Below are 59,586 nucleotides of genomic sequence, written 5' to 3' on the forward strand. Positions count from 1 at the left end.
GGATGCTTGGGAAACAATAAAATTAACATGGGATAATTGTGTAGGAGAACTTCCTTGATTTTCCCACTGTGGTGACATTAATTATAGCAATTCTCTCTCTATATAAAAAAATAATAATAATATAATGGTGCAAAAGATTGGTCATTGTGGGAAGTTTTAGCAAACTGGATTTAAGTTAATAACAAGCCAATAATCTCAAATGAACTGTAATAAACTCTCCAAACTCTTTTTCAAAAGTAACGCTAAATATATTGATCCCGAAACGGTCAGTATGGAATCACGCGACCCAATAATCTTGTGGATGTTGTAGTTTGTAGCGCGACATTTCTCGATAATACAGGCTTAGGGTTTGTTACAAAAGAACTACAAGTCCCAGAGTTCAGCGCGAGGCGTCGTGTGACTTGTATGTGAGACGTACCATGGCGTTCTACATCTCTGTGTGACAGGCAGGTTAGCATCAGGAAAAACACCTCAGGACTGACGCGTCTGCGCACTGTATTCTGTTGTCAGCCGCAGCGAGGTGACAGATGAGGATGGGGTCCCGAATCAAGTAAGAGTGTTTATTATTTAGCTTTCTGCAGCTAACACAACGGCAGGGTGTTAGCATCGCGTTGTTGTGTTAGCTTTGCTCCAGTGAGTCACAGGGAAATACAGTAGAGTACAAGGCCCTGACTTGTTGCGACACAGGCTAAAAACACTGGTGGTGTGCTACTCACAGGACCAGAAAACATTGCATTTAAAATGACTGTCTGGGTTTTGAGGTCTGCCAGTCTCCCACAGGCTGATTAAACATTTCACCCTTTCCGAGTGCAAATATAGACAAAAATGACTAACAAGAAGTTCTAAACATATTTGTGCATGTGAAGCTGGTGTACACACGGTAACTGTGTCAGATTTTTATCCTTAACTGGATGCTAATTTTCAGGACTAAGTGCTGAGTAGAAATGACAGCTTACCTCTGGTTTGATGTAAACTTTTTGAGGCAAAAAGTGTTCTGCTGTTAGTAAATCGTAAACTAAGACGTTTTAAACTGTTACACGGCAAAGAATCTTTGGTCTTGATATGGCAGTGAGCTCTGTTTCTGACCGTAATGATGGAGAAGCTATTTGACAGATACTGTTTGTTATAGAAATAATGTTCGTAACAGAATATCCGCACACTGCAGGCATGGGCATGTTTATAAATGCAGCATGTCATCAGGGTGATTATGGAGCCCTGCTGTGAGAGCCATTGTTGTATTATAAACACACAAAAAACAGTTTTTATGCATCTTGTAATATCCGAGCAAGTCAGTGCCTTATTTTTAAACATCACCAGGCAAATTATTGGATTTATCTAAGATATCTGCAGACACAATATCACCTTATGTGCAGGTGGCCTGTGTTGGCATGGAATCTCTGACGTGAACTGCAAACATATACAGGGCTGGAGTTGACGCACAAGTACGGAATCAGGGCTTTAGGAATTCTAACCACCTGGGATTTGTTTATGGGAAAAAAATTGATTTTTTTTGACTAAATATATTTAATTACCTTTTTAAAACAATGAATTGAAAATATAATGAGACTTTTCTTCATGATAATATTTTTGTAGTGTAGAGAGAGCTCTGAAACCAGGAACAGACCGATTATCATGGCCGTTATTTGGCATTTTCCAAACTCCAATTCTACAATTTCTGCAATTTCATTTAGCAGACGCTTTTATCCAAAGCAACATACATCTGACAGTTGATCCAACTGGACACCCTTGTCAACCCAGTTGCACCTGGAGATCTCATCCTTTAATGTCACAAACAGGATCGGAGAGACAGAACAACCTTGGTGGAAACGTGTTTGAATTTGCACCAAGGATACAGCCAGCACTTTGGTCGCCCAATGACCAGATGGCTTGTAACAGCAGCCTCAGTATCCCATACTCCCGAAGTACCCCCCATTGGTCCCCTTGAGTTGCATGGTTTTAAGCCTTTTCCTAATTCTCAGAATACATGTGCACTGGATAGTGAAACTCCAAGGACTCCCTTAGGACGGGTAAAGAGCTGGTCCACTCTTCCACAGCCAGGATGCAAGGCTGTTCCAATTTTTAAAAACTAATATCTCATGAATATATACATAGTCTCACACTTGAGTTTTTGGGTTAGGGTTATACACTTAGACATAGCCTGTGTTTTGGCAAATCCATGACTAGCACAGAAGTCCAACACTGATTCAGATCAGGCATGCCATTCCTCCCGGTCACCCCCCTCCAGGTTTCTCCTTCTGGCTCTTCAAAAAGAACTCTAGCACGCTGGCGCTCAGCCCCATCCCCAGACACATCCACCATCTCTCACCATGGGCAACCCCAAATATTCACGTTTTTTTTCCCACAAGTAAGGTAATCATCACAACCATTCTGCAACGCTCGAGGTCGGCACGCTAAGGTGCCCACCTTTGCCTGCTTCCCAGTTGGCATGTACCTACCCTCGTGTAGTCCTTTCAGCTGTGCCCAACTGAGCCCCGTGGGCCAAGTCTTAGCCATCTGATGCTTGTCGGTGAGCTCCCCTCCTGGGCCTGGCTCCAGAAGGAGGCCTCTGGTCTCCCTGTTTCGAAGGATGTGGTAACGCACCTTGGTGTCGAATTCATTGAGGTTTTGTGTTTCGACCAATTTGCCTTGAGAGACCTTTCCAAGGGCCATTGCCCTGACACATACCTCCTAGGGTTACAGGAACACACAAATCCCTTCACTGTGATCAGGTGGAGATTTTTTGGGGGAGTTGTTATTATTATTATCATTATAGAAACCCCTCAATATTTCTAAAATTTTGTGTCTGCAAGACGGTCCATTTGTAGCATAATTTAGTATCATTTATATTATCTTTCCTACACAGGAAATTAGTAAATTGATTCCACATATTACTGTTGGTCACAGTTAGATAGGAACTAAAAGTATTTTAGAAAAAAAAGTTTAGTTTATATCTCCTTGCAGTCAATCTAATGTAGGCGGCCAGTTGTGCAGCTTGGTGTTGCAGTTACTACTGTTTCTCTGTGTGTAAATGTGCACAGCTCTCTCTGTTTGTGGATCCTATCACTGTCTGATGTATTTATGTAATAAACTACAAAGACATAGCCCTAAACAGCTGGAAACTAAATTGGCATTGTGCGTGTGACACCTCGCCTGTCTGAAGTGACTTCATGTAGGCCTACATAGTGTGACCTGCCATCAAATCCAGACACAGACTGATCTGCTCTCCAGGATCTCTCTGCAATATTTATAGGAATTCAATGAAGTTACCCGTGCTGTTGTTCTCTCTACAGATGTGTACAACTTTGTTTATTTGGATCCTGCTGATGTTTGAGCTGCTTGTGCACTTTTACCAAACTTTTTTTTCTATTTTTTTGAGATGAACTAGTGTATTATATATATATATATATATATATATATATATATATATATATATATATATATATATATATATATATATATATATATATATATATATATATATACATATATGAAATGGTCATAAGGAGTTATGGCTAAAATATACAGATGATGGAATGGGAGACTGCAAGCATACAAGATATTGTAGGGTTTATGCAGGTTGTATTGTACTTGTTAGACTACATAGTATTTTTCAACTTACCTGGACTCATTGTGAAGTTTTCTTTAAGTACAAACAAATGAACTGACCTCAGAAACAACCTACAGTCAAGCCCCAAATTTTTCATACCCTTGGCAAATTTTGAATTAAAGTTACTATTACTCAACCAGCAAGTTTTTTATTTTTTTGTTGACTGGAATGACACAGGCCTCCTCCAAAAGATAATAAGACAATGTACAAGAGGTGTCATTGTGGAGAAAAAAAAAAGGTTCCTCAGCTTCTATTTACATTTACACAAAAAGTGGCATGTCCAAAATTATTCGTACCCATTGCAAACTGTCACATTCTATGGGAAAATCAAAGGTTCCACAATGATATAGCCTTCATTTGGCGTCAGCAAGGAGAAGCCTTCAACCCAAAGAACACCATCCTCACTGTCAAACATGGTGGTGCGAATCTAATGCTTTGAGGGTGTTTTTCAACCAGTGGACTAGGGAACCTAATTAAACGTCACCATGAAAAAAGAGGGATACATCAAGATTCTCAACAACGACATCAGACAGTTTGCAGAGAAACTTGACCTTGGGCACCACTGGACATTTTAGCATGACAACGACTCAACACACACAGCAAAAGGGGAGAAGAAATAGTTAGCGGACAGAAACATTAATGTTTTGGAGTGGCCCAGCCAGAGTCCTGACTAGAATGCAACTGAGAATCTGTGGAGGGAGCTAAAGATCAGGGTGATGGCAAGGAGATCCTCCAACCTAAAGGAGTTGGAGCTCATTGCAAAAGATGAATGGGCAAAAATACCAATGGAGACATGCAAAAAACTGATCAGCAATTATAAAATGCGTTTGATTACTATAATAGCCAATAAAGGCTTTTGTATTGATTATTGACAAGGGTATGAATAATTTTGGACATGCCACAAAATTCAAATGTTAAGAAAAAAAATAAAAGCAGAGACAGTATTTTTTTCAACCATTATGCCTCTTGTACATCGTCTTATTATCTTTTGAGAGAAGCCTGTGTTATTTCCAATAAAACAAACAAAACTTGGTGGTTGAATAAAAGTAACTTTGCCAGGGATATGAATAATTTCGGGCTTGATTGTATGTACGCTCCGTTCCAATTCAGAACCCGGTTTTCTGTTGGACTTTTACTGAATAGAGCCCCGCAGGTACAAATTACGTTTATGGGATTTTTCGTAATGCTTCAGCTATTCTAATTGTGTGTTGGAAATAGTAAACTAACTCCTTTTGATACAGATTCTCTTGCCTGTTAGTCAAATTTGGAATAGACCTTGTGTTTTCTACTAAATTTACTTAAGCTTTTTTTGACTTTGAGTTTTGTCTGTAACATGGAAAAAGCATAGACATAATTTTTTGTTACGTTTTTGTTCCAGGGAGAGCCCTGAGTCCACATTTGAGGTGTTTGTGGAGGTATCCCATCCAGGCACACACAGCTCTGGTAAGTCATTGAGGTACAGCCAGTCCTGGACTACAGACATCTGCTCTTGCATACTTGTCATGGAATTTGTTAGGGATCAACCGACTATTGGCCTGGCTCATTATTGACTGTGATTTTCTGCATTTTTTAGATAATCGATATTATTTTTTATTTGCAAAATATAGAAATGCGCTCCTTTGGCACTTCTTCAACAGGCACTCTCTCTGCACTCACTCTGTGGTCTCAAACAATATCCCTCCCATAGCTCTATCTAATTGGCTGCTACATAACAGGAGTAACAGCCAATAACAAGTATTGTTTACACATCAAGAGACAGCACTTCAGAAACTCCAGTGAAATACTGCAGTTGTGTTTGGAAGATAAGGGGGCAGGCACTCCTGAAGGTGTAATAAACACTGCTGTCTTCCACAAGCATTCTGAATACACAGAAAGAACCCAGTCATTCACTTGTAGTGTTGCAGCTGGAACTTGACGGTGCTTCGGCTACGACTTTTGTTAAGATGTTGGCTGTGCCTCTTTAACGGTGGCTGACACTATTGGGAGCACCTTATCATGTTTCTACAGTCAGGTTAACTTTACCACTGGTCTAAATGACAGACACCTCTCTTGAGCAGAGACACAACCTGCAAAAACTGAAGAAGCACAGCCATCTCCTCAAATCAGGACATTAGCTGCTTTCACAGTGGATAAGGCTGCATTAACAGCTACGTTAGGACGTACCCACAGATTACCCTTAAACAAAGGCAAGAAAAAGTTATTAAAAATAATTTAAGACAAGAACCTTACTGTGCAATAAAAGTGAAACAATAGAAAAAAGATTTACAAAACTGATAGAGCTGATAGAACTGCAGGAGAAAAACTCTTATTGATCTCAATTAATCGATAGTCATGAGTGAAGCATTGAGGCTTTCATTTTTTACTGAAAATGATTCAAAGCTTTGGGGGCTTCGCTGTGAGGAGGAACAGTGACATCTAGTGGCAGGCTGGAATTACAGCAGCTGTTTCATATTTGACCAAAGAACGAGCACAAAACATCATTGTTTCAATCCAAAATGTTTGCAGTAAAACTCATTTAAAGCTGCATGTACAGAAACAGATTTCAAGTTATTAGCAATGTGGCTTCTGTCTCTTTTTGTATAGCAATAAAAGTAAATATTAGACAAAAATATAAAGCCACGTGTTAATGGCTGGATTCGATCTTTCACCCAAAGTGAGAGAAAAACCATAACTTCCGAGCGAACCTGCAGAGCTGTACCAGCACAATGTTTGAGCGTCAAATTTTGGATGACTAGTTTTCAGGCTGTATTTCATTCATACATACAGTGCTCAACAAATTTATTAGACCACCTGTCATAAAAATGAGGAAACAGAAATAATTTAGAAATCTTGTTTCAAACTAAAAATTGTGTTGTTATTTTTTGGACATTTTTTGATTTTTTAATTTTTTAAATTGGAACACGTAAATACGGTAGTCCTTATTCACCTATAATAACCAAAAATCTTAATATTTGGAGTTCCGCTTCACCATTTTGAACAGGAGTGAGAAATTTCAAACTGAATTTACGTTTTTATACCTAAATGTGAGCCAACACACAGGAATTCTCTGAGAAGTCAGAAATGAATCAAGAGTAACATACAACCACTTAAACACATTTTTCTGTTCAGGAATGCAAACAAATAACTGTAATTTGGCATCTCAATCAAAAAATAATAATGTGCTTTTCTGTTTTTTTCTGCTTTTTTGTAAAACAGTAAATTTGAAAAATCATCGAAACCAACAGTAATTATATTTTAGCATTAAAGATATCATTTTGATTAAAGAGCATGCACATACTGGTGGATTAACTATTGCAGAAACATAAAAAAATATTTTGATTTTGGTAATCATGAATAATGTTAAATTAGAGCAGCAAACACCTTCAACTGGGTGGTGGTCTAATAAATTTGTTAAACACTATGTGTGTGTGTGTGTGTATATATATATATATATATATATATAAACATATATATGTATATATATATATATATATATATATATATATATATACACACACACACACACATATATATATATTTGAAGGTGTCTGACATTGACCTATGGTGATATGTGTGTGAGACACCTGAATTCAGTTGATTCTGTGTTTATTTCCTAGTTTAGTCCGACATATCTCGTCATTCTTAAAAGTTTTTAAACTGACCATGTTATTAGCTCACTTGTTCTGACTTCTACACAGTCATTTCATGTCTATTTACTTGTAACAGGGCCGGAGGTGCGAAGGCAGTTCCCTGAAGACTACACAGATCAGGTTAGAAACATATCATGCATTTATAGCTCTTCCTTCTGCTGTTTCTTTCTGCTTTCTTTTCTTATACTTTACACAGACCTAACTCTTACTAGTGCATGCAACACTCATTTACGCATGTACAGAGGTTTACCTATATCATGGACTGAACACTGTGGATTCCTGAAAATATACATGATACCATTTTAATTTAAAGCTGCAGATATCTAAAAGAGATAAAAACAACTACTCTGTTCTAGGACCCTCCCAACAGACAAACACAGGCATATTTACACAATTCAAATGCGCAAAAATAGGAAATTTCATTTCCTGTTCTCCTGTGACAATCCTCAGGTTAACTTACTTAACCGTGTTTGGCATCAAGATCTACCTTTTTTGTTCCTTATATTTCCTCTCCTGGTCTGTGTAAAAAGATATGTAATTGGCAAAAAGCTCCCGTCAAGGGCTCAATTTATTTAAAGCCTGAAAGCAAAGCCAATCAGAGGCTCAGTAGTGTAGTTTCTCTCCTTCCTTCATAGATCAGTTCCTCCATATTACATCCTTCCTGTCAAGCCTTCTAAGATTGTTCATTTTAATACAGTGCAACATTATCAGAGTATGTTAACAATGACTGTACTTGGTTATCTCTTTCATGTCCTACAGGAAACTCTTCAGACTTTGCCCAAGTTCTGCTTCCCTTTCAACATGGACAGGTACACACATCTATCGATCTATCAATATATCTATCGATTGATATATCAATCGATTGATATATCGATCGATAAATATATTAATTTTAAGGACATTACACTGGCTTAACACCCATGTCTTCACTTTTTACTAGGGATGAGTACTGAGTCCCTGATAATAAATCATGACATGCAAAGAGCAGTCAGCACCTTTCATTTGTAAGTCTTCACAAGCACATGTATTTCAATATTGTATTGGTTTCCACACATAAAAGAGCAGTGAGAGTCCAACCTTCATTTCAGTGTAGCTTTTCATCCGTTGAGATTGCAGTCGGCACAGAAGGCAAATGGCAATACAACGTCATCAAGAACCATAGCACAGAAAATTTATATATCAAGTACAGTAGTGTGGTAAGAGCTAAAGCAAAAATAAACCACCAGTGGACTACAAAATACATACAGAATGGGTTGCCCACAGAAAACGACTACAGCTAATGACAGGCGAAGCCCAAAACATTCAGTGACATTAGTGCCAATTTAGAATCCAAAGTTTTCTGTAGAGATAACACCAAGAAACTTGCATGTACCCAAATAAGTAAGTCTAGAGAAAGACAAGAAGCAGCTATAATCCAAAAAATTTCAGCTAATTAGTGAAACATGGAAGAGGACATGGCCAGGAAGTATCTAGCTGTTTTTGGACCCGGCTCAGTCGTCTTTATTGATGCTGAAACACACTATTGCGTATCATCTCTTGGGGAGAGGTTCAAATGGACCCAAAACTTGCCACCCTGAAGGACCGGCCACTATCTGAAACCCTTAAGCAGCTCCAACGACTCCTGGATTTTGCAAATTTCGACAGAAGATACGTGACTATAGTAAGGTGGCTCCACCTCTGACTGTCCCGGCCTCTACCTCAAGACCGTTCAGTTGTACCCCTAAAGCCATTCAAGGTTTTCAACACCTCAAGCATTACTTCGTTTCAGCCCCAGTCCTGATTCAACTAGACCAAAATCTCAAGTTCATTGTGGAGGTTGACGCCTCCAGCACCGGTGTGGGAGCAGTCTTTTCTCAGCGTATCCCCTCCAACAACAAGCTCCATCCATCTGCTTTCTTGTCCCAATGATTATTTCCAGCAGAAGGGAACTATGACATTGCAACCCGTGAATTATAAGCTATCAGAGTTGCCCCTGAAGAGTGGAGGCCCTGGTTAGATGGAGCAGAACAGCCATTCATTGTTTGAACTGATCACAAGAACCTGAAGTACCCCACCTTCCATGTGTCCCAGATCAAGCCTGTGATCGAGAGTCCTCTGTGTTTTTGCTCCAAGTTATTTACTTCCTGTTCCTACGTTTTCTGTATGATGGATATATTATTATTTTTCCTCTAATTACTGTTTTTCCTGTCTTCCATATTAATGATAGTAACATTCCTTGAGAGTAATTCACCTCCTGCTTTTTACTGAAATGATCAAAACTGAATCTTGAGGACATGATTTATAGATGCGCCATCTTATAAGGGGCTTAATATGAGATTGGATGTTCAATGTGAGGGAGATGGGGATATGTAGGCTGATTAGGATTGAATAAATACTAGTTTCTATTACATGTTGTGCAAGTGAATTACTGATGAGAAAAATGCTGATTTGGAGTACATACAATGATACAAGAAATTGATTCTACTGCTCCATGTAGGATAGTGTTCTTTATGTGTATGTATTTTTTTTAAAATTTCTATTCTATTTTTTTAATATCCCGTTTTAATATGTTGCTGCACTGTTATCTCACAGTGTTTTTTCCACAACTCTAGAATTCATACAATAATTATTATAGAACACAAATGTCTAAAAGGATAAACTGATGAAGCAGGGGCATTTTATATCCAAAAAGTCAACTTCACTATGACATAATAATATTTTGTAAAGGCATTGTAAAACCATAACTGAGAAACAAAAGGGGAAAATGCCATTTTTCACATTTGGTTGGATACTGAGTTGGTGACAAAAATCTTGGATGCCACCCAAAAGCTGTGGCGATTGTATAGAACTTTTGCGCTGCTGTGTGTAAAGCGTCCATCGCCATACTTGCCACATACATGTAAATTCTTTACTACATATATTTTATGAGTCTGAACAGACAATACTAAATTGCTTTAAACAACAAGTGTAAGTTAAATTTGTATGATTTTTTTTTTTTTTTTTTTACATTTTGTTTCACTTTTTCAATCAAATGTTAATATCTTTAATATCTGTTAATTGTCTTCTTTTTAATCCCTTTTTAAATCGGTTTGGACTGTGTTGTTGTGGACATGTGCTATACGAACACCCTTTTCTTTCTATCTTTCTCTGTCTTTCTTGTGAAAATCTATAACCCCCACAGCTTGACAGTCAGCCAGGTCAGCCAGAACTTCACATTTGTGCTGACTGACATTGAGAGCAAGCAAAGATTTGGCTTCTGTCGTCTTTCTACAGGTGCACACACCAGGTGCTACTGCATTCTCAGGTGAGTCTGTTTGTATGCGGTCAGTGCTTGCTTCTAGCTTCAAGTAGTATTCAGCAGGCAGCTATTTAGTATCCAAAGGTATATGTATTGAGAATTTAGGATGGTGATTGAATTATAAGACCGAGTTCCTAATACAAACATTCTACAGTGTTACTTGCATTTAGCAAATAATCTAGACATATAGGCAAAAATATTGCAATTATTAAAAATTTTAATATTAAATCCAGTGATGCCTGAAACATTTGGCAGATTCTGATGTTGCGTGTTTAGAGTGACAATTCATTGGGGACATGCAATTCTGAAAAAACCCTCAAACAGTGTCATATTTCTTTTTCTTCCCCCTATCCCCCTTCTCCTTTTTTTTTCGTTCTCTCAGTTACCTGCCCTGGTTTGAAGTCTTCTACAAGTTACTGAATGTCCTTGCAGATTATACTGTCAAAGGCCAGGTAAGTAATGACAGGTCACTCATGTTGCAGTCTGACTTTTGACATTAGCCCGGAAATTGTTAGCCAGCCTCTTCATGAGATAGTCTCTGCATGTCAGATATCATTACTGTTTTGCTTTTGAACTTTCAGTAACACTTGTATCTGTAGTATGTTGCTGTGTAGTAGTGTTTTTGAAACTGTAGGTGCATATTTAGAATCAGCTGTGTGTTTAACTTTGGGGTAAATAATTCGCTAAATTTGTGTTTATTTTTGCTCAGTGTTTTTTTAATGACTATTGCGTGGTTTTGGGATGTTATGAATGTGTCAGGAAAGCAAATGGCAGGAGCTCTTGGTGTCACTACATTCCCTTACCATCCGTGAGCCTGGCGTCCCCCTTCATCTTGGTGTGGTAAGTGTGACTTCACCATGTAACGTCCAATTAAACTCAGTTTAAGCTGGAAACGCTACAACGAAACTGTTCTCCACCCAAAGAAACGAATCACCCTGTTAACATAAAAAAACTGTAACAAAGAAAATTTAAAATGTGATACAAATTTTTGCTCTGTAACTTTCAAATATGAACTACCACCAGACAAGATCACTACACAAACTTTTATTATGCATCACCATGCAGCCATCTGCAGAGGAAACATGAGTTGATTGTATACTTTTGCACAGTCTCTTTACTTTGCTTTTCATTTCTCTCAATCACACTGTGGCTCACACTGACTTTCTTGATGTCTGTTTTCTCTAGCATTCTTTCTTCACTGTGCCTGACACAAGGGAACTCCCTAGCATACCTGAGAATGTGAGTGTTGTTTTTTCTCTCATGTTGGAAGGCATTGCAGTTAAATCTTAATGTTCCCTTGTCTCACATGTGGTACGGTAACAGCACAAGTCAAGGGTTGGCTACAAGAAAATTTGCAGGTCACATAATATTCCTAGGAGTACAGTTAAACCCATCATTAAGAAATAGAAGGATTGTTGCACATACAGAAAGTGGATGATGGCATCAGCATCGTAATGTGGGGATTCGTCTCTGCAGCAGGCCCTGGACGGCTTGTAAAATTACTGCAGCAGAGTATAGGGAAATCCTGGAGGACAACCTGATGCAGTCTGCAAAAGAAGATTTTGTTTTCCAGCAAGACAATGATGCATGAAACCAAAGCTTCACAGAAAGAGTTTAACGACAACAATGTGAATGCTCTGGAGTAGCCAAGTCACAGCCCAGACCTCAGTCCAACTGAGAATCTGTGGCTGAACTTGAAAAGCACTGTTAAAATTGCAGTGTCCAGATGTGCAAGGCATATTGAGACCCTTTCAGTCAGGTTCACTGCTGTGAAGCCAAAGGTGCATCTACTAAATGCTAACTTGAAGGAGGTGAATACTTATGCAGTCACTTATTTTACATTTTAAAATCTGAATTAATTGTCATTACTTTGTAGAAATCAGTTTTTACTTTGATGTGATTTTCTTGTGAAAAAAACTAAACTACATGGACCTGATTACATGTAGGTTATCACGGCGATGCAATGCATACAGTGTGTACTATAACTGCGTCTTCATTCAGTGGGATTAGTAATGCACTGCTCAACGAGTGTCGAGCTTTAATGTATTTACTCAGCCGAGAATCTGTACACAGAAAATCTTCAGGAAAAGATCTGGTTAAAGGGAGACGATTCTTTCAGCTGTTTTAGATCCAAAATCAGTGTGGAACTTCCTCCAGAGCAGGTTAACTGTGCAGCATAAGTTACCATGGTGACTGAGCCAGGTTCAAAGAGAACCACCTTCATAACGTGGAAAACTGTGACTTTAGGCTCAGCATACCTCAACATACAGCTAACCTGCTAATCTTGCTTCCAAGTACACCCCTCTGGTGAATAAAAGGCATTGGACATTTTTCTAAGTGATGTCTTTAGTGAGTCCACATAGAAAACAAACCAGACAGACTAACAAATTGTGATAAGGGTGCACATGGGGAGTTGTGTTTTTTTTGTGAGTTTGTGAACTGCATGTAATGGTTAGGAAATGTTCTCAAAATTGCATCAAGAAAAAAAGCAGCTAACAAAGGCAGACTTTGTATTTGGGTGTTGACAGTGGTGGATAGTTTTGTAGAGATACAGATTCTTTCATTTTAAGGTCAGAGAGTTTACAGTCACAATTTTTGTGGCTATTAATTGTACAAACATTTGTCACACTCTGAACTGTACTGTGGTTATCAACTAAAAGTGTTTAGAGTTTCAGTGTGAAAGTTGGTGACAGGTGATAGATCGACACACTGTTGAATTTGTATGGGAAATATATTGTTGCACATTTGATGAACAGATGCAAAACTTGACTTTTTTAACACAATATACCTTAAAATGTCTCATTATTTAGATAAAAACAAGTCTTTGTTCACAAGAGAGTATTTTTTCAAGTCTTTACCCTCATAACTAAATCTCCTGTTCATTTTTCTCTCATTTTGTTTGATCCTTGCAGAGAAACCTAACAGAGTACTTTGTAGCAGTAGATGTGAATAACATGCTTCATCTGTACGCTAGTATGCTTTATGAACGTCGAATCCTCATCTGCTGTAGCAAACTAAGCACTGTAAGTAGAGTCAACTTCGTCTTCCTTCTCTTGCCTTTAACTCTGTTAATTTGGGTACCCTGAATATTTTAGTGAAGATCTGTGAATTTTGTGCAACCATAGCATTTACCATGTGACCTCTCTAAAAACACTTAACATGCTTTCTATTGTCTTAGAGGTCAACCTTAAAAGATAACTTTGGTGATATTCTGCTTTTGTTAATGTTTATAACTCTGATCTTACTGATCCTGTTAATGATTATTGTCTACATATCCAAAGCCTGTTTTAGCTTTTTGTTTGAAGCGTTAACTTCTATTGTTGTCCAACAAGTATTCAGAACACATCAAACCACACTGTTGTACTGGATAACACCATCAATTCATTGCTGGTTTTGGTCTTTAGGATATGTTGACATTGAAAAAAATACAGAAAATCACCAAGGTTATCTTTGAAATGTCCACTATACAGCATCACTGTAAAAATACGGATTTTGAAATGTCATTCATGTGAAGCAGAATAAATTGACACCAAACGACTTGGATATCAACCAAAGGAGTTTTATTTGATCTCTTTGGACAAATCCAAAAGATGATTGGAGACACAATTAAAAATTTTCGATTAAAAAAAAAAAAAAAAAAAAAATTAAATGTGTATTATGTTATTTTGCTCAGTGAAGGACTTTTGGACTTTATAGCTGATGTATATCATTACAACCAAATGGTCATAGACAGCTGTTAAAGGTTGTCTGCGTCAGTATTTAACGATTCAGAGTAAACATTGCTTTTCTCCACTTGAAATGCGTCAGTTTTACCTTTTCCCCTCAACTATTTTAAGTAAATGAAAAAGAAACGATAAAAATGGTTTAATTAAATGTGGATGCTAAGATATAAAGAGCTGTGAAGGTATGAACAGGCCTACAGATAGGTGTATTTTGAGCATTAGTTATAATAGTGCCCTTTGTTACTGTAATGAAAAACATTTTTTGGTCGGTTGCGTAGCATCAATGTAACTTTGCTACAGCGCCCAGAGGGTGTCTTGGAGAAAAATAAACAAAGTTGTGCATGAACAGGGCAGCATTAAAGTAGTAGTTTTTATGATAACAGTTTATGAAATGATGGTATGAGAACAATGTGGCAATTTGAGAGCAGTGACAGTGACTTTGTAGCGATGATTCCACAGGGAATTCTCAGCTGCATATTCCTCTCTCCTCAGTCTTAGACAGCTTTAAAATTAGTTTTAGCTAATTGTTTTACTGTTTGGCTACAGCTTTCCTTTTTTTTTTTTACTTTACTTTCAGTGCTCTCATAGCTTGTTATTTATTCACAGTTGACTGCTTGTGTCCATGGGTCTGCAGCCATGTTATATCCAATGCACTGGCAGCATGTTTACATTCCTGTCCTGCCTCAGCATCTACTAGACTACTGCTGGTGAGTTTACCTGCTACCATCCAGACTCCAAACCTGTTGTGTTGAACCTAATGCACTTTCTGCACATACAAAATACACTTGGAACACAAAGACTAAGACTATATTCACATTTATCTATGATTACAACATGCAAATGCAGAGATTCTACATATTTGATAAAGTCCATAAAGTCCAGTTTCATTAAGTAAACTGCATTGAGAATACATCCATGCTTACATTTGGACTTACACACAATAGGTAAGTGTGAGCGATCATCCCAGCTACTGAGAAAAATACACGAAATGAGACAAAACAAAGTACGGGGATAGGAGATAGATGGACTCCATTTCTAAGATAATGTTAACTAGTGTTAACACTTTTGGCACGGAGACACACAAAAGCAAACATAAATGCTACATCCTTGGGATTTTCTTTGAAAATGTGTCACAAATCCTTTACATGCAAATAAGTGCACAGGACATTATACAAGATGATTTTTTTTTTTCCATTTACATTACAGTCAGTTTGCACATTGGCAATAAAAAAAATAAAATAAATCCATGTAAAATTCTTCTATCACAAAAGAAATGGAGTACTTCCTGGACAGATGCTAATTATTAAAATCTTTCAACAGTTCAATAGATGGGCTTTTAATGAGGACATGAACAGGCCTGTAAAAGTACTGAGCTTATTTTTTCTAACCATAGGCGTTAAAATTTTGTCAAATTACCTGCCGAGTAGCTTGAAAAACTTTGCAAGTGCACCCAGAAGAACTGGTGCTGTTCGAAAGGAGTTAACTGATAAATTGTGACTGTTCATGCCATTATTATAGAACACTGGTCATCCAAGTATAGAGCCCACTGATTATATTAATTCTGTTAGGAGGGATGGTTATATTTTACATTATATTTTCTTACTTTCTCATAGTAAAATTCTGAAAAGGGTCTAAGTTGTATTCCATGTGCTATCAAAAAATCTTTAAAAAGCCTAATTTTCCATGCTTGTAAATATGAAACTGGATTTATTTTTTCCAGTGCCCCAATGCCCTACCTCATCGGAGTACATTCCAGTCTGATGGAGGTGGGTGTCTACAACTGGTACACAGGACCCACATCATTCAAGATTTCAAACAAAGATTTGCCTTGATTGTTTTAACCTTGCTTCATCTGGTATTGACAGGTTTGAAATTGTTTAGTATTAGCGCAGTGACTTTGTGTGCAGCTGATTACCAGTCTGTCATGTTGTTCTGCTGCTTGTAGAAAGTTCGAGGGATGGCTCTGGATGATGTGGTGGTCCTGAATATTGACACAAATACACTGGAAACCCCCTATGATGACCTCCAAAGCCTGCCCAATGATGTGGTAAGGAACTACTGGACAGCTACTCAGTGTTTTGAGAAGCAGCACACTTACTTTCAATGGAGTCACCATTCTTGGATACAAATGTGTTCTAACAACTGTCACTTAATACACTACAGGTTTCTTCTTTAAAAAGTCGTTTGAAGAAGGTTTCAACGACAACGGGGGATGGTGTGGCTAGAGCTTTCCTCAAGAGTCAGGCGACTCTGTTTGGCAGCTACCGGAATGCCCTGCAGTTTGATTCGGTCAGTGCAGAATGTATCTCACAACCGTAAAGGCTGGTAGGAGCCCAAAAAGAGTGATAAGTCAAACTCTGGAAGGTGGTTGTCCTTCGGCATCAAACAGCTCTAGTCTAAACAGGCAAATCATTTGACAAAATTCTTCTCCAGGATGACCAATCATCAAGTCATCGCATGTTACATCAAGTGAAAGCTATACCTTCACCAAACTACCCCCTGTGCACTCAAAATGCAGTGGACACTTTTTTCTCATTTTTTTGGTGTGTCCAAGGGTTGTGGATTTCTGGAGAAGGTTTTAAGAGATGCAATCAAACATATTATATCTTATTACTTAGAAATGGAGTAGGCGGTATTATTTTTGTGCCAAATGGCAAAAATTCCTTCAACTCTTTCAGCATATTGTAAATCAAGTGGTCTGACAGAAATTTAGACTCCTATGCACAGTCCAGCAACACAGTCCACCATTGATGCAGGACATGGTGATTTAATTGGTTGAGCAGAGGACTCACTTATGAGAGAGGGGTGCCAAGCCTGTTGCTTTTACTATTTTATGTGTTTGAGGTGTGTAAATATGCTGGTTCTTGTCTAGTGGGGGGGACTTAGGAGACAGTCTAGTATAAAGAGCAGCAAAGTCCTTTGTGAACATTTCAATTCAATTCAATTCAATTCAATTCAATTCAATTCAATTCAATTCAATTCAATTCAATTCAATTCAATTTTATTTATATAGCGCCAATTACAGTCAAATTGTCTCGAGACGCTTTACAGAACCCATATGCCTGACCCCCAGAGCAAGCCCAAAAAAAAAAAAATTCACAAATTACCTTCAATTGAGTGTGCAGGGGGCTGCACAGTGACGTAGTGGTTAGCACTTTCGCCTTGCAGCGAGAAGATCCCTGGTTCGCGTCCCGGCTTTCCCGGGATCTTTCTGCATGGAGTTTGCATGTTCTCCCTGTGCATGCGTGGGTTTTCTCCGGGTACTCCGGCTTCCTCCCACAGTCCAAACATATGCTGAGGTTAATTGATCATTCTAAATTGCCCGTAGGTGTGAATGTGAGAGTGATTGTTTGTCTTTGTATGTGGCCCTGCGACAGACTGGCGACCTGTCTAGGGTGTCCCCTGCCTTCGCCCGAGTCAGCTGGGATAGACTCCAGCCCCCGCCGCGACCCTAGTGAGGATTAAGCGGTGTATAGATAATGGATGGATGGATGGATGAGTGTGCAGGTTTTAGATCCTGTGTGATGCCAGAAATAAATGTGACTGTGTTTGAAGCATTTATTTGTTATTGCCAGAGCTTCTCAATCCTTCAGCTTTCAAAAGTATTGCCCTAGGACTCGTTAAATTCTCAGTACCCATCCCTAGGGGTGGGGGGCATGTTGGAAACAGATGCTTTTCTTTCTATTCATAGATGCTTGTGACTTTTATTTTGGTTCATATGTGGATATTTGAGTCTTCTTCACGACGTGATAATTCCCATGCTAATATATTTACAGTCGTGAACAAAAGATTACATACATGCATATCATGGCCATCTCTAGTTTCCAGTGACTCCAATAACTCAGAATTTTGTGTGATGGAATCACATGTGTCTGTCATAAAAAACAATCATGGATTTTACTTCTTTCACTACAGCCTCTCATCCTGTGGAGATGTAAAACACACTTGACTGTAGACACTGACACCTGTGTTCCAGCAGCTTCTAATTCATTGAAGACACACTTTTTGGGAATTCATGGTTGACTCTTGACCATGTTGATCGGTGGTCTCTCAGCTGCAGGTGATAGTTTGTGTTTTCTTCCTACTTGTGGCAGTGACGCATCTGTACCATGCAATTTATACTTACAGTGATTTACACAGATGATTTTGATGAGTCATTAGAATCTGAAGACTGCCATAATGTACATGATCTTTACAAGTGTATGTAAAATTTTGTTCACGACTGTATATCTAAACGGAAATAAAAATGGTTCAAATTTTTTAAAAAAAAGATTTTTACAAGGCCAGTGGTCAGGTCTTCATGGTATAAGTAGGTGCTGAATCTGTTCAAGATTCATGGTTGTACGATACTCTGGTGATTGGTGTGTTTTCTGCATTTTTAGGGAGAACCTATAACATTTAATGAAGAAACCTTTATCAACCATCGTTCCAGTGCCATGAAACAGTTCCTTCAAAATGCAATTCAGCTGCAGCTCTTCAAACAGGTACATACAGACCCACACAAACACACAGCCCTGAATCATCATAGCTAAATGCCTAATCCCAATCCTTCATTCTCGTCTAAACCAGCAAAAAATCCTAATGGTTTAACTGGTCTTCACAAAGACAACAGTACAAGTCCATGTACACACATATCTGTATTTCACCTTTCCAACACCTAATATGTTTTGTGCTTGTACCTGCAGTTCATTGACGGTCGCTTGGACCTGCTAAACTCGGGAGAGGGTTTCAGTGACATCTTTGAGGAGGAGATCAACATGGGTGAATATGCAGGTGAGCCAACAGTAATGTGTTTATGTGTCTCTTACCCCACAGTGCAACTATGCATATAGAACAGAATTACTAAAATAATGGAAGGAGACATAAAAAGTATGTTGCCGTGTTTGTTTCACTTGAAAAAATTACTTTCCCTCTTTTTCGTTTGTTCCATTTCCTGATTTCTCTGCTAGCTCTTGGTTTATGTATCTGGCTGTTGTAAACACAAATATAAAGTCTTGGTAAGACCAAAATCCAGATTTCAGAACATCTCTTCAAACCTTGTAGTATGACCTGACAATAGCACAACTACCACAGATATCAGAATAAAAAGAACATCTTTGGAGCAAAGTTATCAAGCTAATTAGCTGTTGTAAAAATAGATGAAACTGCTCAAATATGTGACAAAACGGAGGCATGAAGTGCAGATGTCAACCTACACAATGCAACACACCTCAGTGAGGTCAGTGGAACAAAAATGAACACTACTGGCTTAGTGGCATGCTGCACTGCAACCCTCAGATTTTCTAAACCTTCTCAGCTAGTACCTAGAACGTCTACTATGCAATACTAACTGCTTATTTTTGTGGCTCTCCCCTACAGTCAGTGACAAGACCTACCACCAGTGGCTGTTCACTGTGAAGGTGAGCAGATCTAACTGCTACTATTCAGACAGACATGCCCTACTCTAAAAAATACATTGCATACATTTTGCCAGTTCACCCATTTGTTTTGTTCTTCTAGCAGACAGAGACACTAATGTTCGTTGATATTTGTCTTGTTTCATATTTTTGATACTAAATTATATTTGGTGACCTGTAGACTGACCACCACCACTAGGTCAAATGTTCCCCTCAGCCAAAATTTTTGTCCCAAATAAGATGTCTCAATTATTAGAGGATTGATTGTTTTGAAAAGTATTACACATATTTCTTGTCTATTTTTTGGGGGCCTGTTAGGTTTTTTTTCTAGTTAGGTCCAGTTAGGTACAGTTGGAGAAGGTCACATACAATGCTGTGAAAAAGTATTACTAATATTCCTGAGATCTTCTATTTTTGTATGTTTTTCACACTTACATGTTCCAGATCATCAAACTAATGCTTATATCTATTGAATATTAGAAGGAGATAACTCACAAAACACAGAATGTAATTTTTAGATGATGATTTATTGAAGATTAACTGGTTGGTCCACTCTTGGCAGCAATAACTGCAGTTAAATGTTTGTGACAGCTTGTGATCAGTCTTTTACATCACAATGGAGGAATGTTGGTCCAGTTTTCTCTGCAGAATAGTTTTAATTCGGCAACATTAGATGGTTTTCGATCACGAACTTCCCTTTAAAGGTCTTGCCACAGCATCTCGATTGGATGCAAGTCCATGCAAAGGATGAGTCGAATACCGATTGCGTGACATCGTCCGACAGACGAATCTGAATATTTGGATCTCAAAATAAATATTCGGATACCACCGTATCGACCGAATATTGGATATTTGGACCCAGCCCTAAACTCCACAAGACCTCTGTGTCCTGTGATGTCAGGTACCAAGATGTTCGCAGCATATCCTTAAAGTCCTGGAAGTTGCAAGGTGGAGCCTCCATGGTTTAAACTTGTTTTTTCAGGACAACCCACAACACTTTGATCTCTTTGTCACGTTCCTCAAACCAGTCCTGGACTGTTTGCAGCATGGCCTGGCACATTCTCTCGCTAAAAGACCAGGGCCAGGGGTCAAGGAATATTGTCAACGAGAGTCACGTGTCCTTATGTAGGGTTTACCAGAAGGTTGCTTCAGATTATCCAGGGAGGCAGGATTGGGCAGGGAACTGGCAGGCCCTATACTATTTGATAGACGACTGACTGGAGGCTAGCAGTCCAGAGGACAAACTGAGGAGGTTGATCATGTAGGATGCAAGCAGCTGCCAGGAGGTTAGCCAGTCAGTGACTCAGTAACTTGGGTGAAAGCTAGGAATCATGGGAGTTCAGAAGTCCCTAGTCCACTCAGGTGGAGAGCTCCTTAGCCAGGGCTTACAAGATGCTTCCTTGTGCAGCACGATCCTAGCAGCAAGGGGGAACACAAGACAAATAACTTCAAAATAAAATATGAGTCAATAAACAGTGAAGGCCAGAGAAGAGCGCATTGACTAAGATCCCAGTGTGGTATGTTCATGAGACTCTAACTTGTGTTATCTAAATTTTTTCTGATAGAAAGGAGGCGGAGCTATCTTCAACACAGTGAAGACCAAGGCAAACCCAGCAATGAAGACGGTTTATAAGCTTGTAAGTTCCTCCCCTCTCTTAAAAACTGTGTGGGAAAAAATTGTTAAAAACAAATTGTGTGACATCGAGCACCATTTGGCTACACCTATGTTGAATTAGGTGGGTCGCTTTAAAGGGGGTGAAAATTTATGCAATAACTTACTTTGCATGTTACATAAACACTATGAATAATCTCTCAGAATAGGCAGGCCACAAGGTTGTTATGTGTACCTTTATCGTGATTGTGAACACATTTTCACCATAGAGACAATATGATGTATTACTTAGTAGAGCCTGCCCTTTTCTTACCTTTCAAACTCCTGAGTGGATTGTTATTGTATTGCACATCTGGAAAAATGGCAATGATCTGGCTGTGTGTTTGTTCAACAGGCCAAGGACCATGCAAAAATGCGTATCAAGGAAGTCAGAAGCCGGTTGAAGCAAAAGGTATGTAGCTTTACACTGCAGAGAGTGAGAGTGAGAGTGAGAGTGAGAGTGAGAGTGAGAGTGAGAGTGAGAGAGAGAGTGAGAGAGAGAGAAAAGACAGACAGATAGAATTTTTACACCCCAATTTTTTTTATTGGAAATTATGCATGTTAGTGTCTCATTGTACTCTGAAAGCATGGGGCAAATAAACAAATTAAGTTTAGAAAAAAAATCCATTTAGAAACCAAAATGTAGTCTAAATTTTTGACTCATCAAAGTAACCACCTTTGGCAGATATAACAGCTGAATACACTCGTAGCAGTCTTTCCACAATGGAAATCAAATATTCTTCAGAAAGTTCTTCCCAACTCTGTTGCAGAAGTTCCCATAAATGTGTGGCACTTGTAGGTTGCTTTGCTTTCACTCTTCTGTCCAGTTCATCCCAAACCAGCTCCATGGGGTTTAAGTCTGGAGACTGTGCTGCCACTCCATGTTTTCAAGCCTACCTTCTTCTTGTCAGAGTTTCCTCCAGTTTCTGAGTGATTTTGATGGTGAAGAAAACTACTCACTGACACCTTGATTTTCTTCACAGTTTCTTTGTAGGAAAGACCTACATTTTTAGTGTTATGATGGTCTGTCTTTCTTCTATTGTTAATTGCCTTTTCCTCACCATTTTTATAGCAGCACACTACTTTCTGCAGTACAATACTGTGCAAATAGTGCTCTTGAGGGTATGGTCCCACGGTGTGTTCCAGTAGTACTTTTATGCAGACAGAGGGGGTTGTAAGTAGTCAAGAAAAGTTGGCACACCTGTAGGATTTGGTAGCACCAACTTTCCCGGCTTGATCAACCTCCATTGCTCCAGAACAGCTTTAAGTTGTTAACTCATGTCTTGTTCCCTGAAAAAGGCCTTTTTGTATAATTGTGAAATGTATAGTATTTTTCAGTTTTGGGTAACTTTACCTTATTTATTTTTTAACCTCTGGCAGTTCACCACTTACATTTGTACCATTTCAAGTGATTCATTGGACTTGAACTACTTGAATTTCAATTTAAAAAATGGATAAACTGGGGTATTCTAAAACTTTTGACCAGTAGTTTACAGCCATGATTATGACAATTGTTGGTCTTTCTCTCTCTTTCACACACACACACACACACACTTACCTCTGTAGGAGCAGGCCGAGAATGGTTTCTCCACTGGAGGGTCAGAGGTCATCGATGACGGCACAGCAGGATTTAGCTCCTCAACTGATGCAGTCAGAGGGGAGGGATCGCTGCAAACCTGGGATAACGAAAGGCCAGCCACTGTGCATTTTGGACATGTTTGCGGGAATGAGGTGAGACAAGACGGCTTGCTAACAAGACCATGTTTTGGAAAGACGTTGTAAGGAGTTTCACAGTCTGCATGCACTGTTTGGACAAGGGTTGGATATTGTATGCAATTATTCGATTAGATTCAACTTCATTGCCATTGCACAGAGTACAAGTACTAGGACAATGAAATGCAGTTTAGCATCTAACCTGAAGTCAAAAAGCAGCAGTAAAGTGCATTACCCCGAGTAACCGTGATGCAGAGATCTGTGAAGTGACAGCTGAGGGAAAGAAGCTGTTTCTGAACCTGCTGGTCCTGGAATGAAGATTTCTATAGCGCCTCCCAGAGGAGAGGAGGGCAAACGGGTTGTGTCCAGGGTGAAAGGTGTGTCCTTGACAATGCTGCATGCCCTCCATATGCACCGCTTGTGATACACAGTCTCGATGGGTGGTGGTGGTGTAGCAGCGATGCGTTGGGCAGTTTTCACCACCCTCTGCGGCGCTCTCTGGTCTGAAACAGAGCAATTAATTTACCAGACTGTGATGCAGTTGGTCAGGATGCTCTTGATGGTGTATCGATAGAAATTCACCAGGATCTCTGGAGACAAGTTGATTTTCTTCAGCCTCCCCAGGAAGAAGAGACATTGGTGAACCTTCTTGATCAGGGTCGAGGTGTCCAGTAGATGTGTCATTGGAGATGTGGACATCCAGAAACATTCAGCTGGAAACACATTCAACCTCTGTTCCATTGATGTGTATGAGGTTGTGTGTCAAGTCTTTTGTCTTCCTGAGGTCCACAATGAGCTCTATGGGCTTGTTCATATTGAGAGCCAGGTTGCTGTTGATGCATCATGCTGCCAGGTGTTGGACCTTTTCCCTATAGGCTGTCTCATTATTGTTGTTGATGAGACCCACCACCATTGTGTTGCCTGCAAACTTGATAATGATTATACTGTCAAGTCCATATGTATCTAGATAGTGACACAAATTTCATAATTTTGCTCCTGTGCACCATTACAATGGATTTGATATAAAGTAATCAAGATGTGATTGAGAATTGTCTTTCATCTTTATTTCAAACAGTTAAAAAGAAATATTGTTTGCTTGGGACTTCTGTTTTCAAAAGCTCAAAGGTATCCGGACAAACAGGCATACTTGTAGATACAAGGAATATTTTTATTTATTTATTTCAATTTGTTTGCATTAAGGAACTTCTAGGTAGCTTTTACTTTATATTTTGGGTCATTTATTTATCAATACTGTGAAATGCCATTCATAGTTTTTCAGCATTTGACTGAATCTACTAAAAAATCCACTGGCCCTGATGGCATTTCTGCACTGCTCTTAAAGGCATGTGCGGAACGGCTCATACACACACTGTTCCTGCCCTTTGGAAAAAAATCCACAATAGTTCCTGTAGCTAAGAAACAGTGTCCTGCTGAAAACAATGATTTTAGACCTGTGGCCCTGACTTTAATTGTAATGAAAAGCTTTGAGAAGTACATGTTGTCTATACTTAAAGCAGAGGTTAATTTGGCACTTGACCCATACCAGTTTGCCTCCAGGCAGGGGAGAGGTACAAATGATACCATCAACAGCATCACCCACTTTACTGTTAAGCACCTGGAATGCCCAAAAGCGTATGCATGAATTTTATTTATTGATTTTAGTTCAGCTTTTAACACACTCCAACCCCATCTCCTCATCCTAAAACTGAGGCAGATGAGTGTTAACCCTTGTTTAATTAAGTGATATTTTTCCTTTTTAACCAATCGAAGTCAGCAGGTGAGAGTCAACAACACTCTCTCAGAGTGCAAATCAATCAGTACAGGTGCCCCGCAGGGTTGTGTCAGCTCCCTGGTCCTTTTTACGCTTTACACAAATGAATGCACAAACAGTCTCCCCGGGAACCTTGTTTTTACATTTTCTGGTGACACTGCCATCCTTAGCCTACTGCACAGAGATTCAAACCCTTCAGCCTATTTTTCTGAAATAGAGCACTTTGTTCAGTGGTGTGATGCCCACCATCTCATCCTGAATGTTCAAAAAACTAAAGAGATGGTCTTAGACCCGAGATCAGTAGGGGACTGCAGTCCTGTTGTCATACATGACTCACCCATTGAGCAGGTCGGCTCATATAAGTATCTCAGAGTTCACTTAGACAGCTCTTTTAGTTGGAACGTCCATGTGGAAAGCATGTGCTCCCGTTTACAGCAGAGACTGTACTTCCTGTGCAGGCTGAGACTGTATGGTGTGGACAAAAGCATCATGTTCTTATTTTATCAGGCGGTACTGGAGAGCTTGGTCCGATATGGGATGTCAGCCTGGTATGGCAACCTTACTGTAAAAAAGTTGAAAACCAAACTGGCTCGTTTGATGCACACGGCCATGAAGGTGATGGGAAAAAATGACTACCAATCCTTGCAGTCCATTTATGAACAAACTGTTCTCAGGCAAGCCCAGAGGATAGTGACTGAGCCGTCACATATCTTTTACTCAGAATACAAACTGCGATATAGAGTCCCCAACTGCAAACTCAACCGTTTTAAGAATTCATTCCAACCTCCATCAAATTCCTGAACAATGCCGCTTGAGGCCGAAGATTGTGCAATCATTTTTTATCGTGTTTTTACTGTGGTGATTTTTATTATGGTGTATGTATGTGTTATGTCATGGGATATGTGTAGTACTGTTATGTAATTGTTGTTGAGATGGCATTTATGGCACAGTTGGTTGCTCAGTCCAAAACAAATTTCCCCAAGTGGGACAATAAAGTATATTGTATTGTATTGTATTGTATCTGAGCAGAAGGTGTAGCTCATTTATAGACATTTCAGAATTCATCCTATTATTTCTGTCAGCAGTTAGATTATCTATGAATATCCATGGTTTACTTCCATTAGCAGTCATGCATGCCCATGCCATAACATTACATCCACCATGTTTGACAGGTGATGCGCCATCTTGGTTTCATCTGTTCAAAGAATCTATGTCCGGAACTGGGCAGCCTGTTTTCTATGTTTTCTGGTCAATCTAGGTGTAATCTAATCTAATCTGGCCTTGAGTGTTGCCAGTGGTTTGCATCTTGAAGCAGACCATCTGTATTTCCATTCACGAAGGCCCCTCTTGGTTGTAGACCTGGACAACAAACTGCCTGCCTCCTCCATAGGATTCTTTACTTGGTTAGATGTTTTCAATGTGTTTTTCTTCACCATAGAAAGAATTCTGCTACCATCCATTTTATCTGTCTTCCATGGGCTTCTTTTTGGTTTTTCTAAGCTTACTGTTGATTTGGACATTTCTAAAGTTTCTGCTATCCCTCTGATCGGTCTTTTTTGTTTTTTTCCCCCTGCCTAATGATAGCAAAAAAGCAAACAAAAAAACAGAAAACTGGTCATCATAAATCAATTGTCCAGTGACTTTTTTGCCTGTGAAAAAAGTCTTATTTTCAAGCCAGTAAGGTGAAGCAGAATAAACCCTTTTTTACCCTGTTCCATGCATGCAGTGTATGCATGCTCAATATGTGTAAAAATTAAAGGTTCGTTGGCGAGTGACCAAATTTTTCCCAGATTTGCAATGATTGTAAATCATGTAATTTCCTGATGTTAACAAATCTGTTGTCAAAATTTAGATCTCTCCTCTCTATCATAAAAGCTCGCTGTAGAATGCATTTAAGTAACAACTTCTCATTTTTAGTCCGTGTGAAAATTGTCCTTTTTTTCAAAATTTTTTTAAATTTTTTTTGCCTTGATGACAGAACAAAATGAACATTTTCTGTTGTTGGTTTACATGTCTGTTCGATGCCAAAGATGATTTGTGATGGAAAACATGGTTTCTGTACTTTCAACCTCTTTAAGTTTGATTCCATGAATTGTCTTTAAGTACTGTTTCAGTATACACAATTCTGTCAGTCACTATTTTCTGAATCAGTCATATGCAGTTTTTTTTCATATTTTTTTTTATTTTCTTCAACAGACTCGTCCACCAATGCTTTTGAAGCGACCAAGCAGCAATGCAAGTCTGGAAAGCAGCATTGACCAGTAAGCCTACCTCCATTATACACAGTAATTTCCCCTGTCCATAATGCAATCCAGAATTTCTCTTTACATATTTGGGTCATCAGGACATTATTTGTGAGTCAGTAAGATGAAAACAGCAGACAGAATTATTTAAATTTGTACAGCAGACCACAGAGTGTGATATTGGCCTTCTGAAATCCATCCATCCATTAGTTATCCTCGATTTATCCTTTTTTATTGATTGTTGACAGAAAGGCAATATTGTTCTTTTGTGTGTCTAATATAATTCTGTAGATATTTGTTGCACTTTAAGTTCTACACCCTTGGAGTTCGAAACATTGTTTCAAAGCTAAAATGTTTTTAACAGGACCTTTTTGGAGTCACTAATGGCCTTTGCACAGACATTGTGTTTTACTTCCTTTTATTGCACCACCAAATGGTTGTCTTCTGATTTTAATATGCGTGTGTTGCACTGTTCATTGCATTCAGTTTCAACTCTGATGTCCTCTGTTGGTGTTTTTTCCAACTCCTTATCCTTTATTACACCTCCTTTTCCTTCTTTACATCCTTTGTCAATCTTAGTCTAACTTTTTGAGAGACAAAAGCATTTTCTTCTGCATTTCAAGACATTTCATCAGCTTCAGCAATCATACAAATTTTCTTTAAAAACATGACCCCCTGGGTTCTTCTTCCTCTGCATCCAAATTAGTCCATCATTTGTTGTAAAAACACTAGTCAAATGCCAAATTAGCCAGTTCGTTGGTGCTACGATTGCCGTAATTTTCTAGGACGTACGTTTTACCAATACTGAAACATTTGGCATTTAACTGCAAAAAAATAAAAATAAAAAACATGAAGAAACTGAAGGTGTGATTGCTGAAAGCTTCTGCAGCTTGCTTGCAGTTTCTAAAGCCTATACAGGTTTGGACATGTACAGGAAAGTGGGTTTGATCATGCAGCCTCACAATTATAGGACAACACCCTTTACCAACTGAGCCACAGCCGCCAATAAATGTTCATGTTTCATCATGTTTCATCATGTTTTGATCTCTCCACATAGACTTTGTTGTTGTAAATTGAAATATCAATAGAAGGCACTCAGCAACCACATATGACTGCCACAGTACTTTTGTGTTTAGTTATCTGATCTGTTTTAGCCACATGAAATGTAAAAAATGCTCTAATAGAAGGATTGATATGAAATAAGGTAAGTCAGCCAAATTGAAAACAACATTTCACTAATCTTCAGAAAATCTGATATTCATGTAGTCAAACATTCTATGTATGTGTATTTACTTTATAATGTTTTCCTACTGACAATGGCAATTAGCCATGAACTGAAATTGTAATGGCACTTACTGAGCACAAACACTGCACACCTGCATAAGCCACAGAGTCTTGTTAAAGCAGGATTCAAACAGTACTTTTGCCTGTGTCTGGAGGCAAACCCAGAATCATTTATTCATAAAACTTCACTCCTGATATAAGAGCTCTACTCAGCTAAAACCACTATAGATTATGACGTCACATTTTGCTGAAGAATTAAGTGTGCTTACCTGAAGAATAAAGTTTTTCATCTCTCATTTTATTATGTTTGTTTTCAGTTGAGCTGATGAATGTGCAAGTATATGGCATTTTTCCACAATCCAAATATGAGAGGAGAAATTGCAAATTGAAGATATTTGACAGCTGAAGAGAAAGTCAGCCTGTAGTTTCTACTGCTGTGAAAGAGAGCTCAGGAACCCAAAATCATCATGTAAAATCAATAATTACACGTATCAGTACTATAGGTCATAGCACAAATCTAAACATGCATAATATTTTAGCTTGAAATGAATGAATGGCCATGCTAGAGTGTGACTGCTGAGAAAATGCTGCCTTTCACCTGCCACCACTCTCACAAGTTTTACTCTATGGGCATCATTTATCCACCTTCTTCTTCTTTTGCTATTCAGTTCCAAGTGGATCACAAGCCATCAACAACCCTTTTCCATTCATGTCTGTTCTGGGCCTTTCCTTTTCTTTCCATACGTGTCCACCTGTCATGCCTTCTGCCTCCATGTCCCGTGTTCCATTTTAAAGCTGTTGCTATATTTGCTTGTTCTTTTCTTAAAGTGTGGTCTATGTATCTCCACTTTCTTTTTCAAATTTCTCCTGGCACAGGTTATTGATTGGTTCTTTCCCCGACTTCAAGGTTTGTAATGTGGTCAAACCATTTGATGTCAGGGATTTGTTGTACGCACTTGTTGACGAATACCTGGATTTTCTGCACTATGCAAGATGCTAGTTTCCAACTTTCTGCCCAAATAGCAGCACTGCGTTAACCTTTGAGCTAAAGATTTGAATTTTCTTTTGGTTCTGATTTGACTTCTATATATTTTTGCGCATATTATATGCTATTCGGGGATTTTTGGATTCTGATTTTCACATCTTCCTTGGTGCGTCCATCTTTATCAATGAGCATTCCAAAATACCATTTGGTTATCTTTATTGTTTTACCCCAAAGACTGTGAAGAGCTAAATAAACAGGAGTAATTGTAATGGAATCAGGTCAGGAACTTTAGTATTACAAGAGCAGAATTACTGTTTCCATTTGCTTTTTCAATTTTACGATCTGTACTAGTTCTCTGTATATTAGAATTCTTTGTGTTTAGTTTCATTTTTTTGTGTCTAAAACTGTGAATGTGTGAATATAGTATATACAGTATTTAATAGAGAGCATATTTTTTTCTGTACTAAGAGTGCCGTCAGTGTATGTTAAAAAAAAATCTGTCGTTTCATGTGAGTATTTTTACTTTGACATCTGATGAGTAGCCTGACACTGAAAAGAGGTGTTGTTATTTATCAGTATACAGCATCTGCATTGCATCCTGCATTAATGTGTCATTCATTACTTCAGTATAGAGTGACCGTGACAGTGAAACAACCCCTCTCTACTGTTGCGGTGAAACAGACAAAATCCCTTCGGCTGTCTGACACATAACACAGGGTTCAAAGATTCTGGATTTCTGTCAGTGTGGAGATCTTTGTCTTTCATAGTTTTTTTGTTTTGTTTTTTCCAGCTAATTGCACTGCTTTGTTTAGGTTAATTCAAATAATTAAATTGAGTAGTCTAACTAATCTACAATAAGCACATAAATGTACTAATCCTCTTACACTGTCAGTCGATAAAAAGGCCTGGTATTAACAATGCTGATTCTTCTCTTTCCTTTTCTTAATTTTCCTCTTCCTTTCTGTCCCCTTTAATGAATCATTTAACATATATACTGAGCTGTAAATTTCCTCTTGTCTTTCATCTCCTCACTTTAGCTGTGTCCGTCCTACTCGTCACTACACAGTCTTTCTGTCTGAGGATTCGTCTGGAGACGAGTTCCAATACGACGATGACTCCATCGCTGGGTTTCCTGACAGCTTTCTCTTCTCCGTCCCTTTTGAGTGGTCACCTCTGTATGCATCTCGATTGATTGGCTTTGCCCTTTATTGTGCTTGCTTCATTAAAAAGCCTTTCTCAACTCTTTCTTTTATAAGGAAATGTGTGCATGTACGTACACTTGTGTTAAACCACTGCCTCAGAAGCATTATGGCTACTGGGAGGGTGAAATTTTGCAATGGCATGACAGTAAGAGCAGTATTTAGCTGAAATATAGCACCATGGCACCAGTGAATTTGTTGTGGCTTGAGAGTTTAAACAAGTATTCCCACCAGCTTATTTTAATTAATTTTTAGGGAAACATGCTGTAGCATGGTAATATATTACTGGTGTGGGACACATTGCTAGCCATATAAAACAGCAGAAAAGGGTGAGATTTCTCCCAAAGCCTGCTCACCATAGTGACCTTAATTATATCTCAGTAAAGTTCCTCCTTAATGTGGGCTTTGAAATACATTTTTCATCATAAATACCATTCAGTGCTAACATAATGTAAATAGTCTTTTCATCAATCAAGTGTGGTCACTCTTAATATTAATTAGTGAAAATTGTGACTGTGCAGATAAAATGGAATAAAAATTGTTTCAGAGGTTCCCCAGTTTTCACCAAATCCTTTAGAGTTGTTCAGAGTAGTTTGTAATGTCATTCTTGCACATTTTTTTCTAGTTTACCAGGAATAGAAATGTATCAGGGTAAAACAAAAACAGACTTTTTCTACCGGCTATCTCATTGTCACTGAACTCCATGGAAAGACCAAAACTAACAGCACAACAGATAATTTTAGACTACCCTACTCTGTGTACCACCAACCCACAAGGTCACTGGTTCTTACTGAGGATATAACTTGTCAAAAAAGTATGCTTTCATTTTCTGAAAACAAAATCCCAGATCATGACACAACAGTCTTTATCAACAATTACTCAAAAGAGGTATGAATACTGCATTGCCGCAGACTGTTGTCCCACTTGAAATATTACATATTTTGTGGAGTAGCAAGGTATTTAACCAAAAAAAAGAGATATATTTGATCCAATTTTTCTTTCAAATTTAGCCACAAAATGCACCCTTTTCAAAGATTTTGATAAGGTTCATTTTTGGCCCGATTTTGGAGAAAAGGGAAATGGTCCATGTTTTGACTGGATACAGGTTTTAACCTATGTGAGCAAAATAAATTACTCAAGTCTTATTTTGTCCCCACAGGCCTCAGCCGTATCGCTCCCTGAAGGAGGTTGAGTTGATAGAAGGGGATGATCCAGGTTTTGGGGCAGAAAGCCACACAGCTCCTCCCAGCCCAGTTAATGAGAAGTTCTCCAGTGTCAACCTATTGGGCGACATTTTTGGGTGCCAGGACGAGCCTGACAGTCAGCCAATTACCTTGGCTAAAAGTCTCGAAGACCTGAGGACTCCTAAAGATGAGCTACATGCCAAGTTCACCTACCAGGTCAGGCAAAGTTTGTGTAGTTTTAGCTTTTTAGTAGATTTTATTTTGATGAGCCTATAAAGTTTCTGTTAAACTTGAGATTGCTGACCCAACATCTGAACCATTCAGCTATTAGGTTCACCAGCCACTTTATTAAGTACACCTTGCTTAAGGGTGTTAAGCAATTATTACCTGGTTGGACCTCCTTTTGCCTTCAGAGTTGCCTCAATTCTTCCTGGCATACTTTCAACAAGGTGTTGGAAACATTCCTCAGAGATTTTGGTCTATCATGTTAGATAGCATCATGCAGTTGCTGCAGATTTGTCGTCTGCACATCCATGGTGTGAATCTCTCGTTCCACCACATCCCAAAGGTTCTATTGGACTGAGCTCTGGTGACTGTGGATGTCATTGGAGTACAGTGAACCCATTGTCCTATTCAAGAAATCAGTTTGAGATGATTTGAGTTTTGTGACCCTGCTGGCCATCAGAAGTTGGTACACTGTGGTCATACATGGTTAGCAACAATACTCAGGTAGGCTGTGGTGTTTAAACGATGCTCAATTAGTACTAAAGGATCCAAAGTGAGCCAAGAAAATATCCCCCACAACAACATCAACAAGGCATTTTGGTCCACACAACTGCCACTCACTGGATATTTTCTCTTTTTGGCCCATCCTCTGTAAACCCTAGAGATCATTGCTTGTGAAAATCCCACAACATGCAATGTTCAAAGTCACTTAAATCACTTTTCTTCCTCTTTCTGATGTTCGGTTTGAACATTTAGCAGGTTGTCTCAACCGTGTCTGCATGCCTAAATGTATTGAGTTGCTTCCATTCGATTGGATATTTAGATATTTGCATTAACTAGCAGTTGAACAGGTGTAGCTAATTAAGTGGCCGGTGAGTTTAAGTGTCTACGAAGAGAGAGAGATGTGCACATTCACACACAACAGCATTAAGCTCATTAATTACCTCTAATTATAAATGATCGACAGCATGGTAACAGATAAATAACAGTTTACTTTTCTTCACTTGGGACAGTTGAGAAGTTACACACACAGTCACAGTTTATAAGCTGCAGTAAAATCGTTCCTTACACAGCTAAATCATGAGTTCTATGAAAGACCATAATTGGCTGTAGTTAGACAAATTATCATCATGCATTGACAAAATTTTTAATATTGAAATTAAAAATAAACCCCAAGACTTTCTGTGACACCATGTTGCCACCACTATGAAAATTTTTCTGAGGCAAAACAGGAAACGTTTGTTAGTAATTTAAGTTGTAAGGACATAGGCTTTACTGGACTAATTGTAAGAAAAAAAAACAAAAATTGTCTGTATTGTCTCTTGTGTTTGCAGCGGATGGATCTAAGTGTCAGTGAAAACTCGCAAATGCTTCCAGGCCTCAAGCTTTCCAACCCTTACAACAAGACTTGGAGTAGAGGGAAGGATGAAACAGCTTTGCCTGTTGGTATGCCTCCTACCTGTGATATACCTCTACCTATCCAACTTCTTGTGCAGACAGAAGCCCACTCCCCTGGCCGGGAAAGCTCCAGTACAGGCACTGACCCTTTGGACCCTTCCACCGCTGGTAATATCACCATTCCTCGTCCCCATGGGAGGAAAACACCGGAGCTTGGGACTGTCCTAGCACCCCCCATTGCCCAGTTGCGCTCTAAAACAGCTGTAGCCGGTGAGGGAAGGACTACATCAGGGGGAAAAGAGTTTCGACAAGCTCTGGGCATGACCACAGATGGAGACCTGCTGAGACCCACAAAGGTTTCTGAGGACAGTATAGATCTGATAAGCCTGCTAGACCCTCTTAAAACCTCGGCACAGCCCAGCTCTGCTGCATTAACTGATGAGGTCAATATCAGTGTCTCATCATCTAGCAAAGAAACACTTCCGCCAACATCCCACCCACAGAACCTGCCTCCTTTCCCACTGCATCCTCACATATCGCTGAATCCTTTCGCCCAGGCTGTGCAGCACACCTCCCCTCAAATGCATTACTCACCAACTGTAAGTGCAAATCCCTTCAGTGCAGTGTACAGGCCTCCACCATGCTCTTACTTAAATACTCCACCCAAGCCACACACCTTTCCTACACCAACGGGGCTCTACAGACAACATTCACCAGGCAGCTCCACTCTGCCACCCTATTATGGACTGCTTCAGTCCACCTTCCCCTCCTCAGTCAACCCCCTACGTCATTCCTCTGCCAGCAACCACGCAATTTCCAGCCTGGGCGACTCCACATCTGTCCCCACTACAGCCATGAACATACTGGAAAAGCCACTTCAGACTGAGGACGACAGTGAGAAGATTCGGGATCCTTTTGGGGACCTGCTGACTATGGCCAACCCTGCTACACCCCCAAAAAAGAAGGTGGAGGACCTTAGGAGAAAGTGGGAAACATTTGACTGAAACTGTCAATGTGCACAGAGGTACCCTTCTCTGTCATCACCCAAACTTCTCTCACTACTCTGTCAGGACCTTCTACTGCTTTTGATGGTGCATTAGCTCTGATACAGTCTACCTTGCCCACGCACAACTGAAAAAAAAATAAATAACAGCTTAAATTGAGATTGAAGACATGCCTGTATCCTAAAATGAGGAACAATTTTATTTTGTTTGCATTCTATAACCAGGCTGACAATGATTCTTATGTTGTTGAAGTCAGAACATTCTGATTATGACATTAACTAGCTACCTAAAATTAACTCGCAAAAAGTAATTAACTTATATTAACAATTCATAATTAAGTGCACATTATTTCCTCTACAAGCTAACATCTGATACTTTCAGACAGTAAGCAGCTGTCACCCTTGGTGTTTCCTGTGTCAACATGACAACTGTAGAAGCTAGCAGAGACGAGGAAGGGAGAGTGTCTCTCTACCTGAGCACCCGAGGAGCTCATTTGAGCTGGATTTAAATTTCCTGAAGCCAACCTGTTAAGGAAATAAGAGATAATATTTGAAAAGTTGTACATTTTATTATTGTAATAGATGATGTAGAGGCAGACTTCTTAGCCAACCAGCACAGACCATCACAAGGCCAGCATAGACCATGTACGCTCACACTCACACCTACGGCCAATTTAGAATTGCCAAACAGTATGTTTTTGGATGGCAGAAGGAATCTCGGGCACCTGCTGGAAACCCCTGCAGACACATTCTGTAATTATCTTGAAATTCAGTTTGTGTACCCATGCAAAAGGGATTGACAGGAAAATATGCTTGAAACAACAAACAGCATATAATTATAAGTACAGTTTTTCAGTGTCACGTGACATTAGTGCAGCATAATGATTTTCTCAGCCCACACATTTCTTTGACTGTGCTCCAGATGGACCAGTGTTTTGCATGTAGAGTCCAGTTGTGCAAATGCATTAGGGGTGATGTGTATTAACTGCCTCAGAAGGTCCTGATCCAGTAGGTAGGAATGCCCCATCAGCTCTGCTCCTGACCAGTGACAAATAGGAGTGTGTGTCTGGTGAACAGATAGAAGGTGTAGGCTGCCTCCTTAGTCAACAGCACTTGAACTCATCTAGATCTGCCCTAGGATTGTCGGAATTAGGATATATTGTGTTTTTCTGCCATTCTTCCATGGAAATGGAGTGCCAACAGTTCCCAAGCTCATTGCCACTCACTAAAATATTTGCTGACATATTTTTTTGCACCGCTCCCTCACATGTCATCTGTCTTTAGTGGCACCACACACAGTGTATCCTGCAAGAGGATATATGCCATGCTCACAACAGCATGTCGTAATGATGTCAACAATTAGCTTGTATTGTTATTAGTAGCTAGTCTGCTATAGTTGATTGACATCTTAATGGCATCATGGATCTGTAGCTACAAATTCTGGTGCACCTCAGTCATGCATTTGGATAACTGAGTTCATCTATTGATGTTTCTGGTAGCTTTATGCAGAGTGATGATTGTAAACATTTCTGTCAAAGTACGTATATGGAGACTTTGGGACACTTATTGAAAACTCAATGAACTTTTGTCCAATTTTTCTGCTCATATGCTCATTATTTCCTTCAGTTTTTTGCCTTCGTCAAGTATTACTTTGTGCTTGATGACAGTTATTTTGTAATGAGTCTTCTTACAAATTATGTCAGTTGTGCATAGTGAACAAAAATAATGGTTTCTCACAGTTTTGCCAACCAGTTACTAATTCAGCTGTTGTGATTCCTCAACCATCAGAAACTGTGTAGGTGTCCATGCTGGCCCATACCACTTTCCGGGTGATCTTGGGGCGTCCATATGTTGTGAATGCCAAAAAATCCTAACTGCTTTAAAGTGCTGTATAGATCTAGTTGCTGCTGTTGTGCGTGTACAGATGACACTATGCTTGTTCTCTGAATGATTAAAGTATGGTGACAAGTATCCTACTGCACCTGCTTAAAATGTAGTAGAAATATCTGAACATATCAGCTTAACTTAATTAAAAGTACCCTGACTCTGTGTTGTGTTTGACTATGCAGCACATTTTCATTACCTTACCTTTTTTCACTGACTCCCTTGATTCCTGCAAGATGATTCTTGATTGTTTAAACTTGTAAACATCTGAGCTTTCTTATGGCAATGCTATTAGATATTTGAACTTGGTTTAAGCTGTCCTTATGGTCTGTCGGAACTGCATATTGGATTTTCAGATAGAATCCGAAAGCCTGTCCTTTGACACATTTCCAACCTGCAATTTAGGGTAGAGATGACTGTTTGTCATTAACCTTAACTATCCATCCATTATCTATACCGCTTAATCCTCATTAGAGTCGCGGGTGGGCTGGAGTCTATCCCAGCTGACTCGGGCGAAGGCAGGGGACACCCTAGACAGGTCGCCAGTCCATCGCAGGGACACATATACAGACAAACAATCACTCTCACATTCGCACCTACAGACAATTTAGAATAATCAATTAACCTCCGCATATTTTTTGACTGTGGGTGGAAGGTGGAGTACCCGGTGAAAACCCACACATGCACAGGGAGAGCATGCAAACTCTAAAGATCCCAGGAAAGCCGGGACGCGAACTGGGGATCTTCTAGCTGTAAGGCAAAAATGCTAACCACCACGCCACTGTGCAGCCCTAACCTTAACTATCTGAAGCCAATATTTGCCCCACAGTAGTTGGCCAATGTCTGTGGTGAGATTGTCTAAAAATGTGCTGTTATCCCTGTAACTGAACAATGTCTTGTCCTGTGGCTGTTAAGAACATTTGATTTCTGCCGATATCAGATAACAAATCATAAGAGCTACTTCTGAGAGACCATAATCCAGGCCAATTCTTGGTCTATGACACTATGCTTCAAATATATGGTAATTACAATCGCACCATGATGTATACTTGTACAAAGAAAACCTTAAAACTAAAATCACATTTTAAAAATCATAACCGAAAAGCACCATTTGTCTGTGTTTTATAGACAAATGTAGGTTGTATGTTAGTTTAGAGATGATAAATGAAGATGGCAGTGCTTTTTGGCTGTCGATCATTCCCCCACGTCAGTTGTAATGAAAGCACAAGACTAAACAATTAGTACTTTACAATGTCAAATGTCTGTTTCTGTGGAAGGATTCTGACCCTCAGTCATCACACTGTGTGCCAGTAGTATAGAAGGCTAGGTGACATTTAAGTTGCATAGAATTAACAGCACTTGACGCCAGTTTTCCATTTTTCCTGGAATCAAATGAACAGATCAGTATACATTTTATCTGTCAAAGGTGAAAAGCTGAGCAAAGCATGGAAGTGCTTAGTCAGTGTCAAACCATGAATCTTCCAACATTTCTTGATACTCAGTAGACTTGGCAATTGGTAGCCATGCAGCTAAGGTTCCAAACATGGCCACATTTGTCAGATTGGTCAAAAATTGGTAGGATTCAAATCTTTGCAAAGTAAAAGAGGCATTGTGCACTCGGAAGCAGATGCATCTTGCTCTAGTCTTCATATAAATGAATAGGAAGTGCAATGAAAGCTAAGCTACATGCATTTATTTTAGCACAATAGGGTCTCTCTTTTTTTTTTTTTTAAATCTTGTCAAAAACACCAAATGAAATAATCCATGATTTCATGTTGAGAAGTAATAGAAAGGAGAAACTTACAGCAAACAGAGGGATGAATATTTTTCATAGGGGCTGTAATTTTGACAAGTTTAATGTTTTCACACTGTTAAAATGAACAAACCAAACCTAGACAATATGAAAAGATTTAGTATATGATATGTATCTTCATACATTATCTGGACATTAACATCAGATCCAGGTGCATCAGCATTTACAAGAAAAATATCTGTGCTGGCCACAGAAAGAGAACTTTATATGTTGATAAATGTGTAGATCTCATCAAAGTAAGATGACAAGTAACAGGGTTTTCCCACGTCAAAATGCATCTTTAAAGTTGTCCTGTGGAGTTTTCATGTAAACAAACAATAGAATTTGATTATTTCTGTATTCTTGAGGTCATTTTTCAGATAAATGTATGTAGTGTATGTGAATGTACAGTTTGTTTCTGCTAATCATTTATTTTTCTATGCTGTATTTTAATGTAATGAAAAACAACATCCAGCTTGTTGCCACTGGCAGTATATCAACTTTTGTTCAAGATAAAAGTTCCATTCAAAAATTCCTCAAAAAAAGCTTCAAAAATTCTCCCACTCTGGTCACTGATTTAGCCATTAAAAACATACTTCTGTGTATCAAAAATTGTCTATTTGGAAGTCCTGTCCTGCCTTAAAATGGCTTAGCTGTACTTTACGTTATTGCTTCCTGTTACATGGATACATCCATGAAGTCCCTCCACCCTCAGCAACAGCTCATCTACGAATCCACTCAGACACTGTAAAACTAATATAGCTTCTACAGTGGCAAGTTGTAATAAGAGTAACTGTATGGAAGCGAATCAGACTCATCAGATTATGAATTTTAAAAGCTGCTGAATTTCTTACTTTGAATTTTTTTTGCATCAAAATTACGTATGTGAATTTTTTATGCCTGAATTTAGCTCATCAAAATTCTAAAAACCAGTTAAAAATTCAATGTCTTCAAAATTCACCATCAAAAAAATCAATGTTCAAAATTCGCCATCAAAAAATTCAATGTTCAAAATTCGCTGTCAAAAAATTCGCTGTTCACATCCGGGGGACTCAGGCGTAAACAATCGATCCTGGCCAAAATCGAACCAACGCCCAGCCAATCACGTGGCGCTCCTCCGGTCATGTGACGCAGACGGTTCACCTCACAAGACCAGGGTCAACCACGGCTACATGCATGAACGACGGCGCTTCAGTGAGTGTATTAATCCTTTTTGTCCTGTATGTGGTTTGTTTTTGTGAGAGTCAGTAAGCTGTAATGCATGCCGTTAGCTGCGCTAGCACAGTGTTAGCCGCGCTAATACAACGCTAGCACAGCGCTATCGCAGTGTTAGCCGCGCTAATACAATGCTAGCACAGCGCTATCACAGCGTTAGCCGCGCTAGCCGCGCTAATACAGCGCTAGCGACGCTAATACAGCGCTAGCCGCGCTAATACAGTAATGAGGTCATACAGACAGCACGTTCTGCAGCTGGGTAGTTGAGTAATAATTTTAGAAACGCACAAATGGGTGGAAGTGTGATTTATGCACCCAAAAATGCAGTTAAGTCACAGAGCAGTGTAAAGAAACTGGTCACCTAGCAAACTGAATTAGTCTAGGTAACATTTTGTTTAATATGTGTGTTTTCTACTCAAGTTAATGTTCTGGTTTGATTCATTTTAAATTATTCCTGATCTTGAAAGGTTTTAAACTGTGCAGTCAAATTAGTTACAACTGTGAGCGAATAGCTTGAAATGAACAGCCCTAGACTGCCCTGTTCATAGCCCACCATTCTTTCACAGCTATATCAAGAGTTATTATCCAATGATAGTGATAAATGCAGCCCATTTTTTCAACTGTTTCCTGTTTAGTATGCGTACCCTAGATTGTTTTTGATCATTTGTTGTAGCCATTTATTTAATCAATTTTAATCCACTCCATAGCAACACCGTCTGAACTGACCAGTCTGGTGAAATTCTGGACTGGATGGGAGACTCTACCAAGAATTCTCTCCTCAGAAGTAGTGAACGGCAGATACCTGACAGCCTCCACCTGCTACGAGACCTTACATTCCCAGGACGTTACAAGGACCACACATCATTTAAGACTGACATCCTGGCCTGTATTTGCACTTGCCAGTCAAGATATGTTAGGTGTTGTTCTCTAGTTAGTTTTACTTGACTGACAAAACTAAGTGCACTTTTGGATTCCCTCCCCTACCTGTTCTCCCAACTCACCTGACAGGTTATCTGGCTCAAGTATGCGTGTTTCTGCCATATATTTAAAGTATCTGAAGTTAAGAATATTTCTGGTAAACAATACATGCAATCACGGCATTAAAGCAAGAGTTAAAAATGAACTGGACTGTACTGACTTTATTTTCTCACTGGTGAATGGGATGAAAATCCGTTGCAATATTACAAAACAGCAGCCTATAAATATATATATATATATATATATATATATATATATATATATATATACATATATATATATATATATATATATATATATATATTTATATATTTATTTATTTATAGGCTTTATTTATAGGCTGACAGTATATATATATATATATATATATATATATATATATATATATATATATATATATATATATATATATATATATTATGCCAAATACTGTCAGAGCAAAAAATATTTTTAAATTGGCTGTCACTGTCAACCTACTTCAACAGGCATTTTTTTGCACATTGAAATTTGAGGTTGTTTGAATGACACTATCTCAGAACAATGATGAAGAATCTATAATACTGAACAAGTAGATCAATAATCTCAGATTATGGGTGAGTTGAAATATGAAAAAAATGAAGTGGTCTATGAAAAGTCCAGTCTTCGAAACCTGACATGTTGTTTTGTGTAATTTCTTTGTAAATTAGCCCTGCATCCAGTCATTACCATGTCATTGGCAGAATGGAACCATGACCACATATATCGTTCTGGAGATAGTGGCATTTTTCCAATGGCAAATTTTCATGCTTTGACAGATACAGTGGTGGAAAAAAGTTTTCAGGCACCTTGAAAATTTTCCACAATCTCAAATATTATCGTGAAATATTTGTTGGAAAGTCTTTTGTGTTTCAAAAGGTGTGACTGCATTAGACAGACACAAATGATGCTTTTTTTGTTTATTGTTTACATGACTAACAAAACTAAATTCTACCAAAATGACCCAATTATTAAAAATTTCTTATTTTTAAGGAACCAATGAATTTCAAGTTTTTATTGACTTTTTTAGGATTTGTTTCGTATTATGGCTGTGACTGAACTAATAGAAATTGCATTTGAAGACCTCAGAGGGATTCTTAATGCAATATTTCACAAATGTATGAGGTGTCCAAAAACTTTTTTCCACCGCTGTATTTAATCGCAGTCGGATATGCTATGTTAGCAAGACAAATAAATGAAAATTTCAGGCTTTTATCTTGAATTATTCTTGAGATATTATATATAATACATATAGCCTCAAATTTGAATGTGAGAAAAAAAAATACTGAAACTAGGTCTACGGTCCACTTAAAAAAATCTAAAAGTATTTGACATACTCAGCTAATATTTCACAGATACCATTATCTATACATGGGACAGATATTAAGTTCCAGTAAGTTGTAAAGGTGCTCTGGGGATGTGACCATTCTTTGTCGCCCAGCTGCTCCTCTCTCTGAGTGCACAGTTGCAATGTACTGATTCCTGTTTTCTTTTTCTGAGCTGATAAGATGGTGTAGCTGTGTCAGTGCATTTAAAATAGCTGGGTAAACTTCTACTTGGTTGGATAAAGCATTTAAAAACACAAGTTCTTGTGTGCAAGTGAACTCTAAGAAGTCCAGATCCAGAGGCATGCGTCCGAGAATATGCTCCAAACGAGAACAAAGTCTCACATAAAGATGATTTAACAGTAGTTCCTAGAACAGAGAAAAACAAAGTTATATAATGCAAACCACCAATGGGAAAAATGACTTAACCTGACTGAAAGACTAGACTGCCTCATTAGACATTTCTTTTAGAACAAATTAAGAGGAGGTTACACATACTAAACAGGAAACGGTTGAAAAATGGGCTGTATTTATCTATCATTGCACAATAACTCTTGATATAGCTGTGAAAGAATGGTCGGTTATGAACAGAGCAGTCTAGGGCAGTTCATTTCAAGCTATTCGCTCACAGTTGTAACTACTTTGCACAGTTTAAAACCTTTCAAGATCAGGAGTAATTTAAAATGAATCAAACCAGGACATTAACTTGAGCAGAAAACACACATAATAAACAAAGTGTTACCTAGACTAATTCAGTTTGCTAGGTGACCAGTTTCTTTACACTGCTCTGTAGGGTTGCCGCCCGTCCCTTAAAATACGGAAACGTCCTTTATTTGACAATTAATTGTTGCGTCCCGTATTGAATCAATACGGGACGCAAGTTGTTCCGTATTTTCGTAAATGCCCCGTACACGTCTGTCACACACTCATCAAAACTGCATAATAAATAAAATAAAACACAGGAAATATTAAGGGCAGCCAATTTCATCTTCGTAGGACCCATGTAGCGAGGACCCGATGCCAGGTCCAGTGGACAGACTTCAGACGTCTCTGTGTGTCCGGTCCTGTCCGGTCCTGTCTCTGGTTGCCTGGTTACAGACGCTGCTGCACCCGCACGTTTAAAAATGTCTACACCTGAAACTCCACCACGTCTAAAGAAGAAAAAACGTTTGCAAATGTACAGACTGGAGTGGGAAGAGTGGAACCCCTGGCAATGGATACAAGGCAAACTGTGTTTTCTGTTGCTCATGGACTGGCTGAAGTAAGGCAGCATCAGGAGACCAACGTGTAAGAAACATGAGAACAGAGAGAACCCAACCAGCAGGTCACAGTTTATCATCATCTAATCATCTCCTGAAGTCGATATGGTAAGGGGACATCATGATGAGATCAGCTAGATTTCCTACAGTATATGGCTGTGAATTTACCAGAGGATGCTTATAATAATGCTGATGTGGCCGTAGACTCTACACTATTTTAGTGACTCAGTAAATGCCTAAGTTGGTTATTGTTTTTTTTAATGCTTTTTAGTTTTTAATAAACATTTATTTAATAGCCTATATGTAATCAAACATGGCCTTTGCCTAAAAAGAATAATATTTCATTGCCAAGTAAAAGTATAGTAATTTTTAAAACTGTTCAAATTATTATATATTGGTAAAAACAAAAAAACAAACAAAAAACACATCATAGTAATATGTCAATTAAAAAAGCCTATAGTATAGCATGTTCCCAACAAACGTCATAGTATGGCCTTTGGTCCAGAAAATGTCCATAGTATAGCATGTCGCTCTAAAATTGTCATAGTTTAGCATGTTGCTCTTAAAACGTCATAGTATAGCATGTCACTCAAAAAATGTCAGTGTAGCCTTTGGTCTAAAAATGTCATACTATAGCATGTCGCTCCAAAAACGTCAGAGTATAGTCTTTGGTCCAACAAACGTCATAGTATAGCATGTTGCTCTAAAAATCTCGTAGTGTAGCATGTCGTCCAACAAATGTCATGGTATAGCCTTTGGTCTAAAAACGTCATAGTATAACATGTCGCTCTAAAAACGTCATAGAAAAGCCTTTAGTCCACAAAATGTTGTTGTGTCCCGGCTGTCTGAAGTAGGTGAGGAGCAACACAAAAACAGTACAAACGCTGGTTTCCAGAGGGTTAGACGAGTATTTATTTGAAAGAGTAAGTTTACAACAACACAACATGTGAGGGGGTTAAAAGGAAATGGGTGTTAGTAAAATAAAAATAAATAAACAGAACTAAAAGTAAACTTCACGTTGACATTGATGGGCATTCCAACCAGGAACAAAGTAAAAGATAATCAATACGAAAAAAAAACTCTTCCTGTTCACCTCTTAAAACCCAAAAACACACCGCAGTAGCATCCTAAACTAAAACTACCAATGTGTTCCCTGTTTTCCTTTCTGAACAATTCAAAGGTCCCTCTCTATCTCCCCACACATCCACCAACCACTGGAACACATCTCCAAAGTTCTGCAGGGCCAGCTCAGCTTCCCCTCAGAAGAAGTGCTGCCACCTGCCAGATGAAGGAGCCTTTTGAGAGGCAGCTGGCATCGTGATTGGACTGTACTTTGGTCTGTTCCAATCCAGCTTCAGCTCCAGAGACGGCAGGCGGGACGAGTCAACGGAGGCCGGGTGGACGAAGGCATGCAGCTGAGTACAATCCAGAAAACAACAGAGGAGGAGTGCAGCGGTCCAGGGCCAGAACAAGCAGAGTATCATGGTACGTCTCTTAGAAAACATCATAGTATAGCCTTTGGTATGAAAAAACACCATCATATACATCGTATATTGTACAAATAACAAGTCAAAGCAAAGAGACATACATTGTAGAATTGTAGTAATTGTGGGCTGACTGATTTACTGATTATCAGTATTTTATTTTTTACTGATTTATGGTAATAAATACATTTAAAAATGGCGCTACTTTTGCTCTGAACCTTTGTCTACCTGTGGTCGCTCTGTCTTCTGGAGTGATTTGATTGGTTATCCGTCACGAATAAAACTCTTTTAACTTAACATCTGTAAACAAAACAAAAACGTATCAACAAAGTTTTCTGTTAGAGTTTGTGTTCTTCTAAGTTTAACTCCAAGATTTTAAATACTGTCATTTTCTGCAAATGAATATACTCCAGATGTCTCACTAATAATCATTATCAGCCTTAAAAACCCACAAAACACCCCTCTATACTCGACCACACTTAGTACAGTCCGGTTCCCCCTTCTATAAATCTGCTTGGAATCTTCCACTTCCTGTTTGTCAAAGTGGCCTTCTACCTGGACAGGTTTTGTTGGAGTTCATGCAACAAACATTTTGGGTAACTGCACTTTAATATGGATGGATGACACTGAATTAGAGTCTGTTTTCATGAGACTGAGTTAAGATGTGTAGCTCTGTCATTAAATAGTAAATTATTTCTCAGAATTTACAGAGAAAAGTCTGAAATGTTTGCTAGGTTAGCATCCCACATGTTCTTTGGCTCAGCTAAAGCTAACTCTCTCCAGCTCCTGGATCTCTTGAGTTGCTTGTTGTTAAAATATCTTGCTAGAGGTGCTGAAGCTCAGAAAGTCTGAGATGTTTGTTCAAAATAAGCTCATTCTCAAGTCTTATCTGAACTGTCATCTTTTGTTTGAACTTTCCCTAAACTTAGGAGTTAATGACAGAGCAGCACATCCAGACTCAGTCTCATTTATGTAGAGATTAAACTTCAGTGTCATTCATTGATGTTAAAGTGCAGTTTTTCAAATGTTTGTTGCACATGCTCCTGACCAAACCAGTCCAGGTGGAAGATGATGTAAAGAGAAAGCTACAGAGGATGAATATCACATATTTATGTTGGAAATAAATGTCCTTTCATTAGACATTGTCATGCAAAAGTTGGATTTCCCTTTAATGATGTTCAAATCTTTGTTGAGTGTTTCGTGGATGTTGGTTTCTAAATGTTTTTTGACACTCGGCCCCAAAGATTAAAACCTTTTACGGCTCACAAGCTGCAACAATTCACACATTATCAACTATCTTTCTGACTAAACTAAGATAAAAAGTGAAAAACTGCCTGATTCCTGCATCATGAATGTAAATCTTTTTGGTTTTTATGACAGTAAACTGAATATATTTGGGTTTGACATTTTATAAACCAAAACAAGAAATGCATTACTGGAGAAAACGACAGATTAATGGACAAAGAAAATGTGTTTTCCAACATATATGGCTGAATTACTCCATTACAAGATACATACAATTTTAATTCAATTTTATTTACATAACGCCAATTACAGGTGAAATTGTCTCAAGAGACTTTATTTTTCCATTTTCTGTCACATTTAAAATATGACAAAGTAAGAAATTTAAACCTCTTGACTAATCCAATTTATTATTTGGTTTTTAAGAGACTAATCGACAACTAAAATAACTTTCTCCACTAAAACTAATAAACATGAGGTCAAATAGAAGGAACAGTTTTAAATACTGCAGTCCCACAACGACAAGAATAAAGTTTCTCAAAAAAAACCTAAATCTGCTGGTGGATTCCATTAAAGTCCTAATAAATGATAAAGTGTGATACTAAAGGTTTGTGGTGCTAAAAATGTCAAAGTAAAGATATCAAGTTGAACATCTGGATGGAGGTTGATAAAAAATTGACCTCCCTTCATTTCTCTGGAGCGACTCCATGGATTTTATGGATGGTGGTTAAAGACCTGCTCTTCTAGTCGTCTTCCTTCTAGTCGCTGTAAAAAGTCAGTCCATCCTGGCCGACTTCAACACCTCTTCACGACAACTTGTTCTGCCTCTGACCTCGTGGAAACTCAAGAAACTCGGGAAAACCTGTCGAGACTCGAAGAACTCGTGGAGACTCAAAGAACTCGTCGGGCGGGGGAAGGTGTGGTGGGTGGTGGGGAGAGGTGGGGGAGTAGAGGGGGGAGGCCGCCACCCACCTCCCCGCCTACTCTCCGCCCTGACTCCACCCAGACTCCGCCTTGGCTCTGCCCATGTGGTGACTTCAGTAACTACGATGTCAAAGGGACGACGAATTTATTTCTTTTTGTCTGATCTGTAGCTCAGTGAGTTAAGGATTTGCCTATGGAGCTGCAGGTCGCTGGTTCAAGACCAGACACTTCTTAAATTTTCTCAAAATCCTGACAAAGACAAACAAAGAAAACTGCCAGTGGCGGGTCTTGAACCTGCGACCCTCCGCTTGGGAGTCCTCTTCTTATCCCCCTGAGCTACTCGCTCAGATACTAATTCTCCTTTTTTTTGCGCATTTATCATCTATTTTTTGTCGTTTTCAAGTTTTTTTTTAACTCAGGTCTCGACTCGACCGTTTTTCTCAGGAGGTTGGACTTCAGCCTTTGTGCTGGAGGGTTGAACCCTCAGTTCCAAGACTTTACAAAGCCTCCACACCTCCCGAGTCCTCAGGACCTGAGCTTTCACACAGTCTGAGGACTGAAATTTTCTAAGTCCCACAGTAGATCTCTGTTAGATTGAACTTTCAGACAGTCCAAGGACTGATATCTTCTAAGTTCCTGAGTAGTTCTCTGTTAGTTTGAACCTTCAGACAGTCTGAGGACTGAAATTTTAGAAGTTTCTTAGTACTTCTCTGTTAGTTTGAACTTTCTGGTTAACAGAAGCCTTAAAACTTGTGACCATGAGTCTTGATTTCACATTTAGACCATCCATCTGAGTTCTTCTCAGACCTTCACCTGTGGGTTTTTTAGAAATCCTCAACAAACTTTGATTCTCTTCACTGAACAGTAAAGTTTGTGGAGATCAGAAGGTAACATTAGTTTGATAAATGCCTTCAACTACTAGCAGACTTTATCTGGAAAGCAGTTTTCTGAAATGAGTTCTTAGTAAATCTGTCCACAATCAAACCAAGAACATAGAAAGAGGAAATGTTTGAATAAACAACTTGATGTTTTCATTTCAGACTAGAAAATGCTTTCAGACCTTTATCTGTTTTTGCTCTTTTGATCATTTTATTGTTTCTTCTGTTTAATTTGATCTTCTAAAGTTTAACTGGTGTCTTTTCAAATGTTTTGTCTTTAGTTTGATTCTTCTTAAATGTTTAGTTTTCCTCTTTTCTCACCTTTTATTCTTTTCTAATGTCTGATTTGATTTCCAAATGTTTTGTCTTTTTAATGTTTAATTGTTGTTTCAAATGTTTTATTGGCTTGTTTGAAAAATTTCCTTTTCTTTCCCCGTGTTTAATTTCTCGATTAAATCTTTAAGCTTTTTCTTTTTAAATGTTTTACCACCTTTTAATGTTAAATTTTCTTTTTAAATGCTTCATTGTATTTTCTGTTTAATTCCTATTTAAAGTTTTATTGTCTTTAAGATTTAATTTTCCAATTAAACATTTAATTTCTTCAATGTTTTGTATTTTTAAAGGTTTAATAATTTAATGTTTTGTATTTTTAAAAAAATGTGTAATATTCTTGTTTAATTTTATTTTTTAAATGTTTAATTATCTAAAATATTTAATCTTCAATGTTTCATATTTTTGTTTAATACATTTTGTTTAATTTCATAATTACGTTTTGTATCTTCTGCTTATTTAATTATTTTGTCTGTTTAATATAATTTAATTGTATTTAATGTTTAATTTTCTTTTTAAAAGTTTTGTTGTCTTAAATGTTTTTTTCCTTTGATTTAATTGCTTTTTTAAAATGTAGTTTATTTCTTTAATCTTTTTTTTCTGTCAAGATTTTAACCTCAACCTTAGAAATGAAACAAACCCTTAAATCACAATGAAAATACTTCTGTTGTCACAATCATGAGTTAGTCAATTATTCAGTTTATCAATTGAGCTTTATTTGTTCAGCACCTTTTACACAGATGACAAAACTGTGAAAAAAGAGAAAAAACTATGCTAAAACTGATTAAAACTCAAAAACATATTTAAAAAAAAAAAAAGATTTAACATCGTAATAAAATCTGTTGTGTCCAGGGGATGGAGGGAGTTTATTGAAGTCTTCTTGGGCTCACATGGGAAATCATTTAAAATATAAACTTGATATTCAGTCTAAGGAAACTGCAGAGCGACAGAAGAACCAACAATATCTCCCGTTTTCTCCTTTAATGAGTCGACTCTTCTTGTGCTTTCAGACCAAAGAACTACAGACTCTTCACAACCTGCTCAAACTCTTGGTACAGGACCTCACCACACGGGTCAAGAAGGTTTCCATCTCATTTCTACTCTGAAGCTCACCTTCTCCTGCTCAAACTGCTGACAAATGTTTCTGCTGCTCTAAAGTCTGCTCTCCAGAACTTCCTAAAAACTCTCAAAGTCTCTTCTGCTGCAGGTTGCTTTGTAGAACTGTTCCAGAAAACCTCACTAAACCACATGGAGGGGCCTCAAGATAGTCGTCCAAATGAAACCATACAAAAACCAAACTAACACAACTCAAATGCTAAAGTCTCCTGCAGCCTACCAGACAACCTCTGAGAACAGAGAATCAGGACAGGAACTCTTACCTTCTGGACAACCAACATTGGTTCACAAACAAGAATACAGAATGTGTCTGACCAAAAACCTCTAAAGACTCACAACAGCCAAGATAAAGACCACAACTCAGCTGCACCAAATCCACTAATCACTGCACACATTAGCACCATGTGCTAACTGTGGATAAAGAACCACATTTACCAAGACAACTATCCAGTACAAAGCCCTAAAACACACCAAGAAACACATTAAAGATGATTTTACTGCTGGAAGCTGCAAGCCAACGCCTAAAGAAAAAACTAAAGCAACAGAGCCAAACCCAGTTCAGTGGTGAAGCAGAGGAAATGTTTGGTTGCAGCTAAATAAAGCAGGAAGACACTGAGCTGCTCAGGTGTTCCTAATAACACCTAGCAGCCACCTGGACAGCCAATAGGAACACAGCTTCCTGGAAGTCCAGAGGGCTGGGTTAGTGAAGGAAATTTAGTTTAAAGTTGAAGCAGAAAGTTAACAAAGAAAGTTGAAAACCACCTTCTGATACCTGAAATCTCTGAGTTTTCACACAAAGAACACCTGAACATGTCAAACTGGCTTCATAGTAGAACCATCATTGTAAAAACGTCATAGTATGGTGTGTTGCTCAAAAAACATTAGGACCCGGCTGTCAGGGGACAAACATGTAAGAAACATGAGAACAGAGAGAACCCAACCAGTAGGTCACAGTTTATCATCCCCCAGTCATCTCCTGAAGTCCATATGGTGAGAGACATCAGTATCTGGTTGTTAATTTACCAGAGGATGCTTATAATCATGCTGATGTGGTGTGTACTCTACACTATTTTAGTGACTCAATAAATGCCTAAGTCAACCTACCCGGCCAGCAGGCAGATGGGTCCCCCCACATTAGAGCCGGGTTCTGCTCGAGGTTTTTTTCCCTGTTAAAAGGGTGTTTTCATTGCCACTGTCGCCTTTTGGCTTGCTCTGGGGGTCAGGCATATTGGTTCTGTAAAGCGTCTCGAGACAATTTGACTGTAATTGGTGCTATATAAATAAAATTGAATTGTTTTATTTAAAATGCTTTTTAGTTTTTAATAAACATTTAACAGCATATATGTAATCAATAAATGGCCTTTGTCTATCTTAAGAAAAATTCACTCAGAACTCTGATATGTTAACAATACTAAATAAATCAATAAATACATGCATACACACATAAATAAGTTAATACATTAACTGTGTTAAGATTTAGATTTTATTTTATTTTTTTTTTGTAATTTTTATTTTTAACATTTTTGAGTTGAACATATATGGGAGGATTACCTTTACAAAAATATGGTTTCCACACACTTACATATTATTTCCACACATTTACATATTGTTTCTTTACTGAAAGTCCGACCTTATGGGCTTTACATACTCAGTCCACTTTGTCCAGATATTGTAAAACTTGTCCCTTTGAGTCCTGAGGGTAAAAGAAAGCTTTTCCATGGTATAGATTTCTTGAATTATGCTGATCCAGTCTTCAATTGTTGGTGGGTCCGGTTTTAACCATTTCCTTGTTACAGCTTTCTTACTTGCTGCCAATAATATCCAGAGCAACCTTTGATCCTTCTTTCTCCAATCTATTACATTCACATTACCCAAATACACATTTTCAAAGTTACAGGGTAGTTTACTGCCGAATACGTAATTAATATGCTCACATACCTGTGTCCAGTAAAGTGTTATCACTGGACAATCCCAAAAAATGTGGAAGTGATTAGCCCCTGAGGAGCCACAGGATCTCCAGCAGAGATCACCACAACCCTGATGTCTCTTTTGAATAGGTGTTGTAAAAAACCTGGTTAGATTTTTCCAACAAAACTCTCGCCAAGTGTTAGAACCCGTAGTGGCCCATTGCAGCTTACATAAATTCGCCCAACTTTCATTTGAAATTTCCATATTCCCTTCTATTTCCCATCTTTTCTTAATGTAGTCCGTATTGGTCTGTTTACCTTGTTGAATAGCTTTATATACTTTAGATATTATTTTCTTTTGAGGGAATGTTTTAATTAATGTTAGAAAAGTCTGTAAGAACCCCAAGTTACTTTCATTCCATGATGTTTTTATATTCTGATCAAAGTAATGTCTAACCTGTAAATATCTATAGAAATCACCTTGGCCTAACCCATATTTATTTTGTAAAAGTTCAAAACTCATGAACGCCCCCTTGTGGACAAAAGAGTAATAACTAGTGAGTCCCTTTGAGACCCAACTTTTAAATCTTTTGTCAAGAGCATTTGGTTTGAAGTCAGAGTCATACGCACACCACCTGAGGATTCGAGACAGACCTTCCAAACTACAAATTTGCATAACTCTATTCCATGAATTTAAAAGAGATTCATACATAGGGTCATTGGTAAAATTGGTTTTAGTTTGCAGTTTTTTATCAACTAATAATGCCATAATTGGTATGTCCTTTGTAACAGTCCCTTCAACATCTTTCCATCCTGCCGAATAGGTAGGCGAGCACAAACAGATTAAGGGTCTAATTTGTGCAGCATAGTAGTATTCCCGCAAGCAGGGGAGACCTATCCCCCCTTTCTCTTTTATTAATTGCATTGTCTGATATTTTATCCTTGCTCTTTTATTTTGCCAAATATATTTTGCCAGTAGTCTGTCCCATTCATCAAAATGTTTTTGGACTATCTGGATTGGAAGACATTGAAAGAGGTGAAGGAAACGAGGGAGGATAGTCATTCTAATTGAATCCACCCGAGAATGTAGACCCAGAAAAGGGACATTATTCCATCTCTGTAAGTCTGATCTTATTTTTGAAAGTAGAGGTCCATAATTGGCCTGAAACATTTCAGATGGATCCCTTGTCAGTACAGTTCCCAAGTATTTAATGCTATTGGCATCCCATTTCCATTTGTATGCACTTTTAATTTTTGTGGGTGGACTATAATTAAACTTTAATACCTGAGTTTTGGAAATATTGATCTTATAGCCTGAAAAGGAGCCATATTCATCCAACATTTCCATTAATTTGGGAAGCGACTGAGTGGGGTCCGTCAGAAATATTAATATGTCGTCGGCAAATAGAGCTAATCTTTGCTCCCCTGATTTTAAAGTAACACCTTTAATTTCTGTACTCTGCCTCATCCATTGAGCTAAAGGCTCAATGAATAAACAAAAAAGTAAAGCTGATGCTCCACAGCCTTGGCGGGTTCCTCTTTCTAAAGAAATTGGTTTGGATAAATCCCCGTTTATTTTAATCCTCGCATTAGGCTTGCTGTGCAATGCGGAAAATATCTGTATCATATCCGAGTGGAAGCCAAATGCGGCCAATACTTTATATAAAAATTCCCATCGTACTGAATCGAACGCTTTTTCTGCATCTAAACCTACTATAAGAGTCTTCAAATTATGTTGCCTGACATGGTTCATGATCAAGAGCGCCTTTCTAGTATTGTCTTGCGTCTGTCTTTGTTTAATAAAACCTGTTTGGTCTTTATTAATAAGTTCAGGTAAAATGACTTCTAGACGTTTACATAATAAGGAAGTAAATAATTTGTAGTCGATATTTAGTACACTCACCGGTCGATAGTTTCCACAGTCAAGTTTATCCTTGTTCTCTTTGGGAATTATAGAAATGATAGCCTCTTTCCAGGAGGGAGGAATAGTTTTAGTTTCAAGTACGCAGTTAAAAGTTTTCACTAACGTTGGTACCAACTGAAGTTGCATAGTCTTGTACCATTCAGAATTGAATCCATCTGCCCCTGGGGCCTTTCCCTTTTTTAATCTCTTAATTGCTGATACAATTTCTTCCTTAGTTATTTCGGATGTTAATTTCTTATTCTGATCATTTGAGACTTTAGGTAAATTTAATGAAGATAGGAAGGTATCAAGATTTAGATTTTAAAAAAAAGTTGTTTATGTTTTTGCAGAATCCAGTATTGCTCACTGGTTGGTCATTACATTTTATTAGTTGGATTTCACTGTTTAAAATGATGCCACCTCTTTTCAGACAGAACCTGTGATAATAAAACAATACAAAATTTTTAGTTCCGTGTTAATAAAGCACTTAAAGCTTTAAGTATGGCTAAATGCTTTTTTCAAAATTAAATATATCACTCCTTAGGTGGTAGTGGCCCCAAGTTCAGTAAAGTTGGAAAGATATTCACAGATTCGGACTTCCAGCATCAATAACTCATTAGATACAGGTTGTCAAAACATAAACGGTGCCTCTTTCCCATTGTTGCAAGGCAGACAATGTGCTACAAGCCCAGTTTTATCAAAAGTAGCTTCTTTCAAGCTACAGGAATAACATTGGTGTCTATGGAGTGAACAGGGTCCATCTGCAATTTGCAAAACCGCTGCAACAGTAAAGAGAGACAAATATTCAATAACTTCACTCTTATACATTGTAGTGTCACTAAAATCACTGCAGCCTTCAACTGGCTCCTGTTGACAAAGTGTTTTAACAGAAATGTAAATGCTGTAATTTGATTCTTTTAATGAACCATGTAACTTGAATGGATGTGATGCTGGTGTGACCACAGTGCACATGTCTGATGTTGCTCACAGTGGTCCAAGGAACGCTCAGGGAGTTTGTGTGTTTGCTCAGACTCAGGAAAAATTACAGGGAACATTGCTCTCCAGCATTGAGAGTGTTTTAGGAATTCATTCATTGTGTTGTGAACTTTGAAGGAGCAGAAACTTTACAGCTGCCAAAGATATGAGCTCCAATTCTGGATGTTTTAGGAAATGAAGTTCATCAAATGAACACTTGATTTTTGCTGATAACTCTCATTAAATTACTGAAGAAATCTAACATAAAAACCTGTAAACTCTCAGGGAGCTTTTGTTAAGTTTGTCTATAATTCTATCATCATGTTCTGGAACCAGGACTCTGCAGAAGTTCCTTCCATCAGATACTGGAGTGTTTCTATTTAAGGCCTCAGGTTTGAAAGTACAGCAGAGGATTAGAAAGGAGTGATTTTAATATTTAAATCAGTCCAGTAAATGTTTGGAATAAAAATGATTAAAATTTTGATTTAGATAGATTTGTGTCAAAGAATATTGTAGAGTCTCACTTAAATATATCCAAATGAGTTCAGTGTATTTACATTTTATAGAATATTTGATTTCTTAATCTTAATACTGTAGCGTCTGACCCTAAATATAATAATGATGTAAATCTAAATAATAAATAATATTGTAGTGCAGAGTCATTAAATTTAATCAGTTAAACTTACATAATAAATATCACTGTACAATCTTAACCTGAACATTCATATTATTGAGGTAAATTTACATAAATCATGATATTCTAGTCTTAACTGGAATATGTCTAACATGAATCTTTTTGTATTGTGCTGATAAAAAACAATAACTTGACTTTCAGATAATATTTATTCACTGTGTATTGGCTAGTACAGAAGTATTAGTACAGAATATTATTTCTTGTTTTATGTGTGATAATTGGCAGTAAACATTCTAAGAAGTGGAAATTGTCAGGGTTGTAATAGTGCTGTTCTTGAACAATATTTGTCACTTAATTGCCCTCAGGATGCTGTCGTTGAGCTACCAGTTTTACAGAACAGGCAGATGTTGCAGCTAATGATGTTGTAATTCACATAAACAAGGAAACAAGTCCATCATAATTTGAATGTTAACAGTCCAAAATGAAAAGGTCATATACAGCTTTCCTATTGGGTTAAAGAGCCAAAAAAAAACCCATGAAAAATACTTTGTAAAAGCGAGAGGTCGGTAGCAGCTTTAAAACTTACCACCCCCCCCCCCCCCCCAAAAAAAATATCTGTTGTACCCCCCTGTGCCCCCCGCCCCCCACTAAAATTAATCTGGATCCGCCCCTGTCTGACATGAGCTGGGATCGTTCTGCAGTTACTGTCCTCAACAAGCAGCAGGTGGCGCTGTGAGCTCCTCCCCTTCCCAAAGAACAGCCGGTCAGTCTAGTGACCTGCAGCATCCCACTGTCTAATTAGAGGAGACCCACATCACTCCATGTCCAGACGGCAGATGAATCAAAGTCTCTGCAGATCCCGTCCTGCTTACAGAGCGGGATGGAAATGAAAATGTTTCTTCACTGTCACACTAAAATAAATCACTGCATTTAGCCTCTAGTTCAGAAACATATTTTGGGTATTTTAAACTCACTTTTTGTCTCTCCCACAATGTTGATTACAATTACATGCAAACGGGAAATTATGCAAATTAGGCGATGACATCATTTAGCGACTTCTAGTGACTTTTAGGACAGCCAATAGCTACTTTCCTTACTGAGGAGTTGGCAACACTGGTCAAAACATAAACGATGCCTCTTTCCCACCGTTGTAAGGTAGACAATGTGCTACAAGCCCAGTTTTATCAACAGTAGCTGTCTTTCAAGCTGCACGAATAACATTGATGTCTATGGAGTGAACAGGGACCGTGTGCAAATTGCAAAACTGCTGCAACAGCAAAGAGAGACACAACTATTCAATAGCTTCTCTCTGATACACTGTAGTGTCACCAGAATCACTGCAGCCTTCAACTGGCTCCTGTTGACACCAATGTTATTTCTGCAGCTTGAAAGACAGCTACTGTTGATAAAACTAGGCTTGTAGCACATTGTCTACCTTACAGCGATGGAAAAGAGGCATCATTTATAATGAGTTATTGATGGTGGAATTCTGAATCTGTGAATATCTTTCCGATTTTACTGAACTGTGGCCCCAAGTAGCCGTAGTGGGCGTCCTTTATTTTCATTTCTGAAAGGTGGCAACCCTACTGCTCTGTGACTTAACTGCATTTTCGGGCGCATAAATCACACTTCCACCCATTTGTGCGTTTATAAAATTGTTACTCAACTACTCAGCTGCAGAACGTGCTGTCTGTATGACCACATTACTGTGCTAGCACGGCTAACACTGTATTAGCGCGGCTAACACTGTATTAGCGCGGCTAACACTGTATTAGCGCGGCTAACACTGTATTAGCGCGGCTAGCGCGGCTAACGCTGTAATAGCGCTGTGCTAGCGTTGTATTAGCGCGGCTAACGCTGTGATAGCGCTGTGCTAGCGTTGTATTAGCGCGGCTAACGCTGTGCTAGCGCTGTATTAGCGCGGCTAACGCTGTGCTAGCGCAGCTAACGGCATGCATTACAGCTAACTGACTCTCACAAAAACAAACCACATACAGGACAAAAAGGATTAATACACTCACAGAAGCGCCGTCGTTCATGCTGGTAGCCGTGGTTGACCCCGGTCTTGTGAGGTGAACCGTCTGCGTCACATGACCGGAGGAGCGCCACGTGATTGGCTGGGCATTGGTTCGATTTTGGCCAGGATCAATTGTTTACGCCTGAGTCCCCCAGATGTGAACAGCGAATTTTTTGACAGCGAATTTTTTAACACTGAATTTTTTGATGGCGAATTTTGAAGACATTGAATTTTTAACTGGTTTTTAGAATTTTGATGAGCTAAATTCAGGCATAAAAAATTCACATACGAAATTTTGATGCAAAAAAATTCAAAGTAAGAAATTCAGCAGCTTTTAAAATTCAGAATCTGATGAGTCTGATTTGCTTCCATATAACTGAGTCATTCTGAAAATAATAATATGAAAAAAGCCCTTCTCTGTAAGTTGACAGGATTGGTTCCTTACGTTTGGTACATATGAAAATCTAAACCTGTGTTTTTGAGACCATCATCAGTACACTGCAGTTACAAAGTAGAAATGCTCAGCATGTTGTCTGTTTATTTTGCTCATGAAAAAAAGCTTTAAAAAAGAAAGAAAGAAAGATTTCTGCAGAAGGAGTTTAAATTATTTTCTATGATATGAAAAAATATTTGGCCAGTATTAATCTTTGCGATCCGCAGTAGAATTGAAATGGCCGTATTTTTTTCAATTTTAGTTCAAAATTACATGTGTACATTAATGATACTGATCACACAGATGGACTTGCACATATTTTTAGTCTGTTACAGTCAGAAAGAAATAACCTAAAACTGAGTGAATACACAACACAAGAACCACTTCCCACCATCTGCAAGAATGGCAACCTGCAGATTGTTCTGTTGACTGCATATGATCCTAAATGGACAAACGACATCATTAGTACCTAGAATCAGTCACAAATACCAAACGCATCCAGATCAGGGCTTTGTGGTGGTCAGACTGATCATCAGAGCAAACAAATCACTGGTAGACATACCTATACGTACAGTCAGTTCCATAAATATTTGTGCACTGACACATTTTTCAGCATTTCGGCTCTGTACACCACCCCAGTGGATTTGAAATGTAACTATCAAGATGTGCTTCAAGTGCAGACTTTCAGCTTTAATTTGAGGGTATTTCCATCCAGATCAGCTGAACGATGGAGGAATTACAACACATTTTACATGTGCCCTCCACCTTTTTAAGGGACCAAAAGTAATTGGACAATTGACTGCTCAGCTGTTTCATGGTCAGGTGTGTGTTATTACCTCATTAGTTATTTTACAAGGGCCAGATAAAAGGTCTAGAGTTCATTTCAAGTTTGGTATTTGCATTTGGAATCTGGTGAGGTCAACTCTCATGATGAAGTCCATAGAGCTGTAACTATCACTAGAAGCAAGCCATCGATAGGCTGAAAAATCAAAACAAACCCATCAGAGAGATAGAAAAAACATTAGGTGTGGCCAAATAAACTGTTTGGTACATTTTTGAAAAAAAGAATGCACTGGTGAGCTCAGCAATGCCAAAAGACCCAAAAGACCATGGATAACAAGTGTGGTGGATGACAGAAGAATCCTTTCCATGGTCACGAAAAATCCCTTCACAGCAGTTGGCCAGATCAAGAACACTCTCCAGGAGGCAGATGTATCTGTGTCAAAGTCAACTATTAAGAGGAGACTTCACCAGAGTGAATACAGAGGGTTCACCACATGGTGTAAACCATTGGTGAGCCTGAAAAGCAGGAAGGCCAGATTAGAGTTTGCTCTAAGACATCTAAAAGAACCCGTGGAGTTCTGGAAAAACATCCTATGGACAGATGAGACAAAGATAGCTTGTACTATAATGGTAGGAAGAGAAGAGTATGGAGATGGGAAGGAACTCCTCAAGATCCAAAGCATAACTACTCATCAGTGAAGCATTGTATTGGTAATGGCATGGGCAGGTATGGCTGCCAATTGAACTGGTTCTCTTAAATTTATTGATGATGTGACTGTTGACAAAAGCAGTGGGATGAATTCTGAAGTGTTTCAGTCAACATGACCTCCTCATATTCATCCAAATGCTTCAGAACTCATTGGGCAGCGTTTTACAGTGCAGATAGACAGTGACCAGAAGCATACTGTGAAAGCAACCAAAGAGTTTTTGAAGGCAAAGAAGTGGAACGTTCCTCAATGGCCAATCAGTCACATGACCTGAATCCAATTGAGCATGCATTTCACTTGCTGAAGACAGAACTGAAGGGAAAATGCCCCAAGAACAAGCAGGAACTGAAGACAGCAGCAGTAGAGGCTTGGCAGAGCATGACCAGGGACCAAACCCAGCATCAGGTGATGTCTACGGGTTCAAGACTTCAGGTTGTCATTGACTACAAAGGATTTGTAACCAAATATTAAAAGCAATAATTTGATTTATGATTGTTAGTTTGTCCAGTTACTTTTGGTTGCTTAAAAAGGTGGAGGGGATTTGTAAAATGTTATAATTCCTACAGCGTTCACGATCACAACTGCCAGACCTGGACTTTATATTTACTGGTATATGCACCAAACTGGGTGAGAAGTGCAGAAAGTACAGATTTAGAATCATGCTACAACTTTTTGGGACAAAGATGATGATACTTTATGAGAATTTTTGTGCTTATGTAGCCAATAAAAAAAAATAAAACAATGTTCTATGCCAGTATTTCAGAATAACAGGGTAGCAGAAGAGCTAAAAATCAAATATTTGTCACCTGGTTTTAATTTTCATATTTATTTATTTTTTGTCAGTTATGACTTTTGGTAATTTTATTTTATGTACAGATTTAGGCAACACAGCTGGAAAAGGGCATTTTATTTTGGAGTCCCGAATTCATGATGTCATAGGTGGTTTTGCTTATGTATTACTAATAAATTGGAAGCAATTTCCTCCACTAAAAGCACAATGTCAACACAGGTGGACTGGACATTACCAGCTCATATTGACAGCATCAGCAACCAACACTCACAACTGTTGATGTCAAAGTGTTTTATCTACAGTCCTGTCTGACCCGCCTTGGCGGCACGTCAGAAAAATGCCTTTTGTAGTCCAAAAAGAAAATTAGAGCAAAACTGCAACTTCACAATTTATAAGCTAAAGTTAAAATATTTGTTGATGGTTTTGCATGTCAAAGGACATATCATGGCCAAAAATGACTCCAAGGTTCTTTACAGTAGAACTGGAGGCCAAGGAAATGGTATGTTTGTTGAATGTATTAAGGTTACATTTTTTTCATTGCTTATTCCAGATCTGATGTTTTCATCTCTGCACTGAAAGTAACATGCTTTAAGTATGTCATCATTTACACATGTGGAGACACACCCACTCACGAGGAGTGGGTCAAAATACCAGTTGACAGGTGCAGAAGTCTCATTGAGGGTTTCAGAAATTGCAGGATTGCAGTGA

The 59,586-nt window shown here is 38.5% G+C and overlaps 1 protein-coding gene and 1 long non-coding RNA gene across 3 annotated transcripts; both read left to right on the top strand.

Moving 5' to 3' along the window:
* The first annotated feature begins 413 nt into the window (after positions 1-413).
* dennd1a (DENN/MADD domain containing 1A) lies at positions 414-36,336 on the top strand. Of its 2 annotated transcripts, XM_055019357.1 has the most exons (23): positions 414-550; positions 4,986-5,050; positions 7,313-7,356; positions 7,996-8,045; positions 10,397-10,519; positions 10,896-10,965; positions 11,273-11,353; positions 11,699-11,752; positions 13,426-13,536; positions 14,842-14,942; positions 15,956-16,001; positions 16,181-16,282; positions 16,399-16,524; positions 18,618-18,719; positions 18,921-19,008; positions 19,594-19,634; positions 21,197-21,268; positions 21,638-21,694; positions 22,849-23,013; positions 26,963-27,027; positions 30,316-30,453; positions 31,637-31,877; positions 33,221-36,336. In XM_055019357.1, the coding sequence occupies exons 1-23, from the start codon at positions 528-530 to the stop codon at positions 34,286-34,288; spliced, it is 3,033 nt and encodes a 1,010-aa protein (XP_054875332.1). In that variant the 5' UTR covers positions 414-527; the 3' UTR covers positions 34,289-36,336. The 2 variants fall into 2 exon arrangements, with proteins under 2 accessions (XP_054875332.1, XP_054875333.1); XM_055019358.1 differs by lacking the exon at positions 30,316-30,453.
* Positions 36,337-41,646: 5,310 nt separating this feature from the next.
* Positions 41,647-50,114, top strand: LOC129350914 (uncharacterized). Its single transcript, XR_008604503.1, has 3 exons — positions 41,647-42,863; positions 43,936-44,240; positions 48,624-50,114. It is a non-coding gene; the product is annotated as an uncharacterized LOC129350914 (long non-coding RNA).
* Positions 50,115-59,586: the final 9,472 nt, after the last annotated feature.

This window comes from Amphiprion ocellaris, chromosome 17, assembly GCF_022539595.1.
Source record: "Amphiprion ocellaris isolate individual 3 ecotype Okinawa chromosome 17, ASM2253959v1, whole genome shotgun sequence".
In the NCBI taxonomy this organism is placed as follows: Eukaryota; Metazoa; Chordata; class Actinopteri; family Pomacentridae; genus Amphiprion; species Amphiprion ocellaris.

Excerpts from the sequence above, each read along its gene's own strand:
- dennd1a (XM_055019357.1), top strand. The coding sequence starts at position 528 with ATGAGGATGGGGTCCCGAATCAA. Across the intron at positions 10,520-10,895 it reads AGGTGCTACTGCATTCTCAG|TTACCTGCCCTGGTTTGAAG; the intron begins GTGAGTCTGTTT and ends TCGTTCTCTCAG. Across the intron at positions 11,753-13,425 it reads TCCCTAGCATACCTGAGAAT|AGAAACCTAACAGAGTACTT; the intron begins GTGAGTGTTGTT and ends TGATCCTTGCAG.